This window comes from Erythranthe guttata, chromosome 7 (assembly GCF_056151865.1).
Source record: "Erythranthe guttata isolate IM_541 chromosome 7, IM_541, whole genome shotgun sequence".
NCBI classification, from domain to species: domain Eukaryota; kingdom Viridiplantae; phylum Streptophyta; class Magnoliopsida; order Lamiales; family Phrymaceae; genus Erythranthe; species Erythranthe guttata.
Genome location: NC_142539.1, coordinates 5,956,251 through 6,028,339, shown reverse-complemented (window position 1 = coordinate 6,028,339; position 72,089 = coordinate 5,956,251). Strand labels below are relative to the sequence as shown.

General features: G+C 33.9%; 5 protein-coding genes and 1 pseudogene across 5 annotated transcripts; 2 read left to right on the top strand and 4 right to left on the bottom strand.

Annotated features, from left to right (window-relative positions):
• The first annotated feature begins 8,668 nt into the window (after positions 1 to 8,668).
• LOC148769072 (acyltransferase GLAUCE pseudogene) lies at positions 8,669 to 10,422 on the top strand (annotated as a pseudogene).
• Positions 10,423 to 27,587: 17,165 nt separating this feature from the next.
• On the bottom strand, positions 27,588 to 29,208 carry LOC148769071 (epi-neemfruitin B 7-O-acetyltransferse L7AT-like). Its single transcript, XM_088820216.1, has 2 exons — positions 28,146 to 29,208; positions 27,588 to 27,955 (listed from the first exon to the last, which is right to left on the bottom strand). Exons 1-2 carry the CDS (start codon positions 29,206 to 29,208, stop codon positions 27,588 to 27,590), a joined length of 1,431 nt encoding a protein of 476 aa, XP_088676342.1.
• A 5,516-nt stretch (positions 29,209 to 34,724) lies between these two features.
• LOC105969581 (crocetin glucosyltransferase, chloroplastic) lies at positions 34,725 to 36,104 on the bottom strand. Its single transcript, XM_012994355.2, has one exon. The coding sequence runs from the start codon at positions 36,102 to 36,104 to the stop codon at positions 34,725 to 34,727; it is 1,380 nt and encodes a 459-aa protein (XP_012849809.2).
• Positions 36,105 to 40,175: 4,071 nt separating this feature from the next.
• On the bottom strand, positions 40,176 to 41,950 carry LOC148769070 (uncharacterized). The gene is made up of 3 exons (XM_088820213.1): positions 41,385 to 41,950; positions 41,285 to 41,292; positions 40,176 to 40,813 (listed from the first exon to the last, which is right to left on the bottom strand). Exons 1-3 carry the CDS (start codon positions 41,948 to 41,950, stop codon positions 40,176 to 40,178), a joined length of 1,212 nt encoding a protein of 403 aa, XP_088676339.1.
• A 4,628-nt stretch (positions 41,951 to 46,578) lies between these two features.
• Positions 46,579 to 47,235, bottom strand: LOC148769069 (uncharacterized). The gene has a single exon (XM_088820212.1). It carries the CDS (start codon positions 47,233 to 47,235, stop codon positions 46,579 to 46,581), a length of 657 nt encoding a protein of 218 aa, XP_088676338.1.
• An 18,510-nt stretch (positions 47,236 to 65,745) lies between these two features.
• Positions 65,746 to 67,439, top strand: LOC148769068 (F-box protein At3g22700-like). Its single transcript, XM_088820211.1, has one exon. The coding sequence runs from the start codon at positions 66,330 to 66,332 to the stop codon at positions 67,437 to 67,439; it is 1,110 nt and encodes a 369-aa protein (XP_088676337.1). The 5' UTR covers positions 65,746 to 66,329.
• The last annotated feature ends 4,650 nt before the right edge of the window (positions 67,440 to 72,089 follow it).

The window sequence follows — 72,089 nt, the reverse complement described above, 5'->3', positions numbered from 1 at the left end:
TAATTCCTACAAAGATTAGGAAAATATCTAAGAAAATGTTGAGAAACGGCAAAGATATAAAAGATACATATACAACAGTCAACACACGTCAACGGATGTCGATTTATTCATGTTATTCATGTCTGTTACATTTAGAATTTTACGCGTGGTGATTCATTTTAATTGCTATAGAATTTTGCATAAAACACATAAATTATGAAGAAAAAATAATACATGAAGGTGGATTTTAATTCTTACTATGGACACACTTTCGACTCCCCGATGGAAAACCCATTGAAGACCCACTAGTTATGCTTTTTAAAATCAATAACCGTTGTTTTTTTACGAGACGAAGGTGGATTTTACTTGAACTCGTGGGTTTATGACCCGTGTATACGTCAACTAAATTAGATAAGGAAGAATCTTTACAATATATTTCGCAATCTAATATAATTACAAGGATCTAAATAAAGTCGTAACTATACATGGGCTTATTCTGAGAAGGTCCCTGACCACCAACCTTTATTAAGCTAAGTTCATGTGTTTTATCTCTTTCGCCAATAAGATCACCCATTTAACTTGTAATATAAACAAAAGCAAACTTAATGTATGAAAAAATTACCCCAACCCTTTAAATCCAATTCCTAATTGTATCCCTAATATAATTTCAATTTCATCAATTTTAACAATAAAAATCCGATTTTTGACTTTTTTTTTTCTGAAATTCTTTTGTCCGCCGCCGGAGACCGGCGTTCGCTTTTTCTTTCTTTTTATGTTTATTTCTAGCACTGCTGACCAGCGGTCAACGCATGTCTCCGGCGGCGTTGACTTTTTCATTTTTTTTATTTTTGAATTTTTTTTTGCTGCTTCTTTTTTGCCGCATGTCGCTGTTGTAGACAATAATATTTCTGTGGTTGACAATAAAATTATTGTAAACACAATAATATTATTGTTAACCACATCAATATTCTTTATTTAGACAACGTAATGATATTACTGTATTACAGAATAATTAGTTGTGTAACATAGTAATTTTGTTGTGTTAATATTTCTTTGTTAACCACGGTAATGTTACTGTTTTTACCGGACGCTAAAAAATGTACTGGTAAAAAAATAAAGAGAAAATAAAAAAAATACAAAAAGTCAACGTCGTTGACCGGCCGTCAATGCCGGAGACCGGCAAGGAAAAAGCAGGATAAAAAAAATAATCAACGCCGGAGATCGGCGGTCAACGGTGACGACAGGCAAAATTGTACTCAAAATTGAATAATTTATGAAATTTTGGTCAAATTGAGGTTAAATTGAATTAAATGATAAAATTGGAGCATATTAAAATGTGATGCGACATTTCAACATTTTATATACATTTGAATAATACTAGAAAAGTGCACGTGCGTTGCACGTGTCGTATATAATATGTTGACGTCATGTTATGTGGCATTCTTAAGAACGGTGTGAGACAGATGCAAATTTGTTACACAAACAAGATATAGAAGAGATTTTATGTAAAGTTGTCGAGCAATATTAGTTAAAATAAAGAAATATAGTTTTATTCATAATTTTGTGAATAGTCTGCTTTTCTAAATGGGCGTTAGATTTCATTGAAAATTCATTGCCCCACATGTATCATGAAAATGTAAGTAATGTATAACTAATTCATTGTATATCCCTTCATAACTTAATAAAAAAAATTAGTCCTTATAATTACAAATTTGGCATAAATTATATAATGTTGTTGTTTGTTAATCGTTATGAAAAATTAAGATTAATCAAGTGTAGCATAGAAGAAAGTAAAAAATCATCCTTAATTTTAAGAAAATGTGTAAAATACAATTTGCACCCTTGTAGTATCGAGAAGGTCGCATTCACTCCCCTGAAGTATTAAAAACTAAAAAAATCTCCCTATTTTTGACAGCCATTATACCATATTAAATTGTACCATATTTTTTGCCCCTAAATTATACCATATGTAACACTTACCTCATTAAAGTACTATTTCTAACACTTACCCCCTCAACCATCATTTAATTTACTGATAAAAAAACAACATTTAATTTGTATATGAAATTTTAATAGCTTCAAATTTTATCTTTTATTGGATGGAATAACTAAAAAGAATAATTAAATTATATTATTAAAATATATATTAACAAAATGTCATATCTTAATATTTAAAAATATTATCTTGTGTTGGGTACAAATTCAATAACATAACATCTAATTGTTTTTGTAACAAATAAAATTTTAAAAACACTAAGAATAAAGTTATTGAACAAACTTAAGTATTTTAATTTATTTTAAGTCATTAATTTCTAAAAATATATTTTCATTCATTATTATACAATATATATTATTATCAATATTTTTTCAATAATTTAATATTAGTTACTTTTAAATTCTATATGATCCAATAATTATTATATTGTTGTGCTATTCATTATACCAAAAAAATATACATTGTTACAGTTTCAAATATTGCATCGACTTTTCAATTGATATTTTTGATAAATTTTGTGAATTATTTTTCAATTATTCCATCCAACCAAAGTGGAAATATATTAAGATTATTATTATTTTTTAAAACTTAAGATGTAGAATAATTGATGCAAAATAATCAATATGTTAATCTTAAGCAACAGCTTTCAAGTGCTCAAGTGTGTAGAGACAAAAAAAAAATTGGTTGCCGATCGCCTTGCGGCATGGGCGCATAATCACTAACACCTTCAATAATTATTTTCGGCAAACAACCTTCCTAGGTCAGTATGGATTGCATATCGATGTGATGTTCTTGGGATATAGAACTTTCGACCATAAGGAATATGGATCAATCTCAAAGTAGGAGAAGAGCGCCAAAATTGAATAATTTAAGGTGGTGGTGAGATATTTCAGCTATTGGCATTTCCAACCCCATATGGAGCCTTTTTTATATTTGAGTTACAATAATCAGCATAGGCATATTCTTTGAGTTATTTCTTTTCTTACCACTTTTGGGGCTTTTGTGTAATAGATTGTAATAGGTTTTTTTTTTTGTCCTTTTTATTCGTGATCTCTTCGGAGTACTGTTTTCCTTGTGTTAGGCCCACAATTTTTTTAACCAGACCCCCTTATACTTTCATTAGTATTTAATCTATACCTACTATAGAAGTATGAATAATTGATGATGGTTTCTTCCCTCGTTTGTGTGTCAAATATTACCATTTGGCCAATAACTTATTTAATGGATAATATGGTGAATATATATTACAATAACAATAACAAACTAAAAAACGCAACTACTATGATATAATATTAAATAATAATATTTATTTTACTTGTCCACTACCATTTTAATGATAATTATATTTTGCGTTAAAAAAAGTGGTGTGACATTCGTGATTATAATGATAAGATTTTCATGAAGAATGTTTTGGAGCTCGCCTCCTTCATGTTGTGCCGTATCTTCCCACAGATTGATAGTTATGAAGCAATAGCTGTGAGATAAATGATTGGTAGAGTTAGTACTTGTTCTTTTTTAAGAAACATATGGTAGTAATATTCATATATTTTATTTACTCTTTATCAATCATGGTTATTTCTCGGACATCTTTTTTGCCGCCCTTGAATGAAGTTATTCTCTTTGATTGTTTTACTTTGGGGAGTATACCATAAACATTTGTAAGAACAAATTATAACAAAATCAATCTCATACCAATAATCTAAGTAATCAATATGAAAAAAAATACAAATTGAATCTTTAGCGTGGACGTTGATATCGATATCTTTGAAGTCCATGAAACTAAAATTGAGATTGTCATCTGCAATTAGTGTTGGAGCCTCCTTCACAATGGTATTTTTTCTTAACACCATTTCAAAGTGTGGATGTACACTAAAATACGAAAGATTTCTATTCTTAACAACTGCGTTAGAGATTAAGTAAGACTTGTGCAGGGAGAAACAACCATCAAAATGTGGTAGGTCATCTTTAAATATTAAGACCCAAATACGATCACCCTGCAACTATTTTTAAGGTAAGTTGGTGGTCAACTGGTATATTTGTATATGTTGGAATTTTTAATGTTGCCTTACTCACCTGTTCTTCCATCATAATTATTTTTTTCATCTTTGTAATGAAGTCTGTCCCGCAGCTTATCTCACTCCCAACTCGTAGAGCCTTCAGTTTAAGCGTCCCACAGTTCTGTGTCACATGAAAGTCCCTTATGTGAAGCATAGAAGCAAGAGACATGGTTGGTTCATTTTCTGTATTGTAGGAAACAAATGTTATGTTGAAATTAACGTTTAAAGATGTAGCATAAAAAAATATGTAAAGGGAAGACATATTTGTAGGAAGTGTATTCTATCAATTTGCTTCCTAGGTATGTACGTACCTGATAAACAAAATTAAACTTATTGCCTACTTTTTGTGTTATATGGATATGTTCGGTATGATAATTGAATTATAGAGTGAATATATATGCATGGAGTAGAATTTGTAGACATATGCAGCTGTTACTAATTAAATGGAATTTATTTTGTAATTATAACCTCAATTTTTCTTAATGTCTGTTAAGCAATGACTTTTTGTATACCATTGTTTCTTCAACTTAATACTTGCTGGCAGTTTTTTTGGCATGTTACAAATAATGAGATGGAAAATAATTATTTATAAATAGTATATATTTATAAGTATTAATTAAATATTAATAGTCCATTACAAAATATTATATTATATTATATTATATAATTAAATAATTGGAATATACTATATTACCCTTGAAGATAGCTATTAGCCAATATGTAATTTTGTACACACAAAAAAAAAAAAAAAAACCTAACCAATTATTCAGTACATGAAATGTAATTTATTAAATGTAGTTTATTTTGTATTTATTAGTTTGCAATTTCTGTTTTAATTGAGGCCATTGATGTATGTAATGTGAAAAGTTAAAATGATTAAAGGTGTGTACAACGTGCCTTTTGAGAAATTAGTAAATAGGTGAAGGGTCTTTTATATTTTTATGTTATATGAGAATGTGATTGGATGCTCATTTTTCGTTCAAGAATGCTAGCAGATATAATTAATATTGCATTAATAATTATCCTAATTAATTGAGAGGGTAGTGGCAACAAAAATAAATATGTTTTTTTAATGTTATAATAATAGTTTTGGATTATTAGAAGTATGAATTGGTGTTATTGTAATGTATATCACCGTTCAAGAGCCCTAATGGCTAATAGTAACAGTTAATAAGTTGGTATTGCATTAATAGTTATCCTAATTATTATGTATTAATAACTTAATTGGTTAATGGGTAGGTAAAATAAATATATTTTTTTAATAATTATATTAATAGTAGTTATGGAATTTGTTTTTGGTATAGATATACATTATTGTTATTGTAATGTATATTTACCATATTATCCATCAAATAAGCTATTGGCCAAAGGGTAATATTGGACACACAAAAAAGGGAAGAAACCATCACCAATTATTCATACTTTTATAGTTAGTATAGATTTGTATTTTTTTGTAAAAGAGTTTTTTGTCTTGAACCATTTACGGATAAATACCACATTATAGGATTATTTGTAATGTGACCCAATGGTAAATGGTAATAGCCTCTCATAATATATTATCTAAACACCATCAAACCAGGGCTATAATTAATTTTCTAATAAAATACATGGAATGAATCAATAACAATCTTATACAGTTAGGCAACCGATTCTTCAAATCTTCAATCACCATCACCGTTGTAAACAGAAACCAACTTATCGATAATCGAATAAAATAATCTGTACTTTGTGTTACGTGCACTTCTGCACGTACATGGTATTTTATTTTGGTCAACGTCTCCTTATTTATTATATATGGGCAGATAGCATATATTTCTAAGAAATAGGAATTAAATGTACATCTGTCCAAATCAAAAACACGTTTGCAAATAAATCTATCTCCATATATTTTTTCTTCTAAAATGACCTCATGATATATTATATCAATTTCAATCATTAAATTTTAATTTTAATAATATTGCACATTGAACCCATATTTTCACCAGTCGCCGGGATTGATCGCCAGTCTCAAGCATTGACTTTTGATTTTTTTTTTCAAACTTAATTTTTTTTTCTTCTATTTTTGTTTAAACAACAACCAACATAGTAATATCACTTTCTCGGGCATTACTATTGCAGGCCAAAATATTAATATTAATATACACAAGTAATGTTACTGTCCGAGACAGTAATATTGCATGCCAGGACAATAATATTAATTAATACAGTGATATTACTATGTTAACAACAATATTATTTTCTCAAAAGAAAAACAACAAGAATATTACTGTCTCAAACACTAATTTTGCAGGCCAAGACAGTAATATTAATATAAACACACTAATATTATTGTGTTGTCCTTAATTAATATTAATATTATTGTCTCAGACAGTAATATTACTGTCTTGTCTTGCCCTGCAATATTACTGTCTCAAACAACAATATTAGTGTCTAGGATCGTAATATTTATATTAATTACTTAAAGCCAAGACATTAATATTAATATTGACACAATAATATTATTGCCTGAGACTGTAATATTGCAGCTCAAAACAACAATATATGACTGAAAAGATTTACAAAAATTCAAAAAATTAAAGTCAAAGCCGGAGACCGGTCGGAAAAAAAATTCCAGAAAAAAAAAGTCAAAGCCGGTGACCAGAAAAAAGTCAGTGACGGTCAAAATTTGTTAATTGGTAAAATGGGACTATATTAAGGTTTAAATCATGAAATTCAGTGCGAATTAGGGTTTCAAGGAGTTGAGAGTAATTTTTGTATGTATAATAGAGGTGCAAGCTTATAAACTCTATCATGACCTTGTGGATTCAACCCACCTGAATATATCCTTCCCTTTCATATTGATTTTCCCTCGAGCCTAGAACTTCTTTCTATTAGAAGTGAATTACTGGGCCTAGACAAAAAAACTGTGGATTTCCGATTCGCTGTATTACTGCGGATGCCTAGCCCTCTTTCTTTCGATTCAACTGAGACAAATTGCTCGTTGACAGCTTAGATCACCACGGCATCTTACCTTGCTCTTGTATTTCTTGCTACCGTTTTTAGATGCAAATAAGTATTGGATGGATGAATATATTTGAGAGAAAAAAAAATTAAATAGGATGTCCCTATTTTAATTAAGTACTTTTATCGTGGGTTATATATAACTGAAACTTTGAAAGTCCATTTGAGAATTACGTGGATATTTGTCGCGCGCGCAAACTTCAAGTCGATTTTATGATGATCTTGCTTAACTTGAGGAGATCCGTTGATATATTAAATACTAACACATCTAGAGCTGGCAACATGCATCTTTATTGTATAGTATTGTTTTTTATTCTTCCATTTATAGAGTTCGCCCTTTCTTTAGCTTTTAACTTATATCAAAAAAATAAAAAATAATAACTCTAATTTTATATAGTTAGTGATGAACATGTTAATGGCTGTGAGCCATATAGACTTGCTAAATAAAGTATTTCAACACAATAAACCAGAGACAAAGAAAATCAAGAGATTTAAGAACTAATTGAGAAAATATTACCGGTGCATTTGGATGGAAGAATTTGAAGGAGCGATTTCAAATCACATAATAACAAATCCCTCGAACTTGTTTGGATTGAGGGATTTGGAGCAGTGGCGGAGCCAGGATTTGTGGTCAGGGTGGGCTAAAATTTTACGAGGGTTCGAAGGTAGAGCCCCCAAATTTTTTTAAGAGTTTTTTCGAAAAATATAGAACAAAATAAATAGAAATTTTGTATATTTTAATTAAATTATATAAATTAAATTGTATATTGTCCAAAATATAATTATTGGAGCTTTAAATTACATTACAAATCTCTTGAGTGGGCTAATTAAATTGAATTATGATTAAAATAGTGTATAAAAAGGCTAACTAAATATAATTAGCATTAAAATATTGCATAAAAAAATAAATCAGGGTGGGCTTAACCCCACCCACAACTCCACATAGCTCCGCCACTGATTTGGGATGGATTTCAAATCCCTTACCCTCCTTTTTTAGTTGTTTTCTGAGCAATTGTAGTGGATTTCAAATGACTCTAAATTTGACTCATTTCAAATCCTTCCTCCAAATCGCTTCTCGGAATCAAATCCTTCCATCCAAATGGACGGTACAATTAGAAAATTAATTCATGGTGCATTTGAATGGAGGGATTTTAAATCCATAATAACAAATCTCTTGTGCTTGTTTGAGTTGAGGGGTTTGGGCATAGATTTCAAATCCCCAGGTTGTAGTTGATTTCAAATGACTCTCTAAATTGGAGTAATTTCAAATCCCCAAATCAATTTTTTTAATCCAAATGTACCCTCAAGTAATTGATAAGTATGTACTCCACGGATTTTAAATTGGTACTCTTAAATTTGTTATGTGAAAAAAGAATGTAAATGTTGAGAATAAAGTAACCGCGATCGGATTCTTTGAGATTTGGATTTTGTATTAAATCTATTTTTCTAAGAAGTATATGTATGGAAAGATTGAGTATAAAGTGGACTAATCATATAAATTGGATTCGTGTTCCACGATTTGGTGAATTGAATATAAAATCTGTTATATATATAATAATGTAAGAAGATCAACGTAACCATACTATAAATGAGAGCACCTGATTTTCACTATTATAGAACACATAAATTCAATAAAATGGGTTTCTTCTACTCACAGCCACTTCCTGCTGTTGAAGACCTTATGGTCAAATTTCAAGAAACAATCCTTGTTTCCCCCATAGAGAAAACCGAGAGAAAATCGATTTTCTTGTCGAATTTAGACCAAATGCACAATTACTACGTACCCACAGCCCATTTCTTCAGCCCCAACCCGGATTTCCCGCCAAATATTGTGGTCAAAAGGCTCAAAATGGCTCTAGAAAAAGTGCTGGTCCAATATGACTTTGTGGCTGGTAGATTGAAAACAAACGAGGAATCGGGCCGCCGTCGTCTAGAGATCGATTGCAATGCAGCGGGTGCGGGTTTCGTGGTTGCTTCTTCGGAATATTCTATTCGTGATTTCGGGGATGAGATAGTCTTTTCCAACCCTGCATTCCGCAAGCTTGCCGTCTATAATTTTTGGCCACACGATGACCATCCGCTATGCATTTTTCAGGTTCGAATCCTTAGATCTAAAACTTGATGAGTTTAATTAAATAGTTTGACATAATTTGATGTTTGATATCCCCAATAAATTGTCGGGTCGATTCGCCAAAATTATGTAGTCATGGCTTATCTTGCCTTCTAGTGTGTTTTTTTTGTTTGACGTTGCAAGCTCTAATAAAATAATTGGGTTCCATTAGACTATTTAATCTTATTTTGGCTATTCATATATTTCCAACCAAACGGGCCTAAATTGATTAATAAATTAATTAGTTAGAGATCGTGTGGATTCAAATATAGGTAACATCCTTCAAGTGTGGCGGCTTCGCGATTGGCATGGTAACAAATCATGTCTTATTCGACGGGACAGGCGCACAAATGTTCATGGCCAATCTAGCAAGTCAAGCATTTGACGACGACGACAATAAGCCCCTTCACGTCATACCATGCAACAACCGCCGCCTCCTCACCGCCAGATCTCCGCCACTAGTATCTTTCCCGCACCCAGAGTTTTCAATGCCGGCCGCCGATCGGAAACCCGACGGTGAATCGGAGACCAGGGTCTTCAAGCTAAGCCCAAGTGATGTCAACTATCTCAAGAACAAAGCATCAAAAGACTTCCCCAATACAACATCAGCATCAGCATTAGTATCAGTATCAGCATCAACATCATCAACATCAGCATCAGTATCAGTATCAGTATCAGCATCAGTATCAGCATCAGCATCAGTGTTTAAGATCACCACCTACAGTGTTGTGGCGGCGCTCGTGTGGAGATGCAAAGCTTTGTCGTCGTCGTCAAACGACATGGACAAAGAGAGAGTGTCCACTTTTCTTACTTCAATGGACATAAGGCGGCGGCTCAATAATCCTCCATTGCCGCTATCTTACTGCGGCAACGCATTGCTGTATTCCAAGGCGTCGGCTAAATGCGGAGATATTGAGAAGCTGCCGTTTTCGGAGTTGGTGAAGCTGGTCGCGCAAGGGATGGAAATATTCTCCGACGAGTATGCTAGATCTGTGATAGACTTGTTAGAGATAGAGAAAGGGAAGCTAAGGCCTCGTATAGAATACAACGTGAGCTCTTGGTTGAGATTAGGGTTTGATCAGGTGGTTTATCCATGGGGTAAGCCTCTTTGTATCGGCCCTTTGCTTACCGTCGTTCGAGCTTGCCTACTGTTTCCAAGTGCCGACGGTGGAGTTAATGCCTTTGTTTCTCTACCCGACCAGGAGATGCAAAAATTCCAAGCCTCCTTCTATGGCTTCTTCCGGTCAACTTATTAATTATCTGCATTCATTAATCGCCCCTTTGCAAAGCCATATATATATGTATACATTATATTGCGACAGTTACGTTGTGCGTGTTTGTGTGTTCTATCAAATCTATCTATCTATCTATACTATCTATAAAAGTGTGAATGTTAGAATAAAGTTTCTTCCATTTTTTGTGTTTCCTAATTTGCCTCTTACATACATTATATTTTTAGGATAATATAGTAATATTGCTTAAATAGAAATTATTTAATTATAATGTCAATAGTAGTTGTTTAGGGAAGTAAAAGACCGTCCTTCAAAGTTTTCATATGCTTGTAACTGAAATCTCATTTGTTCTTAGTATTAAGGGGTCATTAGCAATACACCCCTCCTATAGATAAAAAATAGTGATATGTTCATGCAATAATTTTTCCTTTGTGAAAACCCCCTAAAATATTTATTTCCAATCTTACCCATATACTACCTCACGTTTTTTTTTTTAATAATTATCTAGTATTAACAAAATTCCTATTAATAAGGCAACTAAATCCCACGTTTTTTTAATAATTATCTACTATTTACAAAATTCCTATTAATAAGGACCTTTTTTTTTTTAATAATTATCTAGTATTAACAAAATTCCTATTAATAAGGCAACTAAATCCCACGTTTTTTAATAATTATCTAATATTTACAAAATTCCTATTAATGAGGACCTAAATCCCGATAATTAGGATTAATTAGTATAATTTATCTCAATTATTTCTTTTTTCTCTCTTTCCATAATAACAATTTAATTCCTAAAACTCGGCTTCCAAATTCCTAAAAAATTGCTACCAAATAAAAAACAAAAGTATTTTCGGACTTTATTTTTTTAATTTTTATTTTTATATTATTTTCGGACTTTATTTAGCCATTTTTTATGTATTTTTATTTTAATATTTTTTAATAAAAATAATTTATTTATTTATTTTTTATTTTTTTTAAACAAAAAATTGAAAATTTTCTCTCCACAGGTTTGCAACGACGAATATGACTATAGTTGAATATGACTATATGTGACTATATTAATTGTAGTCATATTTTTTCTTTATGTTGTTGTTTTTTATATTTTGAACTTTAAAATTCCGATTTTATGGCAAAGTCATGTTTACCAAATCATATAAAACAACGAAGATTCCCTATTGTTTACGAAAACAATTCAATCAATATCCACACAAAAAAATCAATTTGAATCTACTTACTAGAAGTCAACTTGAAAACGAGAATATAGATTATATTCAACAATAGTCATATTCAAATATGACTACAGTCATATTCGAAAAAATACATAAATATGGCTATAGTCATATTCAAAGTCAAACTGTACCACTTATCAGCGACAAAGCCAACGAGGTCTTCATACACAAAATCACCCTGACATATCTTCACCCCACACGAGCCTCCATACTTCAACACAATCATCAAGGTTGACGACATGATGTGCAGCACTACACACAAAAAAATGAGAATGTGACTACTATGTGACTACTTCTGATGAATAAATATGTACTACTCTGTAAATGCAAATCACATAATATTATGTGAATTCAATTCAACCACAACAAACACATCGAAACATATCAGGTAACGCAAAAATACATAAATATGACTATAGTCATATTCGAACATGACTATAGTCTTGTTACTGCTGTTGTTCAGACCTGGAAAAAAAATCAAAAAATACATAAATATAAAAATAATGAAGGAGATTCATGGGGAGTCGACGACAACGGCGATGCTGGCGGCGGTGAAGGAAAGAGAGTGAGAGAGGCGGCGACGGTGGTGGTGGTGATGGACAAATCTGGAAAAAAAGTAAAAAAAAATGAGATAGATAACGAAAAGAAGAGAAAGCGAGCCTTACGTGGAAACGAAGGAGGAGCCGGCGGCAACGAGCGGTGACGGTAATGGTTGTGTATAAATCTATGTGGAGACGATGGCGATGTAAATAGAGAGAAATCGAGAGAAACAACGAACACGAGAAAATAATAAATCACTAATCGAGTGAATCAACAATAGTCATATTCAAACCAGAGTAGTCACGTTGATGCTGCTGTTTCAGATTTTGAGAGAAAAAAAAAAGAAAAAATCAAAAATAACGAAGAGGAGGGAGGGGGAGGTGACGACAACGACGGTGAATGACATAGAGAGTGGAGACGTGGCTACGGTGGCGGTGGTGAACAGATCTTAAAAAAAAAAAAAAAAAAAAAAAAACTGAGAAATCGAGAGAAAATGAAAAAGGGAAATCTCCATGTAATGCATACGACGAGGTGGTGGAGGCACCGCCGCCACCACTTGTACGGAGGAGGGCCTCTTTCATTAGGTTTCGACCGACCGGCGGTTGAAAGGTATTTTTTGCTCCGGCGATGACGAGTGCACGAACAACGGTGGCTAGGGTGAGTGGACTACGGCGGTGGTGTGAAAAAGATGAAGGAGGGCGCCGACGGCATACGGATCTGCAGAAAAGACGGGAAAAGAAAAAAAAAAAAAAAAAAAAAGACGATAGATTGAGAACGAGAGAGAGAGAGAGAGAGAGAGAGAGAGAGAGAGAGAGAGAGAGAGAGAGAGAGAGAGAGAGAGAGAGAGAGAGAGAGAGAGAGAGAGAGAGAGAGAAAGAGAGAGGGAAGAATGAAAGACTGAAATAAATTAAATCACGTTAAAACCTAATCACATAAGGGCACTTTAGTCTTATCATATTTGATTAGGGGGGTCTCACTAATTAAGAATGAAACTTGGGTGTAGGTAAAAGTCTCTAATAGTCAATTGGGTTTAGTTCAAAATATTTTCCATTTGAGGGGGTATTGCATATTTCCCCTAGTATTAAATCATTTATTTATTCTGCTAATTATTCCATTAAAAAAAGTTGTAACGGTTCAACTACAACAGTACCTCTTGGAATTCTTGAATTCATTAGTCACTATATGTTCATTCACCGTGCAACCATCTTCATTGTCTGAGTCTTTTTTAATCTCCATTATGACCAAAAAGACAAAATCCCTCTATACAAGATGGCATACGGTAGTTAAATCATTAATAAGAAAGTAACTGATCATTAAATTCATTACATGGATGTATGTAATAATAGGAAAAATATATAGGCTCTTTCATTGTATACACACACTATAATATGTCATTTTCACCATGATGAATCCAGTGTAGAAGAGGAATTACAAGGAAGAAATATTTTCTCCGGGTGCATTATTATTTGTCTATTTATTTGTTTTTGGGTGCATTATTGTTTTCCCGGCCCCTTTTTTTTTCTTCTTTTTCCCGCTCGATGTAGCATATGAAATACGTTTTTTTTATGGAGTTGTGATCTATGACATGTGGATTCCTATGAGCTCATTGTAATTTAATATTTTCGAACAATGTTTTATATGAAGATGTCACTAGAGTTAAATATATCTGCCCTGGACAGTACAAACTGTTCATACATAATCATGTCTTCGTTCAATTTTTAGACATTCTTGTAAATGTCCCTAATTGTAAGCCCTTTATTTTTTTGTAAATGAATTTCAATGGTCATCCTTTCCTATTGTAAGTCTAATATAACAAACTAGAGCAGTTGTAAGTAGTGGCTGAAATTGTATATATAGTTGAGTGGGAGATCAAATGTAATTGTAGTTTCACGATCAATTTTTACTATTTAACTTATATTATATTCATAAATTAATTGACTAAATCTCTCTATATATTTCTCTGTACCATAAATCTCTATCTCTATATGTTACCCTCATTCTCCTTAACAATTATGCAGAACCGCATTTCAACTTGATAGATCTCTTCTGCCTTTTATATTTGGATAGAAAATTTGTCAACTTTGATTCATATCTATTCTACTATTAAATATTTAGAATTCAAAAGCTTCCTTAACTTCAAAAATATATTTCTAATAGACCTCGGCCCTCATCCAAAACATCATTTGCATGTCCATAATCTATTCCTAAGAGGTGTTTGGCTAAACTTATAAGCTGTTAAAAATATTTTATAGATGTTTAAGAGCTTATAAGTTCTTTCAAAGTATTTGGGATTTTTTTCAAAAAGACCTTATAAATTCAATAAATAAGATGTTTAAAGTACCTATACTCCACCTTTTTATAGATAAGATCTTAAAAACAGTATAAACTAAAAACAAATTATAAGTTTATTATCCAAACACTTCAATAATTAATTTAAAAAATCAGACGTAACAGCTTATCAACTCTCAAAACAACTTATCATATTTAAGAGCTTATCTGTTGTTTTAAATAAGCTTAACCAAACGAGCTCTAAAATAGTTTTTGAAATTTTATTTACCTATTTTCAGTTAGGTATAAAAATATACGAAGCTATCAATTGAAAATAAGTAAATAATATCTTTTGATGATGACCATGAGCACATTAAGATTTTGGGGAAAAAACATTCAAATTACCAAGATAAAGATCAAATAAAAAATCTCATGAACAAAAATATATGTATAATGTATGAATCTAAATGTATTGCAATATTAGGGGAAAAAAAAAAGATTATACTGAAAATAATAGTTATCGATATAATTCAAATAACTTAGATATTTTCAATATCTATTTAGTTATTTCGATTGAAAATATGTCAAAAAACAATACAATTTTTTTTTTAAATAAAACATAATCTCATAAATATACTGATCCAAGACGTGCAACGCACGTCCACCTTTCTAGTTATTTTAAAATGCTTATTTGTTGCTCAATATATTAAGAATATGATTAGAGTAGGAGAAAATGATGGTCTCGAAAATCCTAACCAATTACACAAACAAACTAAGAGATATACATGCCACGATTTCAAGATATGATAATAAATATATGTATCGGCTATTGCTAATACACCCCCGCAATCGAAACAGGAATGGAGAGAACGTGAAGACTGCAGACAATCTCACGAAACATCTGAGTCGGGTGTCCTGTGAAGATACTGGCAAACTGGTACGCAGATGGGACATGTAGGACTCATACGTTTCCTTAAGCAACTTTATCGCGGACAAAGTGGACATCAATTTCCATATGTTTGGTGCGAATGTTGAATAGGATTGATGGATAGGTAGACGGCACTGACGTCGCAATATACGATGGTGGCTTTCGGAGGAGGACATAGCAACTCGAAAAGAAGATTGCGAAACCATGTTATTTCGACTACTGCATTTGCGACAACTCGATATACACAAATACGGAGATTAAAGAGTTAATGTGTAGACGGAAATATTTGTAATTTTGCCACAAAATAGTTTACACATTCTCTGCTTTCTCTCTCCTTTCTGACCATAACTTATCCCTCGACTATTTTTCCACCCCCTCAAACATACCATCGGGATCGTAATCAGCCAAAGTTGAAGATAATTTTTACACCAAATTCATCCTCTCGTCTTGTATATTAGGAAACCAAAAAAAATATATTAGCAACTTTGGCGAGTTTGACTAGATCTAGCACTCAATGTATTGAGTTCGGTTAGATCTAGTTGAAGTCAAATTTTTTTTTTTTAATTCGAAATGTGAAAAAGAATTGAACTTCAGTTCGTCTACAGAAATTGAACTCAACCCTTCGAGTTCGACTTGCTTCGGTTGTACTAATCCGTTGTATTTATTTTTTTAATATTTTTCTAAACTTACGTAATTAATTTTTCATGATATTGTCTAACTTAAAAGAAAATTAATTGAACTCGTGTGGAAATAAAATGTATAACTTCAAAAAAATATAAACGAAACCAAAAAAAAATAATAACCGAAACTAATTAAAAAAAAAAATCATTTTCACATTTCAAATTCTAGAAATTAATTAGTTTCGGTTATTGTTTTTTTTTTTTTTTGTGGTTAAAACTCAAAATGTCAAATTCTAGAAACTATATTTATTTTTTTAATTGTTTCTAAAATTTAGTAATTCATTTTTACGGATATTGTATAACAAAAAAAAAAAAAAAAAAAAAAAAAAACTGAACTCGTCCCCTTTAAATTAATATTTCGGTTACTCAAAATATTAAAAAGCCTGGAAACTAATTAGTTTCGATTTCTTTTCTTTTTGTTAAAATTCGAAATGTGAAAATGATCCGTTATAATTAATTTTTTCAATTGTTTTTAAAATTTAGTAGTTAATTGTTCGGGATATTGCATAACTTAAAAAAAAATATTGAACTCATCCCCTTGAAATGAATAGTTCGGTTATTCGAAGAAAAAAAGAAATTAATAGTTCGGTTATTCGAAATATTAAAAAAACCTAGAAATTAATAAGTTTCGGTTTTTTTCTTCTTCTTTGTTTTTATTAATATTTGAAATGTGAAAATGGTGTGTTATATTTATTTTTTAATTGTTTTTAAAATTTACTAATTAATTGTTCGGGATATTGTATAACTTAAAAAAATTGAACTCGTCCCCTTGAAATTAATAGTTCGGTTACTTGAAATATTAAAAAAAAGCCTGGAAATTAATTAGTTTTGGTTATTGTTTTCTTTTTCTTTTTTATTTTTTGTTAAAATTCGAAATGTGAAAACGATTCGTTATATTTATTTTTTAATTGTTTCTAGAATTTAGTAATTGATTGTTCGGGATATTCTATAACTTAAAAAAAAATATTGAACTCGTCCCCTTGAAATTAATAGTTTGTTCATTCGGAAAGAAAAAATTAGAAATTAATAGTTCAGTTATTCAAAATATAAAAAAAAAAAGAAAGAAAGAAAGAAATTAATCAATTGAACATTCATATTTTGTCGATTTTTTTAAGGAATATTGATATTTTTGTATTCAGGTTTTTGGTACCTCGTATCCGAAAGGAACAATTAAACTTCTTAGTCCTAGACCTTCGACAATTTTATAAATCTAATTTATTTTTTGATGGCTCACATAAGACCTTGAACACATAATATATACACTCTCCGTCTTGTGGTGAGAACCCACTACCAATATATGGTTATGACTAAGACCAGTTTCTTTCACCCAATCAACTAATTCTTCAGAACTCTCACTGAAATCATGAAGTTCGAACGTCTCATAAATGGTTTCATCAACATTTATTTTATCATCAAAACCCTGCATGAAACAAATGACAAATACACATAATTATACATGACAAATAAAAGAAAAATGTAACTTGGGGAAAAAAACAAAAAGTCATTTTTTTCGACTTTGGAATAAAGAGGTTGAACTCCAATATTCGAGTTCAGAATAAGAAGGTAAACTCAGTGAATGCACTAAAGTCAAATAGTTTGGTCAAAAAGTATGAGAATTTAAAACTAAAAAAAATTAAGAGTTCAACATGGTCTATCCGAACTCGGTGGTCGGAGTTCGGATAGATCCATGTTGAACTTCTTATTTGAGGTGTTTCGAAATAGAAAATTTTGGACAAAGTTTTTGACAAAAATTTAGAGACAAAGAAAAGTCGAGGCAAGAACTTTGAACTCCCTGGCTATTTACCTGGGACTGCGACTGCTGCTGAGACTACCACGTATGAAACATGGAAGAAGGACGACATTCATGCTAGGTGTTACATGCTAGTAGCCATAGAGCCCGCGCTTGCGAGGAAGTATGAATCTCACTTGCATGCTTTTGACATCAAGGCTCAACTTAAAAGCATGTATAGTGAGAATACTAGAGCATCAAGATACGCAGCTACCAAGGAATTGATCACTGCGAGACTACGCGAAGGGGCTTTGGTCCACGAGCACTGTCTCAAAATGATCACTCTCCTTGAGAAGTTGGTGAATCTTGACATCACCCTCCCAGCCGAGTTGTCGTTGGATTTGATCATATTGTCCCTCTCAGGTTCATATGAATCGTTCATAGTGAACTTCAACATGACCAAGCTTGATCATCCCATGAATGAGTTAATGAACATGTTGGTCAACTTCGAGTCCACCATCAAGAAGGAGAAATCTGTTCTCGTTGCTGCTCCTTCTAGAGAGAAGAGTTCTTTCCAAAAGAAAAGAAAGGAAAGGGTTTCATTCCCGGGGAGCAAGTTCGAGAAGTATAGGAAGAATAGAAGAAGGAGAAAGAGAGAAATAATAATACGTAATAGAAACCCCCATTGTGTTATTGGTTGATTTACATGGAATATATATAGAGAAATCATGCAAGGTAATAGAGTTTGACTAGGTAACTAAATCCTAACTAATCTAGGTAACTCAATCATACTAGAATCCTAATATTACAAGAGTTCTATAATATAATATTCTCTAACACGCCCCTGCAGTCGAAACGTGACGAACGTGAAGACTGGACAATCACTTGCTAGCACGCTCCCGCAGTCGGAACAAAGAAACTCCAAAAGTGAAGACTGGACAGAAGTCGCGAAACACAACGCTAGAGAATTCTCTGTTAAAATATCTGCCCAATTTAAAAAAAAAAAATTATAATAATAATAATAATAATAATAATAATAATAATAATAATAATAATAATAATAATAATAATAATAATAATAATAATAATAATAATAATAATAATAATAATAATAATAATAATAATAATAATAATAATAATAATAATAATAATAATAATAATAAGAATAATAATAATAATAATAATAATAATAATAATAATAATAATAATAATAATAATAATAATAATAATAATAATAATAATAATAATAATAATAATAATAATAATAATAATAATAATAATAATAATAATAATAATAATAATAATAATAATAATAATAATAATAATAATAATAATAATAATAATAATAATAATAATAATAATAATAATAATAATAATAATAATAATAATAATAATAATAATAATAATAATAATAATAATAATAATAATAATAATAATAATAATAATAATAATAATAATAATAATAATAATAATAATAATAATAACAGGTGAGAGAAAAATAAGCAACTTTTTTTTTTTTTTGTATCGAGATAGAGAGAAGAGATGAGAGAGAGAAGAATAGTTAAAGAAGGATGGAGATCAAAAGAGAGAAAATAGATTAACCGACTAAGAAGAAGAAGATGTCGGAAAGAAGAAAAAAAAATATACGTTACCACCACCGGGGGAGGGAGAAAATTGGGGTGGTGGTCGCCGGCCATGGAGAAGAAGAGAGGCAGCGGCTAGGTTTTAGGCCATGGAGAAGAAGAAGAAGAAGAAGAAAAAGATACAGAAGATGCACCACCGAGAAAGGGAGAAAATTCGGTTTGGTGGTCGCCGGCCATGGAGAAGAAGAGAAGCGGCGGCTAGGTTTTAGGCCATGGAGAAGAAGAAGAATAAGAAGAAAAAGATAGAGAACCACCGAGGGAGGGAGAAAATTTTGGTGGTGTTCATAGAAAAGATAGAAAAAAGAAAGATATTAAGAGTACCACCACTGGGGGAGGGAGAAAATTGGGTGGTCACCGCCAATGAGAAGAATGGCGGCTAGGTTAAAAAACCTGGTGCTCTGATACCATATAGGAAGAATAAAATATAAGAAAGAAAGAAATAATAATACGTAATATAATAGAAACCCCCATTATTCTATGGGTTGATTTACATGGAATATATATAGAGAAATCATGCAAGGTAATAGAGTTTAACTAGGTAACTAAATCCTAACTAATCTAGGTAACTCAATCATACTAGAATCCTAATATTACAAGAGTTCTATAATATAATATTCTCTAACAAGAAGGTTGAGGGTAGTGGGGATCAACAAGAAGGTTGGTGATGCTTGCCATCAATATGGAAAGAAAGCGATTGGCCGTTAACTGCAAGACTTACCTAAACTATAAACGTTCTAAGAAGGGTATGTATTTCGTTGAAGTAAATTTGTCTATAAATTCTTCTTCTTGGGTATTATATACAGGTTGTGGCTCACATCTATATAATGATTTGCAGCTAATGACAAGAAGTATGAAGCTTAGAGCAGGTGAGACCCACCTAAGGATGGGCAATGGAGCAAAAGTTGTTGTTGAAGCTATAGAGACTGTTTACTTAAATGTTTTGGATTCTAGTTTTTCTATTGTTTTGAACAGTTGTTTATTTGTTATGTCTCTCATTTGAAACCTTATTTTTTTGTATTCCTGTTTAGGTTTAGGATAATGAAGGTTTTACTTTAATTTTTGGAAATTCGATTTGCACTATACAAAAAAATGAAAATGTGATTTGTAAGGGACAACTATTAAACAACTTATATAAACTAAATCAAAGCAAAATACCCGTTAATGTTATATCAGGAAAACATAAAGTGATCGAACAAAACCCCGCACAACTTTGGCTCGCTAAATTAGTTCATGCCTCTTTAAAAAGGATGAACGAGTTTGTTAGTGAAGGACTGTTCACTTTGGACGACGTGAAATCACTACAACCTGTGAATCTTGCCTTAAAGAGAAAATGACCAAATTGCCCCATAAAGGGAAAATGAAGCCAACCGAAGGTCTTTTGGATTTGATCAAATGGTGGTGTTAACTACTTCGCTACCTCTAGCGATGATTACTCTAGGTATGGGTATGTGTACTTGATGAAGTACAAGTTTGAAACTTTTGAAAAGTTCAAAAATTTTAGACACGAAGTAGAAAAACAACTCGGACGAAATACTAAGAAACTATTTCTTACAATCCGATAGTGGTGGAGAGAATACTTGAGTACAGTAAAATTTCTATAAATTAATAATGTTGGGACCGTGATATTTTATTAAATTAGCGAGATATTATTATATCGATAAATTAATAATTTATTAATTTAAAGAGGTTTTACGTATGACCTTTTAATCTCTATGCACGGACTTTCCATTTTTTTAACTCTCAAGTCTCACCAGTAGAAAAATGATTTTTTACTACGACCACTAACCGTACCAAAAGGTATCAAATTCGTAGTAAAAAGGCTTTTGCTACGCATTTGCTACAAATTTGCCCCGTAGTATATACGGGCGTGACAAAAACTTTGCTACGGTAAATGGCCGTACCAACTATTTTTTTGCTACAGTACATCCTAATATTTACTACGACTTCAAAATTGTCCCGTAGTAAAAAAATTCGTCGTAAAAAGCAAATTTTCTATTTGTGTCTGTGGTGTGTGTTCTATGATGTGCTTTCTAAATTAATTTCCAAATTTCTAATAATTAGAATATATTAAATTATAGAATGACGAAGCGCACCGGCACATCGGCCTCGCAATCTAAGTAGTAGATATGTTTTTTTTTTCTCCTTTAACTGTTGCCGATATCGGCCGATAATTTACAACCGAACTATTTCGGCAACCGACAAAATCGGTTGCCAACCGTTACCCGACTCACAATTGTCGGGCCTATAATAGTTTTACGTTTTGGCAATAGTCGGTTGGTCGTGTCGGACTGATAATCGCCCATATTCAACCGACCGAACCCATGAACGATCCTAGTTCCTGTGCCCGGGGCCGAATCTTGCAAATCCTAAGTTGACTTTATGAAATTAGTTTATAACCCATGTGGGCGTTCAGTAACAAGTAATGTCAATGTCCACTCAAACACGCACCACGAAATAATACCACGACGCATGATGGAAACAAATACTTATAAGTTATAACGAAACCTTCCAGTCAAAGTTGTTGTTTGGTAAGGAAATTTTTACTGCTAATTTAGAAAATATATTTTTTAAGTAATTTGATGATGTTTTGTTAGCTAAAAGTCTTACTTTGAATGTGATGATTTATAAACAATTGATTGGACTGTGATTCTATCTTGGAGTTGATATATTAGGTTCCTTAAACCAAATTTAATTAGAACTAGATAATAATCTCAACTATTTTTTTAATACATCCTAACTAAGATATAATATGGCCTACATTCCTAATTTTTTTAATCCCTAATTTGCCCTTAAACTGTAAATATAACTTGGGCAAATGGCAAATAGGCCCATGACAAGGGCACTTAATTAAATGAGAGACATCCAACTTTTTTGTCTTTCAAATAAATCCAGCTCATTCAAACTTATTTGCAAATAAGGAAAATCCTTTTATATATACCAAAATTACGCCCAATTCAACTCCAATTTCATGATTTACACCCCAATTTAGCCCAATTTCATCAATTAACCATTTTTAACCATAATTTCAATTTTGACCCCAATTTTGACCCGCCACCACCAGAGACCGCCGGTCGCCGCCGGTCTCCGGCGTTGACTTTTTTTTTTGAATTTTTTTTCGGTAGGTCAACCGCCGTTGACCACCGGGTCTCCGGCGTTGACTTTTCTTTTTTTATAATTTTGTTTTTTCTTAAAAAAATATTTTAATTGATATTACTGTCTTGGCTACTAAATTACTGTCTCCAGCAGTTATTTAACTGTCGGAGACAATAATTTAACAGTTAATTGACTTTTTTTTCTTCAAAAATATTACTATCTTGACTGCTAAATTACTGTCTCCAGCAGTTAATTAATTATCGAAGACAGTAATTTAACTGTTAATTGACTTTTTTTTTTAAATATTTTAATTAATATTACTGTATTCGTTGCTAAATTACTGTCTCCAGCAGTTATTTAACTGTCGGAGACAATAATTTAACTGTTAATTGACTTTTTTATTCTTAAAAAAAATATTTTTAATTAATATTACTGTTTTGGCTGCTAAATTACTGTCTCCACCAGTTATTTAACTGTCGGAGACAGTAATTTAACTGTTAATTGACTTTTTTTTTAAATATTTTTTCTTACAAAAATTATTTTAATTAATATTACTGCATTGGCTGCTAAATTACTGTCTCTAGCAGTAATTTACATGTTTTAGACAGTAATATTAATAGTATTACTGTTCGGGAAAATAATATTCATAATATTACTGTCTCCAGCAGTAATTTACCTGTTTTAGACAGTAATATTAATAGTATTACTGTTCGGGAAAATAATATTCATAATATTATTGTCTGAGACAGTAATTTAGTAGTCAAGACAGTATTATTAATTAAAATACTTTTTTCTAAGAAAAACAAATTCAAAAAAAAAAAAAAAAAAGTAAACGCCGGAGATCGACGGTCAACGGTGGTTGACCGGCCGGAAAAAAATTTCAGGAAAAAAAAAATTTCAAAAAAAAAAAAAGTCAATGTCGGGGACCGGCGGTCAACGCCGAAATCAGGCTGGAAAAATAAAATTTCTGAAAAAAATATTATTTTCTGAAAAAAAAAATATTTTGGGGGTTAATGTGATATATTTGTTTAAATTTGGGGTCAATGTGTAATATTAAGAAAGTTAGAGCATAATGGATGGAATTGATAAGAATTATATTATGGAGGGTATTTTAGACTAAAGACATGAGGATGGGTTTAATTGAGAGACTTTTTTTTTGTGGACCAATGTGCATTTAAGTCCCATGTGATGGGCCTTTTTGCCGTTCGCCCATATAACTTATGTATTTACGTTTCTCCAACTCAAATCTCTCTCTCTCTCTGTTAGGCGGCGGTGGGTATGGTAGGGGAGGTTATGGAGGCGGCTATAGGTGGCAGCGACTATGGAGGTTGTGGGTATGGTGGGGATGGTTGGCGGTTAGGGCGGTGGTGGTCGTGCATGGTTACTTACGGTTGGGGGCGGGGAGGGAGGGTGGGTGTGGGGGTTTATTGTTATGGCTATAGCAAAAGCGATGGCAATGGTTATGGTGGTTGCAAATCTAGGATTTTATTTTTGGATGAGCGTGGATGACTATGAGTGACTATGGATTACTATAGGTGTCTACGGCTGGCCGGTGGCTAAGGTTCAAATAGGGAGTTAAGGATTTTTAAATTGTAGTATAAATGACTATGGGTGTCTACGGGTTCCTACGTGTGTCTATAGATGACTATCGTTAAGAAATAAAAATAATATGTTCTTTTCATAATTTTCAATATTATGTAGAGAAAAAGGAAAAATAAGTTTTTAGAAAAATAATAAAAAAATAAAAAAAAAAAAAAGAAAAGAAAAAGTCTTCTAATACGTAACTTGTTTTTAACAAAAATGAAGATATTAAAAACATAATAAAAATGATAAATGCATTTTTAGTATTACTTGGTGTAGATTTTATTTTTTGTGTATGGAGGGCAATTTTGGAATAAATTTAATGAAGAAGGGGGCTCTTTAATATAACCCTCAATACTTCTTTTAATGGGAGACGCTCAAATTATTTTGTAGTATTTGAGAAAAGTTCACTCCTAATTTCAGTCAACCATTTTTCCAAATATGCCCCTGCCATCTCATCAGCAAGATCACGCGCTAGGCGGCCACCTCAACAACACGATCACGCGCACTCCCAAATTAGGGAAATTCAAAAACTCAAATCCTAGGAATTTGGCTCGTTATTTCCTCCCCAAGTCGACTGCAAAAAACTTGGAGTGTTGTTAACACAATAATTTAGGAAGAAAAAAAAATCAAAAAAATAAAATAAAATCCACGGTGGCTGACTTGCCAGAAAACAAAAATTCCAAAAAAACCTATTTTCAAAAAAAAAATTAAAAAAAATAAAGTCAACGTCGGAATCTGGGTGGGAAAAAAGTTCAGAAAAAAAATTATTTTATGAAAAAAATATATATTTTCTAGAAATTATGAAAATATAGTTAATATGATACATTTGTTCAAATTCGGGGGCAATGTGCAATATTGATGAAATTAAAGTATGATAGATGAAATTGTTGAAATTTATATCATAAGGGTATTGACAAAAGACATAAAGATGTGTTTATATCAATGTTGTTAGAACCGGACCGAACCGGCCGGTCGAACCGATTCGACCGTGAGCCGGCAATAAAGCGGTCTGGTCTGACATCTAAAACCGGAAAAATCGAAAATTGGGGTCAAATGACCAAAATCCGGTTCGACCGGGTAAAATTCGAGAACCGACAAGTCACTCAAAGAACCCGGTTTTCGGCCAGAACGTCTGGAATCACTGCTGAGTTGGTTATTTGTGGTTAGATTTGAGCGAACCTTCACAGACTTAGTAGTGGGTGGCCGGATCTAGTCATGAGTGGTCGAAGGAGTGCCGGATATGATCATGCGTGATCGAATAGGGGTAGCCGATTGCTGGATTTGAAGAATAAAAAATGGAAAAATATAGAGTACAAGCAATAAAATATAGTAAAAAGTGAGGTGAAAATAATAAGTGAGAAATTAAAAATATAAAGAAAATAATATTTTTTAAAACATTAAAATTAATAAAATAATGGCATGTTAAAAAAAAATTCAAAAACCCAGGTGAACCGGTTCGACCATGTAAACCCATGACCCAAATGGTCGTCCGGTTTTATAGCCGGTCCGATTATGAAAATATTAGTTTATATGCGAAATTGTTTTTTATCTGAACTTATGTACATTTAAGTCCCTTGTGTGGGCGTATTTACCATTTGGCCTACAATATATAGGGATTATTTTGTAGACCCCCCTCATTTCCAAATTATATAGAACTAACTACCAATTGGATTACACCCTAGGGAAAATCCCTCTCATTTCGAAAATATTTTAACATACCCCCCTGGGCCACCCTGAAGTTCCTATAATACCCTTTTAAAATCAGTTTTAAACCCTAGCCACCCTAGCCACTCACATTTCGGTCTCTCTCTTCTTCTCCTAGATTCAAAATCCCGCCTCCACAAACAAACCTCCCACCGGCGAAATGCTTCCCCGAGTCATAACTCTCTCTCCGGTGGTCGGAATTCAATGGTTTAACTACCGTTGGATTCCTCTCGTCGAGCTCTTTCTTTTGGTGGTGATTTCATTCAGTTTGGAGCGCAGATCTGTTTCTGCAATTTTTTTTCACTCGACGACGGTGGTCTTGTCGGAGATGTATTTTGTGTTCCACCATTCGAAATTTGACGGGATACCCACCGTTGGATTCCTCTCGTCGAGATCTATATTTTGATGGTAATTTCGTTATTTTTATGTTCTCAGATTTATTTCTATAATTTTTTTCATTTGTGGGCGCGCGGAACTGTGGGTGGTTACTAGCGACGCCTAGGGTTTTGGTAGGAGGCGAGGGGGTGAAGAGTCACTGTCTGTTTGAATTAAAATATGTAGCATTTCCCAGCAATAACCCCTCTCTCTCTCTATCTCGATCTCTTAGTGTTTGTTGATTTTTGAGTGTTTTGATGTTTCTTCAAATTTTGTTGATTTGCACTAAAGTAATTTTTTTTTTGTTTTGATTTTGCAATTGCAGCTTAATGAAAGTCATTGATCCTCTCCTTGAAGGTGTCAAAAATTTTGTTGAAGTTACATGTGAAGCAGTGTTCAACAAACTGTATACATTAGTATACATTACTATACATATAGTAACATGTAGTTACATATGCATATATTTGTGTATTTTTGATTTGTATTTTATTGGTTCTGATGTGATTTATAATAAAAATATTGAATTTTGCAATTTTTTGTTGGGGTTTATGATTTTTTTTTGTATAAGCGAGTATTCATGTGTGTATACAGTTGATCCACTAAAAATATGGGGAAAGAAGACGTACATAACTACGAATTACTATAGGTACCATAATTACATGTAGTTATTTTCAGTACACTAAACATATTGTTTTGAAAATAAAAAAAATAAAAAAAATAAATAAATAAATAAATAAATAAATAAATAAATAAATAAATAAATATATATATATATATATATATATATATATATATATATATATATATATATATAATATATATATATATATATATATATATATATATATATATATATATATATATATATATATATATATATTATATATATATATATATATATATATATATATATATATATATATATATATATATATATATATATATATATATATATATATATATTTAACAAACAGGTTTGTTATTATTAAAAAAATAATTATAATAATAAATAAATTAGCGAAAATGATAAATGCAGGACCAGAAATGCTTAATGCAGTTTGGCCGAAAATTGCATATAGGGGTAGTATAGTACTTTCGCTTCTCCAGGAGGTATATCAAAGAATGATTTTATCCCTAGTTTATTTGGTGGCTAGGGGTATGTAAAATAACCCCTAATATATAATCCTAATATAAAGTGCTAAACAATAAAATATAATAACCTAAAAAAAACATCAGTTTAGAGAAACTGCTGCTCCAAGAACAACATTACATCATTAATACCACAAACTTAGCACAAACATCATATGATCAACAAGAAATTTCGCCAAGCTACTAAAACACTTGAACACAACAAATTAAATGAACCGTTTTGGAAAAGGAAAAAATAAATAAATAAATAAATAAAAAATTAAACGAACGTTTATTTAATTAAACATGTTAATTAATCAAGTCTGGCCATTGCTTGGGACAAATATCAAAGGGACTAGGATCAACAGAAGCAAGATGAGTGAGCTCTTGAATTTTGTCGAACTCGGCATAGAAGCGCTGATCCATAACGAAGCACGCTTCAATTCCATCACCATCTCTCGTGTCCATTAGCCAAAGCAAATTGACGAACGGTACGTCTGTGGTATTACGTCCCACGTCACACTTTGTTATCCATGTCGGCTTCCCCCACCCAAAATCTATACCGTAAAAACCGAAATTGCACCAACTTGTGATGTGCAAACCATCACCATTCTCTGGCATTTGATTCAATGTCTCTTCGTAGAGGTTCTTGCAGTAACCGGAATATCCATCTTCCCCTAAACATTTATTTTTCAATTTAGCACAAATATCACATAATATTTAAGTCTTTTTCGAAAAATTAAACAACACTAGACATGAAAAAAAAAAAAAAAAAAAAATTAAATTATCTATTAATATATAGTAGCTTTTAAAATACAAACCTCGTTTCTCAACATAAAAAAAAAATGGAAAAAGGAATCAACAAACCTTGCATTCGTTTTACGAAATCCGCGTCCACGTTGCTTATGGCACTTCGCACTTTGCTGAACAAGTGTTTCATCATGTCCGCGTGTGGTTGATCATTGACAGTCGACATGGCGGCGGGCCAAACAAAATTGCCGAAGCTACTTTCGGGAAATGGGGGATCGGCTTTTCTTCTCAAGTTGACCGAGTGAGTCACATAGTTAACCTTATTATTGTCTCCGGCGTTGAATTTTTTCGAAGCGACTGTGTAACACTTCCACAAGAACGCCGTCACGGTTTCGACTCTTGAAGGCCGCCGCGGAGAAGGAGAAGGAGACAAAAGCTGGGCTCTGAGTTCTGATATCGCGGGCGATTCGAAAACGTAGCGCCTCATCATAGTTCTCCCCACCTTGAATTGTCTTCCGACGTGAAAGGAAAATTCATCTTCCACCGGCATGAACTCGTTATGGGGGAAGAAAGAACATGCCGTGTAGTCCGGGATCAACCGAGCTTCCGGGAAACTGCCTCCGGCCGCGGCCGCGGCAGAGGCCCAAGCTTTCATGAACGAATAAATCGTTACTGCGTCGGCTACCTTGTGGGATATACACGAGGCAATCGCAATGCCGCCACAACGAAAATAGTTAACCTGGAGCACGGCGATATCAGATCCGGGACTTGGTACGCCGTGCGTGACATGATCATCCGGAATGTGGGCCCGGCAGCCTTCCGGGTCGGGTCTCTTGAGGAAATCCGACAGGTTATTTTTGAATTTGGCAACTACGAGAAGGGCGCCTTCGTCGTTGCAGTCGATGGACAAGGTGTCTTTGAATCTCCCCGCAAAGGGATAGAAGAGAGAGAGAGTTGTAGAGAGAGATTTCTTCAGGATTTGCGTGGTCTCGTCTGTATTATTATTACTATTACTATTACTATTACTATTTTGGAGATTTGGGTAATATAACACGAGAGGTACAAAGAAGGGTAGAGTAATTTGATCTAGTAATGAAATTTTGTGGGTTCTCTTGTTGAGAGGTGTTGGTGACGAGGGTTTGATGATCTCTCTCGAAATTATTTCCACCTCCATTTTCATCTGTTTTGCAAGTTCATATATGAAATACTACTTCTCCTATTTTATACCTACACTTATGCTTCATCCCATTTTGCACCCTTGAAATGGTGCTTTTTGGCACTTTGCACTCTTAAAAAACAATAATAGCTATTTGCACCCTCAAAATACAATAAATTATTTTTTATTTGTTTTTTTTTTTTTTTTTTTTTCTGGTGCAAAGTGCTATTAATTTGTTTGAGGGCCAAAATGGTATATTTCCAGGGAATTAAGCCTTACAACTTACAAATGTTTCTCTTTTTGTTTTTCCATCGTTTGCTTAATGCTATTAAGCTCTATTAACTAAATAATAGGGGTTAGTAAGATGTTTGGTTGATGAGATACAAATTTACTCTAGCCCGCTACTACACTTAAAGCACGCAATAAAATGCTATTATTTGTTTAAATTAGTAGCACCCCTTCCCCTGCGATTAATTTAGTAGAGGGTGATTAAAAGAGGAAAATACAATTTTATCCTTAAAACAATATCTTAATTTAGTTAATTAAAAGACTTTTTAGACAATTCACAATTATTACCGGAATTTAACAAATTTAATACAAGATTTAATCTAACAAATCAAACATCTTACTGACTAAATAATTAATTAGTCAGTGGAATATTAATCCAATCTCACCTAATCCAGTATAGGTAATCAAACGAGGCTTTAGTTATTAATCTCACGTGCACCTTATTTACTATTTCCGTCACCTTATATGTGTTTCTTCTATTTTTTTATTTTTTTTTATTTTTAATATGTCAGTGTGGCACATGCACCATTATTTTCTATTCAATATCTTGTTTCAATCCCGGATTTGCTCTGATCTCATCACTCATTACTTTTAATTTTTAATACAAAGTCGTGCAGAGCTATTGATTTCATGCAAAAATGAAATAACCCACTCGGGGTATATATGTCAATTGATGTCGGCACTAATTTAACAAGCTACTTGCCGCTTGATTAATTCGTTGGCAAAGAGCGTTATGTTATTTGTGTTGGTCAACCGAATTCCCATGAGCGCGTCATTGATATATTCGAATCAGATTCGTTTTTACGGTTAAAAAGTATTTTCTATCATGTTTTGCATGATAAATTATTAATTGCGAAATAAAAACGAATCTAGAACTTACGATAGGGATTGGGGCACAGTCCCAAACATCATCTTCAATTGAGCAACAACATGAAACACGAACGACGTCCTTCTAGATATCGAGCGTAGCTTCTTAGAAATTTGTTGCTACCATGAATGATTAGGAACCTCCATGTTAAAAATACGTGATGATACAACAGTAGATGAATTCGCAAAGATCAAAACGCCACAACAGCTGCAGAAAATCCGAGAATAATCATTTTGCTCTCAAAACCTCCAATCTTCTATTATATATCCCGGATTAATAATTCTTTTTCAAGGTGGGCTTGTAATTGAACAGTTCTAAATATATAACTGAGAAACTGGGAGAGAAAAGAAGAATACAGAAAACTCTTCTTGAGAAAAAGAGACGTTTTTTTGCTAGTGTTCAAAATCCCCCTCTCAAACTCGGATTTGTGATGTGATCTGGGCCTTCTTTGAACCGTTTGAGCCTTTCAAGCCGACCTTTTATTGAAATTGTCCCTAGAACCTTGATTGTGCCTTGGAGAAACGGTGTTCTTTCTTTTAGCCAAAATAAAGTGGGTAGATTAGATGGAGATTTCTTGATAAATTATCCCTTGGAGTTTGGTTGAAAATTTGTTACGTTTTTCTTCTTCTTCTCAAAAAAAAAAAAAAAGGAAAAAAAGAAAGAAGAAGAAGAAGAGAACTAACTAGAAGGGAAAAGGAGGACATGCACAAATATTCGAATAAAAACTCGAACCATACCCCTCAAGGGCCAAGGTGGAGACTTTTGAACTCTTGAGAATTGAATAGGATAATAAGTCCTTAGAGGTGAAACATTATTTAAAAAAAAGCCGAATGTACATATCTCAGCGAAAACACCTCGATTCAAGAAGAAAAAAAAACATAAGCATCTTGCTTAATGCAACTTTTTATTCAATAATGAGAAGATGGAATGTAGAAGAGTAGTCACTTATACCATAATTCCTACCTTGCACCAAAGAGCCCAACAATTGAAAGCCAAAAAATTCCAATGATCCCAATAGCTCAATTATTCGATATTAGCGGAGTAGAGAAATTCGATGAGTCTTTGGAGTTGAATATTATTATGTAAGTATATTTTTTTCTCTATTTTTAGAATAAAAATATTGAATGCTTGAAGCGACACTATGATTTTTGGTTTTTGGCAATGGTAATGAAGTTTCTTTGAATTTTAAGCTTGTGAATTTTCGAGAAGTATCGTGACAATTGCAGGTCCTGAAAACATTAAGTTGACCATATTAACCTATGTGATCAGGTGCATTCGTTGCTTTGCAAGTTGCTAGATATTGCTTGAGAACAAGCAAATGTTCAAGTTTGGGGGTGTGTTGAGTGTAGATTTTACACTCAATGCGTTTACTTTACGTGGATCTTTTGTTTAGATTTAATTACATTTGTGCTTTAATTAATTGATTTTGTGTTTTAGAGGTGAAAAACGAGAATTAGGTGTCCATGAAGGAAAAAATATCAAAAAGAAAGGAAAAAGTTGCAAATAAGGAAATAAATCAAATTGGAAGAAGGGATCTCGCCACAGCTTTGGCAGTGTCCACCATTTCGAGCATATGTCTCTCATACGAACTCCAAATTAGCTGATTTGGGCGGCATTGTAAAGCTAATTTCAAGTGCTACAATTCTTATTCACGCAACATTCCAAAATTCAGACTCCAACATGGCAAAAATAGAAGAACAAATCCTGATGGGGGAAAGTGGTGGAAATTGATTCCTATTAGGTTTGCACTACTTCCTTATCAAGATAAGCCTATAAAAGCAACAAGTCTATACACCATTAGAACGATATTCTACACCACAAAACGCGAAGAACGAATATCAACGAACACTCAAACATAGTTTTTCTTATTTATTTTATTTATTCTATTTTGTTTATCATAAGAATTACGAGTAGCTAAGTTTTTTATCTATGATTTTGTTGGAACCCTATGTGGTGATTCGAACCTATTTTCTAAGATTATGCAAGTTTAAATTCAATGATTATTTCTTCTATCTGATCTTATTTAGTGCATGGACCTAGCTAATTTATGTTGCTATGTGTTATTGTTAGAATTGAATCGACGGATCGTTTGCATAATTGGAACAAGGATAGAAGAGCCTTCGAGTAGTTATCACCGGATGAGTATGTTAATCGCATGCATTGTAGTAGACATACAGATAATACCATAGGTAGCCGTTTACGAGACCTGTTATTTAATGCTTTATTCATAATTGGTTTGTATAGACATATAGTGAATCGTTTATGAATAATAGACTCATGATACACTCGACCGCGGGTTATGAGTAATTGAGTGTCTCGGGTTAATAATCGTGAATTGTAACTTGCATGATAGAGGCTTAATTGGGTGAAGAATTATCGCATAGGGGGAAGATAAAATCCTAGATCCATTTTTATTGATATATTCTCGTGTTTATTTGCTTTCATATTTAGTTTAATTTATTTAGTTGATTAAATTTGACAACCTTGTGTAGGCTGGATAAAAATAATAATTGTTATAATTTGGTACTTAGGATTAGATAATTTGAGTATTCCCTATGGGATCATCCCACTGTCACGAGTCCACTTTTACTACTTGTTTGCGATACGTGCACTTGCGTGTTAGGTATTTAGCCCAACAAACGTCTTAAATGAAGGAGCCATTGAAAGAGCCATGGGAATCTCGTTCATACCTTTCATGGAGAAAAAGAAGATGGCGGCGGAGATGGGGTCCAGCCACCAGAGGAGTGAGAACGATGACGATGAACTTTTTTTTTTCTTTAACTAAGTTTTAGAAAATTACAATTTAACCTTTTTAAGTTTCTGCAATTTTTCAAAAATTCATTTGATTCTTTTACACATATAATCTAATGTAGAGAAGACCTATAGCAAATTGCCCCTAGAAAAATAAAAAATCAACTTCATATATCTTTTCATTCCAAAACCCTTTTCAAATTATTATATGACCCTTTTTCTCCTTGACAACCTCTTAAGCCAAGTCTGTCCATTTCAAAGCATTTATTCTCATCTATTTACCCCTATCACCTTCTCCCATCATAACATTGAAACATTTCTTGAATTCTTATCTCTATCAATTTTTTTGTTGTTCCCGGTCATAATAACCGGCGGTGATTTTAGCAAATGATCGAGGTAAGAACTCGATTCATTGTCCTCAAGACAATTTTATATCGCATGTGCTCACAGTTTCATAGCAATTGTCTCCCACGATACAACGATCTTATTTCGAGATAGTAGCACTACAAACCTTGAAATTATGAACCCTCGAATGTGGTTTCATAGCAATTGTCTCCCACGATACAACGATCTTATTTCGAGATAGTAGCACTACATAAGATGATATTCACAACAAATATTTTCACGCTAAAGAAAGAAGAAATTCCAAAGAACATTGTTGGGAATGGAGTAATTCAAGTGGTCGACTTTGGATTCCATTTATAGAATCTGAACAGTTGTGGCAAATAGTCACAACTCATTACAAAAAGCAATCTTTTGAGTGACGACACCTATTTTCACATGGTTAGGCAAAAAATGTTGTCGATATGTTTGTCACTAACTCTATATAGTAACAATAAAAAAGAATTAAGTGATTACAAAAAGATATATTAGTGACAACATAAAATATTGTCCTTAAGATATGCATTTATAGACAACTTTTGATGTTGTCATAATTGAGTTGTCACTATTGTCATTTTTTATTTGTGACTCTTAGGAAAATAACTTTGAATCTTACTCGAAGGTAGTATTTAACCAATGAACTATCATAAATACTTGTATGCCATTGTTCGAGCTTTAATTTGAATCATTGGAGTCATTATATTCTACACAATACAAAGGATTCATTCTTCTTTCCGACTATAAAGGGTTGAAGTATATCAATTGACTAAACTTAACTTAACAACGAATTTTTGAAATGTGATGAAAATTGACATCAAGCTTATGAAAATTGGTGGAAAACTTGACAACAAACTTTTATGTTTGGAAGCATTTTTATTTCGTTTTCATTGTTTCCCCAAAATAAAATCGCTTTTGTTAAAATTTTCAAATAATTTTCTCAATAAAATTTCAAAAGTTTATCTCCATCAAATATAATGTCACTGCTACAATACAAAATGTATTCACTAATAAATAAATAAATATATTACTTCATCTTTCAAAGTTTTCTTCTAAATTACATTTTTGTAACATTCTTAAATATGATTTGACTGATAAACTGTATTTTGTCTCATTTCAAAATATAAACAGACATTATTTTCATTCTCAAAGTATTCACCAAAAACATATTTCTCGAAAATGAAAGCAAAATAAATTCCATAACGCTTCCAAACACTTTAAAAATTGGAAATGAACTTTTACAAGCCTAGGGAGTTTATTCCAAAAACCTTTTCAAATTAATATATGAAGACCCATTCTCCTTGACAGCCTCCAAGGCCAAGCCTCTCCATTTCAAAGCATTTCTTCTCATCTCTCTACCTCTATCACCTTCTCCCATCACAACATCCAAACATTTCTTGAATTCTTCTCTCTCTATCAAAACCTCTCCATTTGCTCTTGCTCTCACCCCTGTGCCCCACACCTCCTCCACGAGCTTAGCGTTCGTCGGTTGATCGGAAAAATGCGGGCAACAAATAAACGGAACCCCACAAATCAAACCCTCCAAAGTCGAGTTCCACCCACAATGTGTCACAAAGCAACCTATAGACTTATGGCTTAGCACTTCCATTTGTGCACACCATTCAACTATCATCCCATTTTCTCCAATATCACTATTATCGATCATTTTCTTCGTCTCGGTTTCGTCTACACTATCCGATGATGACGATCTTATGACCCACAAAAAGGGTCTCTTGCTTTCCACTAATCCATGCAAAATCTCGATTTTTTGGTCTTTGTTCATCATCACTAAACTTCCAAATGCAACATATACGACGGAATTCTCCGGCTTCGTATCGAGCCACTTCAAATAGTCTTCTTTCTTGGTGATGAACAAATCGCCACCGAAGGATTTGTCGGTCGAGTCGTTCCCATCGGAGAAAGCCGATGGGATTAACGGGCCTATGGTAATCGCATTGATATTCTTGGTTTTGAGTGATTCGATTGCGTCTTGTTCTAGCTCTTCGAATGTGTTGAGAAGAACAAGTGGTTTCGGGTCCTTTTCGAGTTCTTGCATGTGTTCAATCATCATAGGTTTCATGAACGAATACATTGGGTTATCGGGCAAGAGAAAAGTCGGCAAATCACTCGAAGAGAAGAGAGGCAAATCTTGTAGTACATCCACGGGGTCAATTATTTCATTATGGGGTTTGGAGAATCGATGATAAATGGCGAAAGCGTTGGCGCACTGTATGGAAAGAAAAGCAGACGGGATTTGCATGTCACGCGCAACCGCCGCCGCCCAAGGGAGGAGGAGGCTATAGACTAGACACGTCACCGGTTCGGGTCCGTCGAGGGACTCTTGGAGGATTCGGGTCAGATTTTCCGACCCGGCCCGTTTCATCTCCGCCATGTAGTCGGTAGTGGATTTGGTGGTTTTTCCTTTTTCTTCTTCGTGGTTGTGGCCGTCGGAAAAGGAGGCATAGGAAAGGCGGTGGAGTATCGGGAGAGAATCTTGGAGGAGGTGGAGGATGCGGTCGGTGGTGGCGAACGTAACCTTAGCGCCGAGGCGGGCGAGGTTCTTGGCTAGCTGGAGAATGGGGTTGATATGGCCTTGTATTGGGAATGAAATTATCAGAAAGTGGTGGCTCTTCATTTTCGGATAATTCTTGGAATGTTTTTCTATATGTTGTAATTGAGATTTATATATATATAGATGTCACACTCTTGTAGGAACTGTCTTTGGCAATAACAATGTTGTTCCCTTCTCTTTTTTTTTTTTCTTTTTTGTTTTTAGAAACTTGTGGGTGCAATTTAAACAATTCTGCTGCCATGTGGATATATAAGTTAGGGAGAATGTACAAAAGAATTTGTACAGTTGTGATCTTATATATATATATATATATATATATATATATATATATATATAGCTGAAGAACCAAGAAACTTTTGTGCATGAGGACAAGTTTTACTGCTAGAATGGAATAAGAGAGCATAGGGATCATATACTTTATGTTTGGTATGGTTCTTACAGGATTGTGTTTTTTATCCCTATGTTAGAATTTAGGATTAGGAAAATTGTACTATAATGTGTGGCTGTGTAGGATGAGAATTATATTTGAATTCTTGCACTTTAAACATTTTATATGAGTGGGAGTGAGATTCGAACATATGATTTTTCTTTTGGTCTGACTCTGATATCATGTTGAATGATCATCTCAACCAAAAGTTTAAGTCAAGATTCCTCCACAAACGGTTTCTTAAATACATCCGAAAATATATGGAAAATTATTCTCCGCCATGAAAGAAAGCAAGAAGACAATTTATGAGAAGAAATGTGTATTATTTAATATATTTCGTATTGTTTACAGTGAGCCCTAAGTCTCATAATAGTAGAGACTAAGGTGCCACGAGAAAACCCTAATCGCAATTCAAGATTTATCGTAATTTACATTCTTTAACATGATGGTAACTGTAATTTAACCTAATTTACATTCTTTAACATGATGGTAACTGTAATTTAACCTAATTTATATTTCTTAATAAACTGGAAACCCGGATTTACCTCAAATTTCTATATCTTTAGAGCAACTCCAATGGGGGAATCAAATGGAGTATTAAATGATAAACTTCCATTTTGATTCCCAAAAATTAAAATTTCTTCTCCAACGGAAGCATTAAAGGGTTAGTCTTTTTGATACTTTATCTCATAGAGGTGCAAAAATGCACCCAAAAAAACCAAGTATCAAATATTCCTAGAAATTAGGAACTGCAATTTCAACGTAAAAAAAATAAATTTCTAACAAATTCCTATGGAATAGGGACCAAATATATCTATTAATTTATGTTTAATACATTTTTAAAAATAAAATAATTTATTTTATTCCTACGGGTTGGAGCATATAAGTTTTTTCCAAGTAGCAAAATATTATTTCAAACATCAATTAAGGGTTTAAAGGCCTCATTTTAATACCTACCATTGAAGTTGCTCTTAATTTAAGAAACCTAAATTCTATGGTAATTTTCATGAATAAAAAGTCTTAGGCCGAATGTAACCGTCCTGTTAGGTGCAGCTAGGGGTGCAAGTTGGAACGAATTTTCCAATTTTCGCCGGTTCCGATCTGAAAAGTTTCGATTTTGGAACAACTTTTTTCATTCCGACTTCCGAAATTCCGATTTCCAAAATTTTCCATTTTTTTGGATTGGAATTGGAATTATATAAAATAAATTTGGAATTTCCGATTTCCGATCCGATTTAATTCCGAAGAATTCCGATTTTTTTCCGAAACATACACCTATAAATAGTATATATTATATAATACTTATTTTCCGAAAAATACACCTAGAAGTTTTGTTTTAGGATTTTGACATAATGAATTGTTGTTAGAAGTTTTATTGGATATTATGTTGTGTTTATCTTTATTTATTTTTTTGAACTGAAATTCAGTAGTTATTAGTTTTACTTTTATCGACGTGGATGTTCTTATTTTCGAAAATTTATGAAAATTTCATAAAATTTCGGCTAAGTTTTGAAATTTTAAAACTTATGCGATTTCCGATTTTTTTTTCCGAAATTCCGAAATTTCCGGGCCTTTTGGAATTAGAATGAATTTTTAGATTCCGAAAAATTTGGAATTGGAATTGGAATTGATTTTATACTTCTGAATTTTTTTGGAAATTTTCCGAAAAGGCTAATTCCGATTCGATCCATCCGACTTTAACCCCTAGGTGCAGCCAAGCTCTTATTCTTGAACCGACCTCCTCTGCTTATACAAAGGCCCAACCCAATTGTGAACGAATTATTTACAATGATCAGCCCAAATTAAGAGAAATAAAATACCCAATAATCTAATTCGGCCCAGTCGTTTGAATTAACTACCATCAATATTTATATTTTCTTGTCGTCAGAATAGTTATGAAATATTTATGTGATTGTTCAATAAAAGACATCATTCATTTGAAAAGTCACTATTCTTTTATTATGTCTATTGTGTAACGGATGAATCCATCAATCAATAAAATCAAACGATTCTTAGCTGGCCAAAATAAAAATGTAACAGTTCCCACAACCATGCTACGTAAATCTTAGCCTTAACTCTAGCACTCTTACTTAAATAGCTTTTATAATCTTGTATATATTTGTATATACTTTTTTGTTTTGATGGAAAAAGAAATATCACTAGGCAAACTCAGCCAAGTTCGAGGGGAGGTGAACACCTTCCATCGGATTATTACAAGCTAAAAAAGAGAAATTCGCTAGCTCATGATCCAATCTATTGCCCGAGCGTTTTATAAAATTAAAGGAAATCGATTGAAAAAATAAAGCTAACTTTCGACATTCCTCGATGATGCCACCAAAAGTTGTCGATTCACAGTTACCCTCGCGAAGAGCCATTATGACTTGGAGACAGTCCCCTTCCAGCACAATGGCATGCCAGTCCCTTTCCTTAGCAAAAGCAAGTGCTCGAAGCGCCGCCAGCGCCTCCCCTTCAACCGCTAGAAGACCAGCCAACACACATCCCCGCATCATCTCTCGCCACAACTGCAAATGAAACCTCTCTTCCTCCCTTAGGTAGAGCGGCATCGAAGTTAAGTTTGAGGGTCCCATGCGGCGGTAGGGTCCAAACGCTAGGGTGACGCGGGTTTGGACGTAGACCAGTAAGAGGATGGGCTGCTTGGAAGTTTGCTCGATACTCACAACACCAACGCGTCATATCTCTAGCACTCAAGACCGGTTCCCCCTTCACAGCCTGGTTTCGCCTTTCCCATGCTTTCCATGCCATGATCATTGCTGTGAAAAAATTATCTTCACCCATAACCCGATGTAATTCACAAAGCCATCGCCATGGTGACGTCGAATTTGCATGCAATGTTTCGTTAAAAGGAAGAGAGCCTCAGGCCTCCTCCATGCCATGACATCGGAGCAGTACATGCATAATCGTTTCTTCCTCCACATTACAACGTCCGCATAAAGGGGCGCTGCTGATTTTTCGCCGATATAATTCCACATTTGTTGGAAGTATTTCCTTGCACATTCTCCAAAGAAATGAGATGATTTTTGGCGGGGAGCCGAAGGTGCCAAATAAGATTCCAGTTTTGACCCCCTTCGCCACTACCAGCGCCCTCCCTGCCATGTCGTCGATTTTCATGCTCAATCCGATGTGCAAGGATCATATGGTAGCAAGACTTCACAGAGACCGACAATTTTTGGAAAAATGCCAAACCCACCTATCATCCGCAAGGCCATTACCCAAAGGAACAGCCAAGATGCGCTCAATGTCTACCGGCCAGATAAACTCATTTAAAAGATCTATATTCAAAGAATTAGAGCTGTCGTCGATGATATCTGAAACGCGGTCTGGAAAGACTACCCCCATTGGACGTTTGGTGAATAAGCGCAGCGAGCCTCCTTCTTTGAGCCATGGATCGGCCCACAATGATGTATCTCGGTCGTTGCCAATTCGTCGTCGGAGACCCTGCCGAAGATATGGGATGGTTTGCCATATGCTGCGCCAAGTCGAGGACGGACGATACCCAAGCGTTGCATTAAATAAGATCCCTTGAGGGTAATATTTAGCAGAGATAACCCGAGACAGTAGCATGTTTGGATTAGTAAAGATCCGCCAGGCCTGCTTAGTAATCATAGCCAAATTAAAAGACTTGAGATCCCGAAAGCCCATTCCCCCTTTACCCTTCGATTTACACATATCGTTCCATACTACCCACGCTAGACCTCTATTTCCCCCATGACCCCACCAATACCGTTTATTGCAGCCTCCACGTCGTTTATAATGCCTACTGAAAGTAGAAAACATCCCATCACATACGATGGGATATCTTGGAGAACCGCTTTGATCATAACTTCTTTTCCCGCTCGCGATAATTGTTTTTCGCCCCACCCTTTAATCTTGGACCACAACTTATCTCGGAGATATGCAAAAATTTCCTTCTTCGTCCTTCCAATAGCAGCCGGAAATCCTAAAATATTTTTCCTGGTTCTCCACCACTCGGAATTCCAAGATTTGATGGATTGCAACTCTTCGCTCCTGGGTAGTATTTGGGCTAAAAAAAACACCGTCGATTTTTCTTGGTTGATCTCCTGTCCAGATGCACGGGCATATTTCCCTAAGATATTCTTTAGCACCCGTGCGTACTCCTCTGTAGATCTCCCAAACACCAACGTGTCATCTGCAAAACATAGGCACGAAACCACCGGAGCTGTTGGGGCCACCCGAACTCCAAGAAATTCACCACTATTAGATGCTCTAGCGCCATGGCTATGTGGGCCTCCGCACAACATATGAACAAATATGGAGATAGCGGATCCCCTTGCCGCAGCCCCCGCGAAAGTGAAACCTGGCCAAACTGCATACCGTTGAATAAAAAGGAGAAATAGACAGTAGAAACACACAACATTATAAGATCAATAAAATCAGGGGGAAAACCAAAACGACAAAGAATCTTTCTCAAAAATAGCCATTCAATCCGATCGTATGCCTTGCTAATATCTAGTTTAATAGCCATGTAATTAGTTTTGGTTCTAGTGTTCGTTTTGATGAAATGGTCAATCTCAAAAGCTACAAGAACATTATCGGAGATAAGACGTTTATGAACAAATGCAGACTCAGTACGGGAAATCAGGTCATTAAGCACCAATTTGATCCGATTGGCTAGGACTTTAGACTCAAATTTATAAATGACATTACAAAGGCTGATCGGTCTATGGTCGGAAATTTTTTCGGGTTTTTTAATTTTGGGGATTAAAACTATATAGGTGGAATTAAGGTCCGGCGGAAGAATTTTATAGTTGAGAAATATAAGCACACAAGAAAGAACATCGGTCCCTAACACATACCAAAATTTAGTAAAGAAGACGAGTGGTAACCCATCCGGGCCCGGAGATTTGAGAGGAGCCATTTGAGAGAGCTCTCGTTACCTCTCGGAAGTGTAAGGTTGGGACAGAAGTTGACTAGCTCCACCAGCAAGACGAGCCTCAATGCACTCCAACACCTCATCTATCTCCTCTTCCCTCGGGTTCGTAGACTTGAAAATATGTTCGAAATATTCTGATATAATACGCTCAATACCCTCGCTATCCCCAGTCCACATTTCCTCCGCATTTTTAATTCGTTCCACTCTATTTGTACGATGGCGAATGGTGGCTGTCGAGTGAAAAAACCTCGTATTCCTGTCACCTTCCTTTATCCATTGGACCCGGCTCCTCTGACGCCAATATAGATCGTTATCCTCGTACGCCCGCTCTAGCTCTACCCTAAGTGTGTTGATCTCCTCCCGAATAGTTTCCGTTTGCTCGACCGATTTCAAAAGGTTTATTTTTTTATGAAGATCATCGATCACTTTTTGAGGTTGGCGAAGAGATGTGCGGCTCCATTTAACTAATGCTAAACGACACTCCCAATTTCGCATGATAAGCGTCTCAATCGGGTCGGATGTGGCCTCCGTACGCCATCCTTGTTCAACAATATGTTCACATTCTTCCATTCGGAGCCACGTAGCGTCAAATCTAAAGGGTCTTCTCCTCCAAGTTTGTCGCGTATTACTCGTGATATTAAACCCCAATTTAATTGGAACATGGTCAGACCCCCGATAAGACAGGTGTCTGACTCATGCATTCGGAAAATGACTAATCCACATGGCATTTGCACATAATCGGTCAAGTCTGCATTTGACTGTATGGGGCGACTCCCTATTATTGGACCACGTAAACGGCTGACCTGTATAGGCCAAATCCGATAGACCACTACTTACGAGTGCCTCCTTAAACCTTTCAATTTTAATTAGGCCCCCACTCTTTTCTTCATTACTTGTTATCCCGTTGAAATCTCCTCCGACCACCCATGGTATAATTCACTGTGACTTCTAAGCGAGCGTAAAAGGTTCCAAGACAAATGCCGCTGACTCGAATCCGCAAAACCATAAAAACTTGTTATTTTGCATTTGGGCTTATGGGTTGACTCGGAGAACTCCACATCCATATGATTCGTGGAATAACTAATAAGATTAACTTCGACCTCCTTCTGCCAAAGGAGTGCCAATCCACCTGAATAACCCATTCGGTCTACACATACTCCATTAAGATTCCATTTATTTTTTAATTTGTCTATCTGAACCGATGTCGCCCTCGTTTCCGAGAGAAACACCAATTGGGGCCTATAATCTCGGAGAATATCTCCGAGTACATGAATTGTCAAAGGCGCCCCGAGCCCTTGACAATTCCATAAAATGCAATTCATTGCTCTCGGCGGGACTGCCTCGCAGTCTCCGCCGTTGAAATAAAAGATGCGTCTTGTAGCCAAAGCATTTTTTTCTTTCCCACGTCTTCCCGCTCCCGGATTCCCGCTTCTTCCGTCTTCTTTTTTTTTTTTCCAGTTTTTGACACTTTAATGTACTGTCGCGTTTGGGTTACCGAGTTTCTGCCCTCTTGAAATTGGATTGGGTGGTTTACCAATGCGTCGTTGTCACAAGTGAAAAGAAAAGAATTTTCTTTATTGGCACCGCTAAGCTCTGATAGCTCTGCACTAGGCATAAGCTCGCCAAAAGCATCTGAACCTCGAAGTGGAGAGCATTGGCCGCCGCTTGTACCGCCACCTCCCTGGTTGTGCAACGGTTGTAGAGGATTGCGGTTGCTTTGATTGTTTGCTGGACTTGCTGCTCTTAGCCATGTGCCATATGGGAAGTTTTCTCCTGGATCAATGAAACCCTTCTCATATCGTTCAGGGCATCAGTTTTCAGCATGGCCAATGACACCACAGAGAATGCAAAAATTGGGCAATCGATGATTTACGATGATTTATGATGATGAGAGATGATCAATGTTTGATGATGAAATTGCTTGTTTTATGTGATAAGGATTTGATGTTTGTTTAGCTTTCTATTCAACGAGACTTAGAAGCGAATTATTGCTAGGAATCACATTTTGTGCATTGCTTTGGTTGATTGTTTTGTATTTTAAATTTGGAATTAATTTGTGCTAGATCATGCTATGTTCGGTTTTAGAACTCACCTTAGGAAATTTATGATACGAAGTACTGAGTAGTGAGTGATTTGGGATATGATTTGGGCATTCTTTGAACCGTTTGAGCCTTTCAAGCCGACCTTTTTATCGAAATTATCCTTAGAACCTTGATTTGAGCCTCGGAGAAAAGGTGTTCTTTCTTTTAGCCAATGTGTAAGGTAGAATAGGCGGAGATTCTTGAAAATTACCCCTTGGAGTTCGGTCGAAATGTTTTATAAGGTCCTTCTTCTTCGAAAACAAAAAAACAAAAAGAAGACAAATATATATGCTTCTATATATTTATTAAAAAAAAAAAAAAAAAAAAAAAAAAAGAGAAAAAGAGAAGAAGAAGAGACTAGAAGGGAGAAATAAGGACTAGTTGTTGAATTATTTTTGAAAACTCGATCCATTGTCTCAAAAGCAAAAGTGGAGACTTTTGAACTTTTGAGAATCGAGTTTATTAAAGTCCGTAGAGGTGAATTCATTGTTTCAAATGCCTATCTTTCAAATTTTGGCGTAATCACCTAAATTCAAGAAGAATAGCCACATATACATTATTTCCTACCTCGGACCAAAGAGCCTAACAATTGAAAGCCACAAAGCCCCAATGATCCCAATAGCTTAATGTTCGATATTAGTAGAGTAGAATAATTTGGTGAGTATTTGGAGTCAAGCATATGCATGTAAGTATAAATTCTTTCTATCTTTAATTTGCAAATATTGGATGCTTGAAGCAATTGTATGAATTGTGGTTTTTGGTAATGGTGAGTGACTAAGTGTTGTTGAATTTTGAGCTTGCGAATGCCTAAGAATTGTCATTATAATTACAAGTTCTGAAAACGTGAAGTTGATCATTGATCTATGTGATGAGATGTTATAGTTGAGTTATTTGCTTATTGGTAGATTTTGCTTGAGGACAAGCAAAAGTTCAAGTTTGGGGGTGTGTTAAGTGTATATTTTTTACACTTTATCGTATCTTTTTATTTGAGCTTTTGGCGTGTTTTAACGATAATTGGTGCTTAAAAAGTTGATTTATTGTATTTTAGGTACAAATTCAAGAATTGGAAAAGTATGGGGTCAAAACTGCAATTTTGGCGAAAATATGGGTCAAAAGTGAAAATATCAAAATTCTGAAGATTTAAAGCTCGGACCCCCGTCCCAGTTTTAGTGCAAATCGTGGGACCCCCGTCCGATAATCCGAAGTTGCGCAGTAAAGGGATTTTAATTGCACAAGGAAACTGCCTTCTTCCTCAAGTTCTTCACCCTATATAAGACCAATCCAAGCACACAATTAGGGGATCTTTTTACGCAATTTGGAGAGCAACAAAGCAATAACGAAGACGAAGAATTCGAAGACTCTAAGCATAGATTTATCGTTTATGACTTATTTTATTTGTGTTTTTCCTTTAATCATGAGTAGCTAATTTTCTTTTTCTAGGATTTTATTTGGAACCCTATGTGGGATTTATGAACCCAATTCTATGATTTTATGCAAGTTTTAATTCCGGATTATTTCTTATACTTGTTTTATTAAGTGCATGAACTTGATCAACTGTGCTTCTATGTTATTGTTAATCGCATGAATCGGAAGATCGGGTTAATAATTAGAACTTTGGTAGAAGAGCCTATGTGGTATTAACATAGGAATATAGTTAATCTCTTAGGTAGTCATTATTGAGAGTTGTGCTTAATGCTGTGTTCTAGAATTAATTGCATAGGAATATAGTAATTGAATCTAGAGTATTTGTTAAGTGTATATTTTTACACTTTATCGTATATTTTTATTTGAGCTTTTGGTGTGTTTTAACGATAATTGGTGCTTAAAAAGTTGATTTATTGTATTTTAGGTACAAATTGAAGAATTGGAAAAGTACGGGGTCAAAACTGCAATTTTTGTGAAAATATGGGTCAAAAGTGAAAATATCAAAATTCTGAAGATTTAAAGCTCGGACCCCCATCCCAGTTTTAGTGCAAATCATGGGACCCCCGTCCGAGACTCCGAAGTTGCGCAGTAAAGGACTTTTAATTGCACAAGGAAACTGCCTTCTTCCCCAAGTTCTTCACCCTATATAAGACCAACCCAAGCACACAATTGGGGATCTTTTGGACGCAAATTCAAGAGCAAAGAAGATCAACGAAGATTCAAGCATAGTTTTTCTTATTTAATTTATTTATTTTATTTTATTTATCATAAGAATTACGAGTAGCTAAGTCTTTATTTCTAGGATTTTATTTGGAACCCTATGTGGGATTTATGAACCCAATTCTATAATTTTATGCAAGTTTTAATTCCGGATTATTTCTTCTACTTGTTTTATTAAGTTCATGAAACTGGCCACTTTATGCGCTTTTATGTTATTGTTAATCGCATGAATCGGAAGATCGGGTTAATAATTAGAACTGTGGTAGAAGAGCTTTTGTGGTATTAACATAGGAATATAGTTAATCTCTTAGGTAGCCATTATTGAGATTTGTGCTTAATGCTGTGTTCTAGAATTAATTGCATAGGAATATAGTAATTGAATCTAGAGTATTAGAATCGTAATACACGCGGAAGCGGGTTATGATTATTTTAGCATCTCAGGTTAATAATCCGGGTTAATTGCTTGCATAATTGAAGGAATTGGGGGAATAATAATCACATAGGGGGAAGAATAAAATCCTAGGCTCGTTTTATCTGATTAAATCTTCGTTTTAATTGCTTTCTTGTTTTGTCGTTTTAATTGCTTTAGTTTAATTTAGTTTATTAATCATCTTTCGACTGTGTAGGGTGGGCTTGATAATAATTGGTAGAATTTAGCGTCTAGGGTTAGATAATTAAATATTCCCTGTGGGTTCGATATCCGGACTTAATTTTCCACTATATTACTTGTACGATACGTGCACTTGCGTGTAGGTTTTCGCCCAACACACTAGGCATAAGCTCGCCAAAAGCATCTGAACCTCGAAGTGGAGAGCATTGGCCGCCGCTTGTACCGCCACCTCCCTGGTTGTGCAACGGTTGTAGAGGATTGCGGTTGCTTTGATTGTTTGCTGGACTTGCTGCTCTTAGCCATGTGCCATATGGGAAGTTTTCTCCTGGATCAATGAAACCCTTCTCATATCGTTCAGGGCATCAGTTTTCAGCATGGCCAATGACACCACAGAGAATGCAAAAATTGGGCAATCGCTCGTAAGAGAAAGTAGTCCAAGTTTTCGACCCGTTTTGATTGTGGATGTTCAACCCCCGCTTCAAACGCTTAGTGACATCAATCTTGAGCACAACCCTTAGATATTGACCAACTTCCATATGTTTGTCCTTTAAAATCTCCACGAACTCACCCCCTCTACCACATATTTGGGTTACGACTAGCTCAGACCTCATCAAGAAAGGGAGATCGTGAATACGTACAACAATTCGCATATAGCGGATTTCTATCGTATGTGGATCTTCATCCACTACCAGCTCGTGGAAGAGCAACACATTCTTATCTAACAACCATGGACAGCCCGTAAGAGCTTGGAGATAATCCAACCGATGACTAAACTGAATAACAAACCGATTTTGGCTCAGCAGTTTAAATTCACATCCTTTGACCGGCTGAATTATCCGAATCACGTTTGCTTTGATAGAGTGGCCCGAAATCTCCCTATGAGATACAACACGTCCAACCAACTGAAAACCCGTATCCACAACGCGAACTTCTGGAAAAAGTGTCGCAATAGTAATACCCTCTTCTTCCTCCACAGTGAGGGAAAGACCCTTCGCTAAATTTTCAGCAAGTCTATCCATTCCGGTAAATGAGATAGATGAGATGTCAGAGCGAGATCGGTGCAGGCCGATGGAGCGTCAACACTACCCGGACTGAAAAGAGAGAAGAAAAGCAATATAATATAGGTTATGATAACGAGAGAGATGAATGGAAAGAAATAAAAACGAAAGGAAAAAAAGAAAGATAAGAAAGTAGTGGCGGTGCAAAAGAGGCCGACAAACCCTAAGAAAGCCCTACCACAAAACAAACCCTACAAAAAAACACCACACACACAACACGTAACAATCAAATAAGAGACTAAGGAATACAATCATAATTTCCGACTATTAAGAGAAGCAAGCAAACATCCGAAGGAAACCCTGATATTGGAATTGAGAAACAATCTACTAAAAAGGTACCGCCTTTCATGAAGAGAGAAGACCGCCTCTCATGAAGACATAAATTAAGCTAATTATTATATATATACAAATCTTGTAAACGTATCAAGCATTTTCTTGATAATTGAGCAGTAATAGAATCGTAGTAACCCTTCAAATTTCATCATTTTCAAGAGCCTTAGGTCCCTTTAATTATTGGGTAAATGAGTGATACCTCCTAGTTTTGAAAATATATATGAGGAGGTCCAATATATTTTTCTTCCCTAGTTAAAAATCCAAATCTTGATCTTACTTAGGGAGACCCCCTGGACAACATGAAGTACCTATTTTACCCTTTCACTATATGAAACAAGTACAAACCCTAGCCTCCCATGTCATTTCAAACCACAACCACCCACACTCTTGCTCTTTCTCTCTCTAGATATTTCTCCTGATGCTTTGTTCTTCTTCCAGATTCATTTATTTCCCTTTATTCAGCTCCTTCTCTCTCTCTCTCTCTCGCTATTCAACCTTTCCTTACCGTCGATCCGCCTTGGAGCATCCGCCACGGACTCTGACGTTTCTCCTCTGTCGCCGTTGCACCACTCCAGGCGTTTCTCCTCTATCGCCGCTAAATCCTCTGTTCTAGGGCTGGTTTTGTATTTCAACGATAAAGAAAGCCACTAAGAAAGCTTTTGAAGAGATGCATCTGTGCAAAATGATAAAGAAAGCTTTTAAATTATTTGTTCAACGATATGTATGATTTTCATTTTTATTTGTGTTCTCGGGTGTTTCTTGTCTTGACGATGGATGGAAGTGGAATGGTTTCTAGATTTGGGTGGTACAATTTTTCACGAATTTAATTGTGAAGTTTTTTGTTGAACAATGTTATTTTGTGTGTGTGTGTGTGTGTGTGTTATGGTTTTACAATGTTTTGATATTACAGTGCGGTTTTGCTGCTGACTGTGAATTAAACCTGTAAATATTAGGTGTAGAAACTTATGTTAAAAGTTAAATTTGCTACGAAGTTTACTATATAAGTGCAGTGATATGTAGTCACATGTAGTCACGTTTAGTAATATTTAACTGCAGTCATATCTAGTCACATTTAATAACATATGGACTTGTAGTACATTGTAGTCATTTGTACTCGACTCTGATTCTTCGACTCAACTGATATGTTGTTTTAATTGGCTAGAATTTTTAATCAGTTTCGTCTTTGATCGAGTTGTTTGTTTGTGTGTGTGTGTGTGGGTGTGTGCATTTTCTAGTTTGTTACATAATGTTCTAATTTGGAAATTTTTCCTGCCATTTGAATGACATGATTGTCGTAATTAAATGAAATTTTGTATGCTTGGTGAATCTTTTTGGTCCATTTTATGACTTATCCCTTGAAATTTATGATTTATGATTTTGACTATATAGTAACTGTTGGCACCAAATTTCCGTTTGTGAAGATTGAAGAAATCCGCCATACGTGGAAATTAAAGTTTGGCAAAGATTTGTTTTCCATGTTTATTTTGGAATTAATTAGAGTCCTATTCTTGTAATATTTTTATTAGGACTTAGATTTGTTTCCATGTATTATATTCTAGTTAGGTATCTTTTGTACTTATCTAGAATAGAAGTAGAAATCGACTAGGATTCTATTACCTAGTTAATCGGTTTCTTAGGGCCCAAGTTAGGTTTAGGGTGGTGGATTTCGTGCCTATATAAGGCCCTCAACCTCATATGAGTCCCATGGAGCTTTAATAAGAAAAATCCCAGCATAAAGGCTTTGAAGGGTGCAGCCCGTGCTGCAGCCCTGTCTGCACGACAGGTGTGGCAACATAACAGGTTTCTTCTACCAGGCCATAAAGAAGATCGGCGTTTCGGGAGAAGTGCTTAAAAGATCTCGGGAGAGGTCGATCCGCCGTTTGAAGGAACTTCAACATTGGAGGAAGTCCAAGAGTGCGGAGGAGGAATTGCTTTGATTATCAACAAGTTCGAGTCGTGTGCAAGAACGGCGTATCACATAAAGAGGGAGTCTTTAGTGTTTTATTAAGTCCTATTAATGTACACATAAATCTGAACTAGTTTTGCAAGTCCTCGTGGATGTAGGGTACATTTGTATCCGAACCACATTAAATTGTTGTGTTCTTTATTCTGCTTTTCGTAGATTTATTACTGTGACAACACAACAATTCTGTTACGTCACCTAATGTCGTAACATGTAGTCTGTCTCAACAGATGAGTGGACTTTGATAGGCATTCAAATTCAACAATTGGTATCAGAGCGGGTCACTAGATATACTTAGTGTCCGATTTTGGGTTTTGATTTGTTTGCTTTGCTTATTGGATGACGTGTGTTCACAAGGAAGGTTGAGACGGAAGTCTGTCACGGCATTCACCCAATTCCGCTGCGTTGTAACGTGCCCCGTGATGGGACACTCTGATAGAAGACCAAGACGGGTGAAGAAAAGTGGCATCTCTGTTGCAGGGGGAGTAAATCTCATCTGCAGGGGGAGTTCGTGTTAAACATGGATCCTAACCAATCTATGCCAAAGGGGAAGATTGTTGGCACCAAATTTCCGTTTGTGAAGATTGAAGAAATCCGCCATACGTGGAAATTAAAGATTGGCAAAGATTTGTTTTCCATGTTTATTTTGGAATTAATTAGAGTCCTATTCTTGTAATATTTTTATTAGGACTTAGATTTGTTTCCATGTATTATATTCTAGTTAGGTATCTTTTGTACTTATCTAGAATAGAAGTAGAAATCGACTAGGATTCTATTACCTAGTTAATCGGTTTCTTAGGGCCCAAGTTAGGTTTAGGGTGGTGGATTTCGTGCCTATATAAGGCCCTCAACCTCATATGAGTCCCATGGAGCTTTAATAAGAAAAATCCCAGCATAAAGGCTTTGAAGGGTGCAGCCCGTGCTGCAGCCCTGTCTGCACGACAGGTGTGGCAACATAACAGGTTTCTTCTACCAGGCCATAAAGAAGATCGGCGTTTCGGGAGAAGTGCTTAAAAGATCTCGGGAGAGGTCGATCCGCCGTTTGAAGGAAGTTCAACATTGGAGGAAGTCCAAGAGTGCGGAGGAGGAATTGCTTTGATTATCAACAAGTTCGAGTCGTGTGCAAGAACGGCGTATCACATAAAGAGGGAGTCTTTAGTGTTTTATAAAGTCCTATTAATGTACACATAAATCTGAACTAGTTTTGCAAGTCCTCGTGGATGTAGGGTACATTTGTATCCGAACCACATTAAATTGTTGTGTTTATTATTCTGCTTTTCGTAGATTTATTACTGTGACAACACAACAATTCTGTTACGTCACCTAATGTCGTAACATGTAGTCTGTCTCAACAGATGAGTGGACTTTGATAGGCATTCAAATTCAACAGTAACATATATTATCATGTAGTCATGTATGAGGTATGTGGGGAGTATATGCTGGTGATGTGTATGCATATCAGTAGGTGATAGTCTGTGTGTGTGTGTGTGTGTGTGTGTGTGTGTGTGTGTGTGTGTGTGTGTGTGTGTGTGTGTGTGTGTGTGTTCAAATTTGAAGCAAAATTCGTTGTTTCTTTAACTATTTTTCTTCTTCGCAGGTCTTGGTCTTTGAACTACTATGTAGGAAGTTTTTGCGGGGTGGACTTTGTGTTCGTCGTTCAAAACAAGTCATTCTCGTGTGCTCGACGTCAATCGCCGCCTTGAATTACCCGTCCAAATCGAATAGACTCGATGATGCCAAAAACATGATGGATGAAGGTTTGTTTGTTTTAAATTCGTTTTAAATATCTTTCTACTTTCGTTTGATGAAATTGTTTCTAAATTATTGTTTTAGTTTATTCTGTTTCTTTGGTTGAGGGAGGGCTTAAATCAGATCTACATTTTTTTATAAACAAAAAATGAGATCTACTATGTTTTTTAAGATCTGTGAATAATTAATATTAAAATATTTTTCTTTGGATTAATTTGATTTTTTATTTTGTTTGATTCTTATGTTTTTCATTTTTGTTATAAATGATATGTCTTTTATTTTTTGTATTTATTTGAAGATGATCCGAGATGCCTCAAGTGTGAGAGTTTTGTTTGTCAGTAGTAGAAACTTAATCAGTAGTTGTTACTTAGAAGGGTGATTTGGGTCAGGTGAATATGCAGTTATATGTAGTCATATACAGTCATATATGTAGTCATGTATAGTCTTCGATACATAAAACTATACGTGACTATAGAACTTGTGGTATACTATAGTCATTTGTAGTATAGTACAGTAAATTTTATCAGGAAAAAAAACAAAAAATCATGTTTTTTTTGTATTTTTCATGTAATCTAAATCGCATGTTCCATTTTGCTCTTTTAACTTGAATTTTTTTGTCACAAGTTTTGCTTTGTATAACATTATGAGATGCAAAGAATAAGACGCAGAGAGGTGCCATGTGAAGTTGCATTCATGCTACAGTACTCCAGACTGATGCCACTTATGTAACTATAGATAATTGTTGATAACTATGGTCATGTGTAGTAACATATAGTTATATGTATGCTATGTGTTTTTTAATGTATAGTAATGCGTGTTCATGTTTTGAAGATTATATGCACGTGATTGTGTTTTTTTGTTTTTTTGGGTTAGTTGATTATCAAGATTGAAATTGTGAATTTTGTTGTTGGTGTAGATTAATTTTGGGGTAAAAAGACATTACATGATTACATAAAACTAACTATACGTGACTGTGGTATACTATAGTTAAGATTAGTACACTATAGTCATGTATAGTCAATTCCAATACAGTAAATTCTTCAAAAAAAAAATTAAAAAAAATATATATATAAAAAAATTAAAAAATTAAAAATTAAAAAAAATACAGAAATGGGTATGCATAAAAAATAATAATAAAATAAACATTTATATTTTTTTATTTAAAAAAATCTATAAAAATGATAAATACAGGCCCAAGAATGCTAAATGCAGTTGGGCATTATGCTGAATGCAGGGGCGAAAATACTGATTGCAGTTGAGCGAAAGTTGAACTTAAGGGCACAACAGTACTTTTGCTTCTCCAGGGGTTATCTCAAAGGAAAAATTTTAGGGGTGAACCTATCCCTATATATTTTCCATATGAGGGTGTATATCCAATGGACCGTTAATTATTATGTAACTCACGACATTTTCGTAATCTTTCTTGTGCTATATGTAAAGTACATGTAACGTGTTATGCACACAAGAGGAATCGAATTCTTATTTCTCTCTATATTGCTCCATAAGATTTCTTTTCTTCTTTGCATTGTTGTTTTCTATTAGTTTTATAGCATGTTATCAACACGAGTTCGCTCTACTTTAAATTTCCTTTTCTACCTAATAGAAAGAAACTTGATGGAAAGTTACGACTAGGGCTGTGCGTTGGTTGGTTTGGTTAAAAACCAGCCATAAAACCAACCCAACCCATCCAACCAACTTTGGTAAATATTGAAAACCGTTATCGACCCAACTTACATGGGTTGGGTGATGGTTGAAAACCAATTTAATGGGTTGGTTCGTGGTTTGGTTGATGGGTCATCCAACTAAATATTTTTTAATTTTTTTTAATATTTTATTACTTGTTACAACGTTGTATCTTTTATAAATTAAACGCGACTAGTTCAATAATATTCAAATAAAAGATTCAAAACATTACGGACATATATATTACAATTAAACATAAATAGTTCAACAAATAATAATCGTCCAAATATTTAGACTATATGTCTTAAAATTAAAATAGTTCAAATTTGATAATTAGGTTAGATTTATTGCTTTTAGGATTTTGGTCAATATTAAACAATTTAATAAATGTGATATAAAATAGAAATTTGAAATTAAAAATATTAAATATTTTAATTAAAATTAATAAATAATAAATTAATGAATAAAGTTGGTTGGCCGATATTAACCAACTAACCAACTTTTTAGCATATTAGAAACCATTATCGAACCAACTATACATGGGTTGGTTGAGATTATCGACCCAACTTAAATGGGTCAGTTGATGGTTGATTAACCATCACAAATTGTGGGTCGAAAATGGGTTGGTTGGTGGTTAAAACCGATCCACGCACAGCCCTAGTTACGACAGTACTTTCATCTAGTAAATCAATCATTTTTTTTTTGAAAATGCATTTCGATATTACTCTAAGTTAATTAAACAATCGAAAAAAAAATCCCATTCCATCCTACTTTGGTAAATCCCAATCTCATTATAGAAATCAAAAGAGGTATCAATATTTGGTAAATCATGTGGGACTAGCTCAGTAATCTTTGGATGGTTTTACATGAATTGTATTTCTGATAGAAGATTTGGTATTCGAAATTGCATTTCTAATTGAAATTTTTTTGTAGTGATTATAGGCACCTTTGATGTTACATGGGTATTTCTATAAATTCTATTATTAGATTAGGTAAGAACACTTAATTAAAAAATACTTATTTAAAAAAGGGGAAATCCTACTTTTTTATTTTGTAAAATATCCGGCCATCAACACTTATTTGCAACTAAGGAAAATTCTCTCATATATACTAAAACTACTCCCAACTCTTTGAAACTCTAATTTAGCACAATTTCATCATTTAAACCACAATTTAGCCCCAATTTTACTAATTAACCAATTTTGACCGTCACCGTTGGCCTCCAACGTTGCCTTCTTTTTTTTTCTGATTTTTTTTCCTTGCGATGACTTTATTTTTTCCTCGCTTTTTGACCGCCACAAAATAATATTACTGCTAATATGATAATATTATTGTGTTAACAGTAATCTTATTGTTTTGAATTGCAATATTACTGTCTCAAACAATAATATTGTTGTTAACACATGATATTATTTTCTTGACATGCAACATTACTGTCTCAGATAATAATATTGTTGTTAACACAATAATATTATTGTGTTAATACTAATATTATTGTCTTAGCCTGCAATATTAATATCTCGGACAATAATGTCTTTTGTTTGGAATGTTGAGAGCTTCGTTGATTCGAGGTACCATTTGGATGCAAATTGAGGGTCGCACCGACAGTTGTCAAATCTATAGTGGCTATTATAACTTGTTAATTTAGAAGAATATGTAGTAGAGCTATTTAGTTTGAAGAAAGCAATATTGTGCTCTTGCTTCTTGATTGATAAGTAAATAGTGACTTTTGGCTTGAGTTTATGTAATATTTGTTTGGCCAAATTACTGCCATCCCCTAAGGTATGGCCAATTATAAAAAGAAAAAAAACTATCTTGTTTGGGTAATTACAGTCAACCCCTCCTTTAAATATTTTTACATAAAATTTATGTAATTCAGTTATTTACCGTACCAAATCGTATATTCAGTTCGGTAAACGGTATAAAATGCTGGAGTACTGAAATTTCGGTTTAGGTTTACCTATTTAACATCCCTAAATTTACCTCTGGAGGGGTATTTTCGTAAGATAATACATAGTTAAGGGGTGGTTGTAATTAGCCAAACAGGAGGGGGGTTTTCGTAATTTGACCATAACTGAGGGGTTGGCCGTAATTTGCCCAATTTGTTTCTAGTGTTGACTGTTGATAAAGCTTGCTGCTGTAATTTTTTAATATATTTGTCTCATTATAATAAAATTATATCTCCTTGAAAAATTGTCACCTACTGTTATGGTCTGAAATAGTGCTATAGTTAGGGATAGTTTCATTACATGAAGTGCTGCCGGTGAAGACTCTCTTCAGATTCAAATCAGTCTGCAAGTCATGGTACGCCACCATCTCCGAAGACCAGAAATTCGCCGGAGTTCATCTCCGGCAATCCCGAAACATGAGTTCCTGCAAACAAGACGTATTTTTCTGGCTTGAAAAACAAGGCCCGAATTTCTGGTCAATAGTCTCCCACCAGCATCAATTTCTACCGAAGAAGATCGAGTCTCAATTGGATCCAACCGTGTTGTGCTATTCCGACGGCTTAGCTCTTCGGCGCTACCGCGGAATCGACACCGAGATTTACGTGCTCTGTAATCTATCCACCGGGTCCCGCGTAAAGTTCGCCTGCCCTTTTCCAATACACCATCACCCTCACCAAACGGTTTACGGGATTTTCTACGACCCGTTGATCAACGATTACAAGGTCGTCGTTATCGATAATAACAAGCGCTACGCGGTTTATCAATGTAGAACCGAATCTTGGAGTGCGTTGCAAGAAACCAACTTTTCGTGGGGCCCGCTAATCACGGGCAAAGGCGTGTCGCTCAATGGCGATTTATATTTTATTCTCAAAACCCTAGAAAATTAAAGAAGAAGAAGAAAGTCGAGGTAGGATTAAAATAGTTGGATTCGACTTGAGTCTCGAAAGTTTCATCCATTTGCCGGAGCTAAATTACACGACGAAGCCGGATTTTTTCATGTTCCTGACTTGTTTGGAAGGTTGTATGTATTTGTGCATCAACCTGGTGATTAAAGTTGTTGGCGGGAAACATGAAGAAAAATCTTGGCGGGAGTTTGAGGGTTTCCCGCAACTTTCTACGTGACGGAATGATGATACTATCAATTGATACGAAAATACAATGATTCTAAAGTTTGAAAATACCTTCTCCTACGAACAAAATCTTGAAATTACCAATATCATTTTAAGAACATAATTTTAGGATTCTCTTGTGAGAACCTTATCATAAGAACCTTATCGTACCCACATGTCCCACCCATCTTCTCGGCGCCTTTGACCCTACACTTGGGACACGTGTACTTTTTTTGTCTTTTTATAAAATACCTTCAGGTTAAACCAAGTCGGGGAATAAATAATAATTAATTAGATATAACACGTGTCAGCAGAGGCCCACCAAATGTTTATCACCGAGTGTAAAGTTGAAAGAACCCATCTCCTCCATCCTCCTTCAAATCCCCCAGCCATCGTGGTCTTTAATCAAACACAGCTTTCAAAATCAATTATAATATTCCACAATTAAGTTATTAATTAATTAATTAAGGGTTAGTGGATCACTAATCAAAAGTATATAATTATTATATTTATAAATTATTTAATTGAAATATTTCTAAAAATTAATTTTTATAATCTAAAAAATATATAAACTGGTTGGATATGCAGCAGGTCAGGGTGCATATTATTAGAAGTGGTGAAGGATAAATATTGAAGAAGAAGAGAGAATCAGAATATCGTAATTTTATTAATGGAAAGTCTGAGCTACTACTCAACGTTAACTATTATTATTATTATTATTATATATATATATATATATATATATATATATATATATATATATATATATATATATATATATATATATATATATATATATATATATATATATATATATGGATAATTTTGTAGACTCCCCTCATTTCCAAATTATATAGAACTAATTACTAAGTGGATTACACTCTAGGTGAAACCCCCTTATTTCGAAAATATTTTGACATACCCCCTGGGCCACTCTAAAGTTCCTATAATACCCTTTTAAAATCAGTTTTAAACCCTAGTCACCCTAGCCACTTATATTTCGGTCTCTCTCTTCTTCTCCCAAATTCAAAATCCCGCCTCCACAGACCTCCTACCGGCGAAATAGCTTCCCGGAGTCATAACTCTCTCTTCGGTGGTCGGAATTCGATGGTTTAACTACCGTTGGATTCCTCTCGTCGAGCTCTTCTTTTGGTGGTGATTTCATTCAGTTTGTAGCGCAGATTTGTTTCTGCAATTTTTTTCTCATTCGACGAAGGTGGTCTTGCCGGAGGTGTATTTTGTGTTCCACCATTTGAAATTTGACGGGCTACCCACCGTTGGATTCCTCTCGTCGAGATCTATATTTTGATGGTAATTTCGTTGTTTTTGTGTTCTCAGATTTATTTCTATATTTTTTTGCATTTGTGGGCGCGCGGAATCGTGTGTGGTTATTAGCGGCGCCTACGGTTTTGGTAGGAGGCGAGGGGGTGAAGAGTCACTGTCTGTTTGAATTAAAATATGTAGCATTTCCCAGCAATAACCCCTCTCTCTCTATCTCTCGATCTCTTAGTGTTTGTTGATTTTTGAGTGTTTTGATTTTTCTTCCAATTTGTTGATTTGCACTAAAGTAATTTTTTTTGTTTTGATTTTGCAATTGCAGCTTAGTGAAAGCCATTGATCCTCTCCTTCAAGGTGTCAAAAATTTGATTGAAGTCACATTTGAAGCAGTGTTCAACAAACTGTATACATTACTATATATTACTATACATATAGTAACATGTAGTTACATATGCATATATTTGTGTATTTTCGATTTGTATTTTATTTGTTCTGAGGTGATTTGTAATAAAAATATTGAATTTTGCAATTTTTTGTTGGGGTTTATGAATTTCATTTGTATAAGCCAGTATTCGTGTGTGTATACAATTATCGACTAAAAATATGGGAAAAAGACGAATATATCTACGAATTACTATAGGTACCATAGTTACATGTAGTTATTTTCAGTACAGTAAACATATTGTTTTGAAAATTAAAAAAATTAAAAAATAAAAAAAAATTATTTTATTTATTTATTTATTTTTTTAAAATAAATATATATATATATATATATATATATATATATATATATATATATATATATATATATATATATATATATATATATAAATTTAACAAACAGGTTTGGGGCATTTTTTTTTGTGTTGTTTAAAATTGTAGTTTTTAAAATGGGGTTGTTTTGGGGGTGTAACCGAATTGGGGTTGAACGCCACCCACCACGGGAGACGCCAGCTCCAACGGCGTCTAGGTAGGAGACGCCACCGATGGTGGCGTCTTCTATTTAAATATTAATATTTTAATATTTTAATATTTTAATATTTTAATATTTTAGTATTTTAATATTTTAATATTTTAATATTTTAAATATTTTTAATATTTTAATATTTTAATATTTTAATATTTTAATTTTTTTAATTTTTTATTACAAAATAAAACATTAATGTTAGTATTAAATTTATTACATTTTATATATTTTATCCATTAGTGTTAAATTAATCATTGCTTATATTTATCTAATCAACACAATAAAATAGTGTACAATCTTAAAAATATGTAGACAAAAACAAAAGGAGTTCTAGAAAATAAAATTGGCACTATAAAATCAGTGCCATATATATATATATATATATATATATATATATATATATATATATATATATATATATATATATATATATATATATATATATATATTTGCTTGTTATTTTATATTTTTTTTTCAAATTACTCAACAAACCAATCATACATGTCTTATAAACATCAATAAACAACACTCTTGATTTTTTTTATTAGGGTATTTGAAGAAATTAACACAAAATAGGTACATATTTCTAAAATTTAATCAAATTATAATAAATCAATCCAAAATATGATCATTAAAGTTACACCACAAAATATAATTTCATACTTCAAACTGCCACTATTAATTGGTCAAATTTTATACCATTTCTTCAGTTCCAGTTAGTAGGGAAAATTACAGTTTATATCCCTAAACTTTACAACTAAAACGATTTATGTCCTCAAACATTTCAATCCTCGAAATATGTCTTCAAACTTGCCACTTTGGATCCCTGTATGTTCTGCCGTTAACGTCGGCAGCTAACATGGATGAAAATAGCACACGTGGCTCACGTGAGGTCTATGTGGCCGTTAAATATGACGTGGAATAATATATTGAATATTAAATGTTGACGTGGCACAAGAATATACTAATTTCCTCTAACTCACTCTCCCAAATCCCAAATCACGTTCCATTCCAATAAACCTTAATTTTCCCACACTTCACAATTTCAGTCACCTCAACCCATTCACAAATTTTCAATCCAATCTGCATTCTTGCTCGAACCCATACTAAATCGAAGTCATTAACCCATAAAAAATCCAAACATTCTCACATTTGAAGAGTTTTTCCCTTCTCAAAGAACAACAGATTCACGTGCAAACACATGCCTGCAATCGAGAGGAAGAAGGTAAACGTGTGATTCTTCGTCTGCTGATGCTTGTGCCCCTTGTGGTCTCGATGAAGCGAGCACAAGGATGGTGAAGATGGCACAGATTCTACCCAACGCAGCAGTTTCAGAACCTGCCCAGAAGGTGTTCGACAAAATGTCTGAACCAATTCTGAAAAAAAAAACATGCAGCACCTGTCAAAGCTGCATATAATTCTTTATTCGCCACGAATAGAGTGCCCAAGAACAGATTCGAGCTCCCTGACTTCCCCAACGAAGTGGAAGAAGACATGATATTTCAGGCCGAAGATGAAAGTGAAATCGAGGAAACATTCGGCATTTGTTTATTGGGCTATTTTGTTGGTAAAACACCAGGAAAAATGGCCATGGATTCACAGACAATTCTGCTATTTTCGAATTTCACCTCAATTGAAGGATTCGAAATAGGGTTTTAGGGATTGAATTTACGGGTTCATTGAGGATATGGAGAATTAGGGATTTTAGAATAGAAATAGGGGAGGAGAATGATGTGTCGCTCCACATCACGTTTCGTCGGCCAAGTAGGCACTGGGTGTTGTACAACTCGACATTTAATGGCCACATAGACGTCACGTGAGCCACGTATGCTATTTCCGTCGAAGTTAACTGCCGACGTTAAGGGAAGAACATAAAGTGATCAAAAGTGGCAAGTTTGAGGACATATTTCGTGGATTGAAATGTTTGAGGGCATAAATCGTTTTAGCGGTAAAGTTTCGGGACATAAACTGTAATTTTCCCCAGTTAGTACATTCTATTGAATTTTATAAAAAAAAAAAAGTTTAATTAATTGGAAAACCAAAATACAAAAAGGGAGAAGATTGTACACTATTTTATTGTGTGAGTAAATAAATATATGCAATGATTAATTTAACACTAATGGATAAAATATATAAAATATAATAAATTTAATACTAACATTAATGTTTTATTTTGTAAAAAAAAATTAAAAATCATAAAATATTAATATACGTATTTAAAATATTAAAATATTAAAATATTAAACTATTAAATATTAAAATATTAATATTTAAAGAGAAGACGCCACCACCGGTGGCGTCTCCTACCGAGACACCGTTGGAGCTGGCGTCTCCTGTCGGTGCCGCCGTCGGCGGTGGCGCCTCCTGCCGGTGCCGTGGTGGTGGGTGGCGTTCAACCCCAATTCGGTTACACCCCCAAAACAACCCCATTTTAAAAACAACAATCTAAAACAACACTAAAAAAAATTGCCTCAAACAGGTTTGTTATTTAAAAAAAAAAAAAAAAGTAGAAGAAAATAATAATAAATAAATCAGCGAAAATGATAAATGCAGGACCAGAAATGCTGAATGCAGTTGGTCGGTAGTATTGTACTTTCTCTTCTCTAGGGGGTATGTCAAAGGATGATTTGAGCTTGGATTTATCCGTACTTTATTTGGTTTATCCGTACTTTATTTGGTTTATTCGCAGTTTATTTGGTGGTTAGGGGTATGTAAAATAACCCATATATCTATAAAAACTAACAAACTAATATTTATATTTACAGAGCATTATATCTAATGCAGAGATAAATTGTACACGCGTTTATAAGTTGTTCAAAACAAAACTTTTGTTCTATATCATAAAGTGATACACGCTTTGATTGAGTAAAACTCCCATTTCAGCTATATATTTTCTTTACGTAAATAACATTTTGCCCCCCTGAATTATAGATTATTGTTTTCTCTAAACCAATTTTTTTTTTACAAGTTTTCCATTAACTCGATAATTTATTGCGTTGTAACTAATTTTTTTATGTCGTGTTTGGAGATTTATATGACCGTACCCCCAACTTTAAACTCTGATTCGCAAGAAAACAATTCTGTAAATACAAACAAATAAAATTTTGATGAGGACCCCCAAAAGTCAATGGATGAATTCGAGGGTGAAAAATTGAAGTGAGCAAGGCATGAATTAGGGGTATTGTGGGATTGAGAGATATCTTTATAAGTGTGTATGAAAGCATGAACCTGGAGACAATCAAGAAGATGATCGAATTGAGTTCTTTAAAAAAATAAAATTGCATCCTTAAGAAACGAATTGAGTCTTTTTTGCAAAACTATGTGATGTTTATTAATTTAAATTATATGATACGGCGAAATTGTAAGAATAAAGTAAAATTGTGGTTAAATCCAAAGTAGAGGTAATAAACAGGGTTGGGCAACATGGTCACGTGCCCCACGCGTGTTTTTTTCCATCCAAGTTAACACCCAAAACTAACGGCAGACCAAAAATGATTAAAAATGATTTGTTGAAGGACTAAAATCGTGCCAAAAATAATATAGAGACTAAAATAATTTTTGGTGTATAATATAGGGACCAAAAATGTAATTATCCCTTATTTTGCACGTTTCGTTCTAAATGATTTTCTTACAGCTTTTTCTATTAACTCACTAATTTATTGCAATAGTGACTAAATTTCCTATGTCGTGGTTGGAAATTTTTATGACCATTTGAAGAGACAAAGTCTTATTGTTTTTTTTCTTTTTTTTTTTTTTTTTTTTTGAGAAATAGTAACTTTGATTATAGAATATCTCTGCCAAAGAAACATGTAAATTATGACCTTCGTTACAGTCCATGGCCAAATCTTTTGTCCAGTGATGAGCTAATAGATTACGAGAACGCGTAACAAAATTAAAAACACAATAATGAAACGATTTTGCAATATTTAGACAATCTTCCAATAGAGCACCGAAAGACGAAACATCACATTCTTGAGCACGAAAAGCACTTATGATTGGGGACAGTCGCGCGCCTTCAATTATAATTGTCCTCAAAGAAGGATTAATTTAAAACCGCTACCCGATTTGGTAATGTTGTGGACACCGACCGTTTAATAAACAGCCTACCGCCTCCTCCATATTTAAGTCACGGATCCGTTCAATTCCATTTCCAATCCTTCGCCCAAGTCCCGCCCTAAGGTAAGGAATAACTTTAGAAATACTCCTCCAAGTTGCTGATGGTCTAGAACCAATATTTGCCGATAAAATGTGACCTTGGGGGAAAATTTTCGCTTTTATTATTCGAGAGAGAAGAAGATTGGGACAGGTAATTAAGATTCGCCACGCTTGCTTTGTAAGCAAAGCCATATTAAAAAAATTCCATGTCTCTGAATCGAAGTCCACCCTCATTCTTCGGCTTATACGTATCAATCCAAGATTTCCAGACCATTACCCTAAAACCTCTTTATCGATGATTCAATTTCTCCGAGCAGCCCGTGAGGAAGTACAAGACAACTCATTATATAGGAGACCAATAGCTTGGAGGACCGCCTTTACAAGAACTTCTTCTCCCGCTTTAGAAAGGTATTTTTCTCCCCAACCTTTAATCTTCGACCACACTCGATCCCGTAAATAGGTGAAAAACTCTTTACGTGTTTTTCCCATAGTAGGTGGCATCCCTAAGTATTTATCATGCCGATTGACCACATGGAAACCAAGTATTTGGTGCATGGCTGATCTCCTCGAGGGGGAAGGGGACGGGCAAAACATCATAGTGAATTTGTCGAGGTTGACTTCCTGCCCCGAAACACGATCATATTCCGCAAGAATACCCTTCACATTTTATGCATAAGATTTTGTTGCATGACTAAAGATCAAAGTATTGTTAGATACCACTGGTGCAGAAGGGGCCATCTTTACTCCTTTAAAATTTCCCCCTCACCACCGCTTTATCAATCATCGCAAGATATATCGGGAAAGGGGGTCACCTTGACACATACCTCTTTCCAGACGAACAAGGTTCCCAATACGCAAACAAATTAAAGAACATTTATCAGAAATTGAGAAGATGCAATTATGGAATACGATGAGGGAAAGTCGAAAGCTAGCTTTCTGTGAAGAGGAGCGTAGGCGATATGATGAAGGTATATGAACTTGTACATCCTAGTAAATTATTATACTTATAAAATATGTTAATTAATTTATTTTATTTTATTCTAGGGTGTGCAGGACGTGGTACTTCGTCCCAAGATCAAATATTAGGTGCAAAACGAGGAATACTTCAAAGCTCCAGCGTAGAAGAAGAACCTACGAAATCCTCAAGTGGAGTTAATCGTTTCATCTCTCCATCAAAACAAAAAAGTTTCCAACAGTGGTTGGCTCCGCAAAAAATCAAAGTGATTGGTAAGGCTGTTTGAAGCTGGTGTTTATTTAATGTTATTTTATTTCATGCTGCTGATAGTGGACCTTATTATCAATCTATGATAAATAATATTCTTGATAAATATTATCAAGAATTAAGCGGCACTCTTTTGGCCATCAAATTGGTAGTACTTATCTAGATAAGGATGTTTCTGAAATTGAAAGATACATATTCACTTTAAAAATAAACTGGTCGGAATATGGTTGTACAGTCATATGGGATGGTTGGAGTACTAAAATAAAAATCATATCATCAATTTTATGATATATTGTAATCAATCAATGATATATTCTACTTTTGTATGTGAATTGTACTAATAAAATAAAGAATGCAGAAATTTTGTTTCAAAAGGATGCTATCCAATTTATTGATACTCAGATAATTGGGTAGCTTTTTAGTATTTTCCCCTATTGAATCTACTCAGTATCTCCTAATTAGGTCTAACAGTAACCGATTGACAGAGATTTTATTTTACCAATAATTCATATTTAATTTGATTAAAATACTCGCTCGATGTATTGGACAAAATTTGAAACTCCAATCATATTAATTGGTAGGATGAATTACAACCACCTCTAAGGTATGGTCAAATTACGAAAAAAACCCTCATATTTGGATAATTATATTTATGACCCAATTATGAATATTCTAATTAGACGTACACTCATATGGTGTCACATTCAACATAAATACTCGTTTATACAGTTTCTAATGCACCACAATCTGATATATACAAGCCGAAAAACACATGATCATCTTGCTTCAAAATGTAGAGAATGGGATAAACCGGGTACAAAATTGAGAATATTCTATACAGTTTAGAAGATTCAATGAAAATGCAAGGGTAATGGCAAATAGGCCCATGACAAGGGCACTTAATTAAAAGAGGGACATCCAATTTTTTTGTCTTTCAAATAAATCCAGCCCATTAAAACTTATTTGCAAATAAGGAAAATCCTTTTATATATACCAAAATTACCCCCAATTCATTATAACCCAATTTAACTCCAACTTCATGATTTACACCTCAATTTAGCCCAATTTCATCAATTAACCAATTTTAACCCTAATTTTAATTTTGACCCCAATTTTGACCCGCCACCACCGAAGACCGCCGGTCTCCGGCGTTAACTTTTTTTTTTAATAATTTTGTTATCTCTTAAAAAAAATATTTTAATTAATTTTACTGTCTTGGCTGCTAAATAACTGTCTCCGGCAGCTACTTAACTATCGGAGACAGTAATTTAACTGTTAATTGACTGTTTTTTTCTTTTTTCAAAAATATTTTAATTAATATTACTGTATTCGTTGCTAAATTACTGTCTCCAGCAGTTATTTAACTGTCGGAGACAGTAATTTAACTGTTAATTGACTTTTTTATTCTTAAAAAAAATATTTTTAATTAATATTAATGTATTTGTTGCTAAATTACTGTCTCCAGCAGTTATTTAACTATCGGAGACAGTAATTTAAATGCTAATTGACTTTTTTATTCTTAAAAAAAATATTTTTGATTAATATTACTGTATTCGTTGCTAAATTACTGTCTCCAGCAGTTATTTAGTTGTCGGAGACAGTAATTTAAGTGTTAATTGACTTGTTTGTTCTTAAAAAAAATATTTTTAACTAATATTACTGTATTCGTTGCTAAATTATTGTCTCTGGCAGTTATTTAACTGTCAGAGACAGTAATTTAACTGTTAATTGACTTTTTTTTTTTCTTAAAATTTTTTTATTTTAATTGATATTACTGTCTTGGATGTTAAATTACTGTCTCCAACAGTAATTTAACTGTCTTAGACAATAATATTAATAATATTACTGTTCGGAAAAATAATATTCATAATATTACTGTCCCAAACAGTAATATTACTGTCGGAGACAGTAATTTAGTAGTCAAGACAGTAATATTAATTAAAATATTTTTTTTCTAAGAAAAACAATTCAAAAAAAAAAAAATCAACGTCGGAGACCGGCGGTCAACGGTGGTTGACCGGCCGGAAAAAGAATTCAGGAAAAAAAATTCAAGAAAAAAAAAAAAGAAAGAGTCAACGTTGCAGACCGGCGGTCAACGCCGGAATCTGGCCGGAAAAAAAAAACATTTTAGAAAAAAAATTATTTTCTGAAAAAAAAAAAGTTTTGGGGGTTAATGTGATATATTTGTTTAAATCCGGGGTCAATGTGTAATATTAAGGAAGCTAGAGCATAATGGGTGGAATTGATAAGAATTATATTATTGAGGGTATTTTAGACTATAGACAAGGGGATAGGCTTAATTAAGAGACTGTTTTTTTTGTGGACTAAAATGCATTTAAGTCCCATGTGATGGGCCTTTTTGCCATTTGCCCTAAGAAGATTTATAATTACCCAAACAGGAGGGAGTTGTTCGTAATTTGACCATACATTAGTTGGTTGGTTGTAATTTACCCTAATTAGTATGACGTCAAAAAGAAAAAGAAAAGTGTTTGTACTAGGAAAGAAGTTTACCGACTTAGGGTTTAGTATTATTTTATATAAGTAGGATTTGTGTTTTTCTTTTTATATATAAGTAGGATTCTGAACGCCAAAGAAGAACCCTAAAAAAAAAAAGAAAAAAAGAAAAAAAGCACAAATACTTGTTGCCATGGACGAAATCAAGGAGAAACTGCCGTACGACGTCGTCGAAATCATCCTCTCTCGACTGCCGTCCAAGTCTCTCTTGAGATTCAAATCCGTCTGCAAGTCATGGAACGCCACAATCTCCGGCGAAAGATTCGCCGGGGTTCATCTCCGGCAATCCCGACAGAGCTCCGGCAACCAAGATATCTTCTTCTGGTGCGAGGTCCCACGCTTCACAGACTATTCCCAAGTAATGGTCACCAAAATACCTCAACATATAAGGTCAAAGATGAAACTTGAACAATTGGAGCACGAACAAAAACTCGAGCCGAGGGTTTTGTGCTATTGCGACGGTTTAGCTCTTCTGCGATACGGCAAACTTCTTTACAACCAGCACGGCGAACTTGTTAACAACCAGTACGTGCTATGCAATCTATCCGCCGGGACCCACGTCGAGTTCTACTGCCCTTACGACGAAATATCATACATCTGGCATAAAAGGGTTTACGGAATCTGCTACGATCCGTCCATTAATGACTACAAGGTGATAATTATCGACTACGAGCGCTACGCGATTTACTACTGTCGAGCCATGCGGTGGAGCGAGATTAGAGAAACCCCGGATGAATTTTTGGGTGGTGGATTATTTATTGGGAAAAGCGTGTCTTTGAACGGCGACTTGTATTTTATGCTCAAAACCGTGGAAGATCGCGGTCTTAGTATCAAGATAGTCGGGTTCGATTCGGTCAACGAAAAGTTCAAGAGATTTCCCGAGCTGACGTATCAGAGAAAAGATAGCTTGTTCATGTACATGACTTGTGTGGGGGGCTACCTTTATGTGTGCTTCAACAATAGCCGTTGTCAGATGATTAAAGTCGGAGGCGGAGAAAAAGAAGAAGAGTTGATGTGGGTCGATTTAAACGGTAGGCCACCGAATTCCGAGCACGTCGAGTGCGATATGGCTTCCAATATTCAAGAATATGAGAATGTACTTGCCTTCGACCGCATTTATTGTATTCAAACGGGCTATCAGCAAATCCCGTATCTAGAAAATCTGTTTATCAGCGAACCAAGAAGAAAGGGAGGTATTGTTGGAAATTTTGAGTATTTGACTCAAATTTTATTGAATATTTAAGTGGTTTAATTTAAATTCTCAAAATTAATTTTTGATGAATGATAAATTAATGGATCATTTAAAATATTTAAGTGTGGAAAATAATAAAGTGAAATGCCACCATTGAAAAAGATGGAGGTGTTTAAGCACCTATTAAATTGAATAGGTGTGTGATTAATGGGAAAAGGTGTGATACCTTTTCATGAAATTATTTTCCTAAGAGTTGTGACTTGTGGTCATAACCTTGATAATCTATAAATAGATTCCAAAATCCACCATTTGATTAATTCATTTTTGACATGGAATTCAATACATTAATTGAATTCAATTCTCATCATAGCATCTCATTGCATATTGTTGCATTATCAAGTCCTTTTCTTCGTGTCTTATAAAGTCCTAAACGTCGTTTCGTTCGCCGTGTTCCAATAATTGGTGTGCTACTTTGTTGGAACTGAAATAGTCGTTGTATCTTGGGAGACGATTGCCGTAAACCGAGAGCACTGTACGGGGCAAATTTGTCTTAAGGAGAAAGAACCTAGTTCTTGCCTCGACTACATTTTCTTGTCAAACTTCTGTCCAAATTTTGTTCGTTCCCATTTCAAAATACACACACCCATCTAACAATCTTAAGACAAATTCGTCCCAGAAATTTGAAACGACACGTTTATAATTATTCCGGGTACGCCTTTCATTTATAAAATAGTATCTCATGCAATTAAGTGATAATATTATATGATAAATAATATGGTATTATATGAGATAGAAACATGGTTATGTTGCATGATAAAGTTATGGCGTAATAATATTGCACTATATGTTATAATTGGCATGATAACATTTTTTTTTTTTTGCATTATAAATCTTGAATGTTGTTATGCTTGAAGCATGTATATATACTTTGATTGCTATTTCAATATGTTGATATGCTTGAATTAATCTTGATATATGCATGACATTTTGCTGAAATTCGTATGCATTATTTATATTAAATTAGTGCATAATATTATGAGGTGTAGTATTGTCGCATACTTGAAATAACATATAATAATATTTTTTATGATATTATATTATTTATATGATGTCTATGTCAATGAGTACATAGAATTTGAAGCATAATTTTATGAATTGAAAATTATGTTGTAGTACGTGATTAAACGTGATTAAATTATATGGATATTTATGCTATTATGTAAATGATTTTCAGCATGCATAATGATATTTAATTGGATAATAGTTTATTGAATGTACGAATAAATTATTTATTCCATGTTAATTTTGAAATGCTTATTTACATATAAGTATTCTGTATGCATATATTATATGATGCATGTGAATATTTGGAATTATTTAATTATGATTATGTGCATATATGTATGTTTATAAGCTCATGATTAATTCCAAATGTTATATTATATCATAGATATTCATGCTATTTGTGACATTATTATGCTTAAATTCAATATTTAGTATATTGAATATTAAGTTGATGCACTTTTATCTTTAAAATGATAATTTCATATGTGTGTGCAATTAGAGGCATGTAATATTTGAAATTGATATATAATCGAATCTCAAGAAGCTCAATTTCTGAAGGAATATTTGAGCAGTTGTTATCTAAAAGAACATCGAAGATGATCGAGCTATTGGATTGTCGTGATTTTTAGACATTGTATTCATAAGACATAAGTATAACTTATGAATGAATGAAATCGAATTTTATGATGTTGAACATCTGATCCATTCGTAAAGCAATGGATGTTTTTTCTTACGGAAAATGTCAAACAATCTCTATACGCGAGATTATTGTGGCCAGTTGCCTGTTGGATCAATATTTTTATATTGTGAACGGTAGGAGTTTCTAAACTCTAGATTTGAATTGTGTACAAGCTGTCACAATTTGACAAGAACTTTCTTGATTTGAGTATCTTGAGAAGTTTCTTATAGTGTGTTCTATTACGACAAAATAAACACAATGTGTACAGTATTAAATCACATTGGTGATTTAAAAGATTGAGAAAAGTATTTGTTACTTTTGTGGTATTTACACCAAAAGTTTATTATGCATCTTTGTTAAGTAACAAAGACGAGGCCTTAGAAGCATTTAAATGAGAATGATCATGGTATATGAATAAAAATTGTTATTCAAAGTGATTGACGTGGATGATATGGAGTATTTTTTGACAAGTTTTGTACTTATCAAATCGCTAGTCCTTATCAACCACAGTTGAAAGTATTGAGAAATGAAATACTCGAACTGTTAATGAGTAAGAAAGCCATGTTGATAATTCTAGAGTAAGCTAGAATTTGTGGGGGAGATTATGGCTCACCACTTTCTCATTATTTTACCACATAAAGGTTTTGGACCATAGAAATGTGGGGGTGTTTTGACTAAGGTAAATGTACCAAAAGAGCCTTAAAATGTTGAAATGCATATTTATTGAATATGCTAAGTACGAAAGTGCTCAAGATAGTCATTCTTGATGCAAATAAATGTAAGGTCTTTGAAATTAAATGTGTTCGAAAAATTGGATTTTGACCCCAAGTTTGACAAACAATTTAAGTGGATTCCATTTGAAGTTATGGAATAAAAAGCTACACTTTGACTAGATAAATCTAGTGTGTTTAATTTCTCAAACTTGACTAGGGGTGAATGAGAAATTAATGTATATGGTCACCATCCCATATTGACAATGAGCTTTAATGCACTTTATTAAGTGCAAATTGTTAGCTAAATATGAGATAAAGTGGTCATTTATAAAGTGATAAATAACCAAATGCGCTCAATAAAAGAGAGCTAAAAATCAACAGTTTGATTTTGATTTTCTAATTTATGAGTTAGAAAATGAACCTCGAGCAACTAATGAAGTGTTGTGCAATTGGAGGTTAATTGTCTTTGAGACAAAGAAAAATCAGTGAAACTCGCACAGTATGAACTTAAATAAGTTCTAAAGCAATTGCACATTTGATAAGAATTTGTTATCAAATACTTTTATACTTGGCGAGTTTGAAAAGTACGTGTGTGATAAATGCACATAAGAGTACATGTTTATGAGTAAATGACATGTTAGTCATGAGGTGTAATCATGGTATTATCATGAAAACTAATGAAATATTAGTAAAATATTTCAAATGTGGAAAATATGGTCCTATTGAGGCAATATTATTGAGATTAAATTCAGTAAGGATTTTATGAATTATTGGAGTCTCTTTATGTTGAGACAATGTTAGTCATATTGAACTCGTCAATATAAGACTAAAGAATAGTGGTGAACAATGGTTCAACTAAAAATATTCTTGAAGAGATTGTAGTTTAATGAACTACATGTTGATTGACTCATTAAGCAAGTCAAGTAAATAGGTTATCCTATATGTAATTAGTTGATGAACTAATAAGTTTTATTGGATGTACAAACGTAAATTACATTATAGAAGATATCCAATTGTACTTGGAAAGTAAATTCATATAAATTGGATATGTGCTACTAAGATACTAAGTCCATAAATAATTTTGCATTGTGGAATTCCTCAAAATAAATGTATAACTCGATTCACTATGGAATTCAAGACATAACTTGGAAGTTAAAGAAAAATGTTGGATAACTCCATAATTTTCTAGAGAACATTATGTGATGGACTTAGATGGTGCTTGAAAATAATTGTAGTAGTCAGTTGGCTATACAAAAGAGCACAAAATAATATGTGAAATGGTAAAGTCTCGATCGTAGACGTAACACCATTTAGCAATTGATCTCTAGAGAAATTATAAACGTTGACTTTACGAAGTCAAGATATAATTTGGTTGATCCTTGACGAAGGAATCAATAGAGATCAAATGTGCTAGTTAGTGATGGGAATGGGTCTATAAACCCACAATTCAAACGAAAATCCATGATGGTAACCCAACCTTGTAGATTGGAGATCCCAAGATCTTGGTTCAATGGGACAACTAAGTTATGGAAATTCAAATCGAACACTTGGAAATAATTCCTACCATTCCCTAAAATCCAAGTGCTACCTGTCGAATGTGGTAAGGTTAAGTCTAGTGACTTTTAATGATTCCTATGACCTATTAAGGTGGAATACGGCAGGGTATTCTTTATGGGAGATCACCTATTTAAGTGTGAAGTATAGGGCCGCTTCAATGAAACACTTATGAATCCAAGAATTGGTCCAAGGCCGAAATGGACACAACGTGAGAACAAAAGACGTTAGAGATGTTATTGTGTAAGTGTTGTTGTCTTGGTTTACATAAAAGTTGATTAGTTCAAGACATCGCGTTCACTAAGCAACAAGTAAATCCGACAGCATTTTACTAAGGAAGGTTCAAAGCCATAAGCTACCTCTCCCGATGCAATAACAAATCGCTTGGACTTTGAAAGTGTCTGCATGCATTAATTTCATTCATGTGGGGGATTGTTGGAAATTTTGAGTATTTGACTCAAATTTTGTTGAATATTTAAGTGGTTTAATTTAAATTCTCAAAATTAATTTTTGATGAATGATAAATTAATGGATCATTTAAAATATTTAAGTGTGGAAAATAATAAAGTGAAATGCCACCATTGAAAAAGATGGAGGTGTTTAAGCACCTATTAAATTGAATAGGTGTGTGATTAATGGGAAAAGGTGTGATACCTTTTCATGAAATTATTTTCCTAAGAGTTGTGACTT

What these genes read in the sequence shown, in the direction of transcription:
- LOC148769071 (XM_088820216.1), bottom strand. Translation starts at nt 29,208, where the DNA reads ATGAAAATGGAGGTGGAAATAATTTCGAGAGAGATCATCAAACCCTCG. An exon ending in TTTCGTAAAACGAATGCAAG is followed by an intron (nt 27,956 to 28,145) that starts GTTTGTTGATTC and finishes ATAAATGTTTAG; the next exon opens with GGGAAGATGGATATTCCGGT.
- LOC105969581 (XM_012994355.2), bottom strand. Translation starts at nt 36,104, where the DNA reads ATGAAGAGCCACCACTTTCTGATAATTTCATTCCCAATACAAGGCCAT.
- LOC148769070 (XM_088820213.1), bottom strand. Translation starts at nt 41,950, where the DNA reads ATGGAAGAATGTGAACATATTGTTGAACAAGGATGGCGTACGGAGGCC.
- LOC148769069 (XM_088820212.1), bottom strand. Translation starts at nt 47,235, where the DNA reads ATGGATAGACTTGCTGAAAATTTAGCGAAGGGTCTTTCCCTCACTGTG.
- LOC148769068 (XM_088820211.1), top strand. Translation starts at nt 66,330, where the DNA reads ATGGACGAAATCAAGGAGAAACTGCCGTACGACGTCGTCGAAATCATC.